We start from the raw sequence: 72,089 nt of genomic DNA, 5'->3' as shown, positions 1-72,089 counted from the left end.
TGCAAATGGGTAGTTTCGACGTCATAGTAGGTATGGACTGGCTTAGGCGAGTTCGTGCTGAAGTTGTCTGTTCTGAGAAGTTTATTCGCTTGCCTCTTCCAAATGGTGATTCTCTACACGTCTATGGTGAAAAGCCTTCTCAAGGCCTTAAGCTTATGTCATGCATCAAGGCAAACAAGTGCTTACGCAAGGGTACCTTCGCCTTTCTCGCCCACATCGTGGAAAAGAAGGATAAAGGCCCAAGCATAAGTGACGTTCCTGTTGTACGTGACTTTCCGGATGTATTTCCCGAAGACCTTCCTGGTCCTCCTCCTGCTCGTTCTGTCGATTTTCGCATCGATTTAGTGCCTGGCGCTACGCCTGTCGCTAAGTCCCCCTATCGTTTAGCACCCTCTGAGATGCAAGAGCTCTCGAGTCAACTTCAAGAGCTTTTTAACAAAGGCTTCATACGCCCTAGTACTTCTCCTTGGGGCGCTCCCGTTTTATTCGTCAAGAAGAAAGATGGGTCCTTTCGTATGTGTATTGACTATCGTGAGCTCAACAAGCTTACTATCAAGAATCGATACCCTCTTCCTCGCATTGATGACCTCTTCGATCAATTGCAAGGCGCAACCTGCTTTTCAAAGATCGATCTTCGTTCTGGGTATCATCAACTTCGAGTACTCGAAGAAGATGTGCCTAAAACCGCCTTTCGTACGCGTTATGGTCATTATGAGTTCGTGGTCATGCCCTTTGGTTTGACCAACGCACCTGCTGTCTTTATGGACTTAATGAACCGCGTGTGCAAAGCATACTTGGACCGTTTTGTGATCGTCTTCATCGACGATATCCTCATCTATTCCAAGACGCAAACAGAGCATGAGCAACACTTGCGCCTTATTCTTGAACTCCTTCGTACTGAACACCTATATGCCAAATTCTCCAAGTGTGAATTTTGGTTACAAGAAGTTCAATTCCTTGGTCACACTGTCAACAAACTTGGTATTCACGTTGATCCCGCAAAAATCGAAGCTGTGAAAAATTGGGTCGCACCTAAATCTCCGTCCGAAATCCGTTCGTTTCTTGGTCTTGCTGGTTACTACCGTCGTTTTATCTCCAACTTTTCGAAAATCGCTGTTCCTTTGACCTCCTTGACTCAAAAAGAGAGACCTTTTGTTTGGGGTCCCGAACAAGAAGAGTCTTTTCAAACGCTCAAGGACATGCTTTGCAATGCTCCTATCCTAACGCTTCCTGATGGTAACGATGATTTTGTCGTGTATTGCGACGCTTCAAACCTTGGTCTTGGTTGTGTCCTTATGCAACGTGACAAAGTTATCGCTTACGCATCGAGGCAACTCAAAATTCATGAGAAAAACTATACTACTCACGACCTTGAACTTGGTGCGGTCGTTTTTGCATTGAAGATTTGGCGACACTACCTTTATGGTACTAAATGTGTAGTCTTCACCGACCATAAGAGCCTTCAACACATCTTCAATCAAAAAGAACTAAACATGCGTCAACGTCGTTGGGTGGAATTGTTAAACGACTATGACTGCGAAATCAAATACCACCCGGGTAAGGCGAATGTAGTAGCCGACGCCCTGAGTCGTAAAACTCACGTCCAAAGTATCCGTTGTTTCCAACTCGTCCACGATCTTCAAAATCGCATACGTAACGCCCAGTATACATCCGTTAATGAGGGTAACCTCTACAACGAAATGCAATGTGGTGCTGAGAATAGTCTTGTGTCCAAACCCGATGGTATTCTATACTATCTCAATCGCATCTGGATTCCCAATCGTGACGATCTTCGCAATTTCCTGATGAAAGAAGCCCATAACACGAAATATTCTATTCACCCTGGTGCCGATAAGATGTACCATGATATGCGTACTTCCTATTGGTGGCCTGGAATGAGGAAGGATATAGCCACCTTCGTTTCTAAATGTCTTACGTGTTCCAAAGTAAAAGCCGAACATCAACGTCCCTCTGGCTTGCTCGAACAACCAATAATTCCCGTTTGGAAGTGGGAGAGCATTGCCATGGATTTCATCACTAAGCTTCCTCGCACTACAGCTGGTCATGACAGCATATGGGTCGTCGTTGACCGATTGACCAAATCAGCTCACTTCCTCCCCATTCGTGAAGACTTCAAAGTCGAGAAATTGGCTAAGGTCTACATGAAGGAAATCATCTGTCGTCATGGGACGCCCATTGATATCATTTCTGATCATGATGCTCGTTTTACGTCTCGTCTTTGGGAAACTTTTCAATCTGCTATGGGTACTAAGCTTAACCTTAGCACCGCCTTCCATCCTCAGACTGACGGTCAAACCGAGCGTACTATCCAAACCTTAGAGGATATGCTTCGTTCATGCGTAATAGATTTTGGTGGCAACTGGGATACATACTTGCCCTTGGCTGAATTCTCGTACAATAACAGCTATCACACGAGTATCCAAATGGCTCCTTTCGAAGCATTGTATGGTCGCAAGTGCCGTTCGCCTATTTCTTGGCACGAGATTGGTCAAGCCCAAATCACCGGTCCCGAGCTTATACAAGAGGCTACGGACAAGATTTTACAGGTTCGAGACAACTTATTGAAAGCCAGGAACCGACAGAAGAGTTACGCTGACAAAGGACGCAAACCTATGGAATTCGAGACAGGTGACAACGTGCTTCTCAAGGTATCCCCTTGGAAAGGCGTGGTTCGATTTGGCAAGAAAGGGAAACTCGCACCTCGCTACGTTGGTCCTTTCAAGATTCTCGAAAGGATTGGCAAGGTTGCGTATAGACTGGACCTGCCTGAAGGACTCAGCAATGTACACCATGTCTTCCATGTGTCCAACTTAAAGAAATGCCTAGCTGACGAAGGACTCCACGTTCCTCTCGAAGACTTGCAAGTCAACGAAACACTTCACTTTGTAGAAAAACCGGTCGAAATCATGGACCAAGGAACCAAGCAATTGAGGCGCAGTCGAATTCCTATTGTCAAAGTTCGATGGGAAGGAAAACGTGGCGCTGAATTTACTTGGGAGCTCGAAAGCGAAATGAAATCGAAATATCCTCATCTTTTCCATGAGTCTTCCTAAATTTCGGGACGAAATTTCCTAAAGGAGGGGAGACTGTAACGCCCTGTGTTTTGTACTTTCTATTTATAGCTTGTCTTACTCGTGTTGCTAATTTTGGAAGCTTTGTATCATTGTACTCGTTCCTTCTAGTACTCGTTGTAAACTCGAGATTTTGATCATGAATGAAAACTTGCATTTCCTTGTTACATACTATACATACACCATAATACGATTAATCATGAGATCATTTGATACTTCTTTGTGATACTTACAAACATATGTTGAACTTGTAAATATGTGACATATACTTGTTACTTACAAACATGTTACATACTTGTACATTACACTTTTTGCCTAGTTAAATCATGTTTTATTTCATATTTCACCTTGTTACAAGTTAGGGGAAACATTGTTGCATATTATTACACAACTTAACTAATAAAATTACTCATTATAATGTTTTAAAAAAATAAAAAACTAAAGAAACATGGCAGCCCAAATTCAGCAAAATTCAGCCCCATATAGTTGGGTTTTGTGGGCTAGTTTCAAGGTGTAACCCCTTCTAAACACTTCCAAAGCCCAACCCATTGAAACCCTAATCCTTCCCCCTATAAATACCACTTATAACCAGCCTCCCTACCACTTTTGCAACACTAAAAACTCTCAAAACATCCTCCAAACCGTAGCTGAAAGCAAAGGTTCGAGTAGATTGACACCCCTTCACGAAAATGAGCATAACTCACTCAATTCTTATCCGATTCACTCGATTCTTTTTCCTACTTGCTTGTATAATCATGGGGTTCGATTCCTAGACTTCTCCTTGGAGAAATCAGACCTGGAAATGCCCCGAAATAGTCCATAAACTTTCTGTTTGTTTTTATGTTCATCAAAAACTTGTTTAAATCTATGCAACTTGTGTCCAACACATCTCATACCTATGTCCTAATGCTTACAACTTATCCCATGGTTGGTTAAGCTTAAAAACAAGGTTGAGACATCTAAATCAGAGGTTAAAACCTCATAAACTTTCTGTTTTTAATTAGGGTTTTACCCACAAGTAATGTTCAAGTGTGAAACTTGTTGAATGTGTGATGGTTGGATTAGCTTGGGCTATCCTTCATAAGAATCCACTCATTACTTGATGTTTTGCTATAGATTAGTTGTTGTTAATACCTTGATACTTGTATGTTCATGACCCTCCTTGTTGTTTATAACAACAAGTGTAGTGGTGAACAATAGAGGTGCCTAAATGGAAGCTTGTTCTTCCTACCTCATGTATGTATTCTATGACACAAAGAGGTACCTAAATGGAGACATTAATCTCCTACCTCATGCTTGAATCATAAGACTTGTAAACTATATAATATCTAAGTTATTCTATATGTATACATCTAAGTAACTAAGACTTGATGATGACTTAATAGTTATTTGTTAAGTGGACGTTACATCATCTATGACCATGCCCTTGTTACGACTCTAATGGATCTTAGAATCCATGAAATCATACCAACTCTTTTGAGTTTCAATAGTGTCAAGAACAAGAGTTATGCGTACAAGATGATTATTTTCACCTATGTTACTTTCTATATATTAAAAACTCCGAATCTATAATCTTCCGTTATACGCCAAACTCACACACCTACGTTTCCTTGTGTAGAAGGACAAGGTGCTCCGAACTAATTCATCTACAAACTTGCTCTCGGAATTTCAAGTCACCACTTGTAAACCGTGAGTATACTCGTATTTCCCCCTTTTTACTTTTACCACTTTTGGGGTGTAACATGTTTACCTATTAACTTACACATGAACACTTTGTTAAACACATGAACGTTCCTATAACATGCTTGTATACGTGATGACTTGATACTTTAAACTTGGGTTATTCTTATGTGTTGAACTTATCATTAACTTCGTACGAGCCAAACCTTGACATATGTAGCGCTATAGGATTAACGACCCGCCCGTAAACTTGAGGTTATGTCTTGAGCATATTGCGTTTTCTTGGTTTGATATGTTAGACACATGCCATATTTAAGGTTTATCTTGAATCATATGCTTGCCATGAGGAATTGATCACACTTTTTAACTTATGCTATGTACGTACCAAACTTGTATACTCGCCTTTGCTTTTGCATTGAATTGTATTTTTAAACATGTTACAGGTTGATGATGATGAAATGAAAACGGATAGCAAAGATGCCTAAATACTCACTTAGACGTTTAGGTTTAAAGTGTTGTATCAATTTTGTTTATGTTATGTTGAACAATGTTGTTATTTGCTTTTCTTGTAATGTTTTGACATTTATTTTGGAAATGAAATTTGGATTATTAAATTATTGTCACAAATAGCGTTATGATGTCTCGAGCAATCTTCACACTTCGTCTCATCCCGATGTTTCCGCCATTGGTTGGGGTGTGACACCCTAATTTAGACACCCAAGTAATTCTGCATTAACCCTAAAATTTTCAGAACAATCGGAATCAGGATCAGGGCCCCTAAAACTCAAGGGGGGCAAACCCTAGATTGACGTTTATCTAAATAAAACGTTGTGTAGGTTTGATTGGCCAGATGTAGCAACTCAGCAAGGCTAGTCCCGAACCTAGGCTGCCTATATTTAGACTGCTTCCCTTACGGACCGTAAGGGAAGAGTCATACGGTCTGTAAGCCTGTCCCAAAAATTAGTATAAATAGCAGACATTGGCAGTCGGTTTATGCTGCTCAAACGACGTTCAAAGTCGAATTACACACTGAGTTATACTCTGTATACTCTTAAAACACACACGGGTCACGAAGTGCTGCCGCAATCAGGGTAATAACTCGATCGCTATTACGATTCAACGTCCGATCGATTATAACTATCCAACGACTGTCCGAGTGCTGCTCAAATTGAGCTTCTACTTTGATTATTCGTCGTGATTTCGACTTGAATATTTGAGTGATGTTCGAATTCGGACTATGCTCTGTTAATCGTTGTGAGGGTTTAATCTCGTGAATTGACGTAACTGCTGTATTAGGTTACTAACCCGTTGTGTGTGCATTATTATCAAATTAGGTTTAATCAAGGCTAATCAGTAGGCTTAAACCTTGCCCGCTAAATCTGCAATGTGAGTCATTCTCTTTTTATCAACTGTTTTACAATACCTCAAATTATTTTCAAAATGTTATAATTACAGGGATTAAGTCGTGGTTATCTTAACCGCTGGCTAGTGGGGTATTGTGCACATTACTAATTTCTCACGGGTAGGCAATAAGCCTTAACAGGGGTTAGGCTAATAAGACCTAACAGTGACAAAACGTCACTAATTGGGTGACTGGACCCAATAGTGGTATGACCATCGTCACAACGGGTGGCAAGGCCAGATATTAATTAAGATACTGCCATAATAATCGCTCTTATGCTGTAATTTATAACTATGTGTCATTTTATCAAAATGAATGATTCACTCAGTATTTCCCCGCTGACAAAACCTTTTTACAACATGTTTCAGGTGACCTACTGAATTAAGTACACGTGCTACGGAGCACTATCAAGCTTGAAGTGGTGGCTCAAATAAATAAATAAACATGTTTGTAAAATAATGAAATTATGATATTTACGGGGTTTATCCCGAAATGTAAATAAATAATACTCGGGCAATTTTCAAATTTAAAACGATCCTGATAAGACTTCCGCTGTAAAAATAAATACCACGGGATTTTTTGTCCCGCGGCTCCTGGACCGGGTCAAACCAGGTACGGGGGCCGTGACAGAAAAAGGTGGTATCAGAGCCACTGATCAAGCCACTGATTTAAGCCTATTAAGTATTTATTTAAATTTTCTAACTGTCATTCTATGAATATATGTTTTATTATCTGATTAATTGAGTATAGGATGGGCAGATCTTTATAGGCTAGCCAATGTAGCAAATAATGTAATTCCTGACCTAAGCTTTAGCACCTTTATCTTATTCAGTAAAATAAATTTATAAATAAAACCTAGGGTGTTTTAAATTTCAGTTGTTTTAATAGTTAAACAGTATGAAATGGTATTTCAAAGTTTTCTACCAAATTTGTTATAAATTCTGACTTAGTTATTGTGTGTATGTTGCTAAACAGCATGAGTGACTTGTCTGATGCCCTTCAGAACAGTAAGAATAGAAGTTTCCAGAGATTTCAATAGATATATACCAGACATAGAGGAACCTATAGAATTCAACGCTGTACCTTTCGAAAAACCCACGCCTAAGAAAATAGAAATTGGGGAAAGCTCTAGGCAAATTGAGGGGTTACCATCTCAGGAAGAGTTAGATTTTATATTGATAGATTATAATACTATCAAGTCTGATAATGAAACACAACTACCAATTAACGTAGAACCAGCTATTCCAAACCCTTCAATCCACTCGCGACCTTTCGAAATAGACGAATGGTTGACTAATGAAATACAGTTACAAAACAATCCCTATAAGCTTTTTCCTCAGTTCAATTTAGAACCTTTACCAAATCCACCAATGAGTAACGAGAATATAGCTAGACTCCGCCACTTTGACCAAGAACTAAGGAATGTTGGGAATAGGATCCAAGAGATTGGGAAACAGATCTCCTGGAAATACGATTAGAGGGAACACCGTTACTAGAATATCATCTGATAAAAGGATAGGGGATTTATGAAATTTTGGTTGTGTAATAGTAATAGTAAAATCAGTATGTGTAAAATAAATAATAAAACGGTTGTATATAGAAGCATGGTATAATAAAAATTTTAGAAATTTTGGTTTGTTTACGTAATTATGTGCAATTAAGGATAACATTGAATTACTTCCAGTATACTAATTATTTATCTATAAATTAGTTATCCGATGGAAAACGCTAATAATGAACCAGTTAACGAGATTAATCAATCTGAGCAACAATCAGGGGATCAATATATGACTAGACAGGATATAGAAAATATCGTTGCTCAAGGGATAGCCAACACTATTCCAACAATAATTGCTCAAGGGATAGCCAACGCTATTCCAGCAATCATTGCTGCTGTTAAAAATCCGGTAGAACCACAGCAAATCATTCCTAGCAAACGTATTTCTGAAGATAACTTCAGTAATAGCGTAAACGGAGGCAATGATCATGTTAATCATAATGAGGAACCACGACAAGCTCCGCTCCCTAAGAAAAGGAAAGCTGCAACGCCTGGTTGCACTTACAAGGAGTTCCTTGCCTGTAAACCTGTAGAGTTCGCAGGCAATGAAGGGGCAACCGTGGCACTGCGTTGGTTAGAGAAAACCGAGGCAGTAATCAGAATAAGTAAATGTGTTGAGGAAGATAAGGTTATGTACGCTTCGCACCTTTTCAAAGAAGAAGCGTTAGAATGGTGGAATACAGTATTACAAGCTAAAGGAAGTGACGTGGCCTATACCATGAGTTGGGAAGAATTTAAGCAATTAATAGAAAGAAAATTCTGTCCCGAATATGAGAAAGAGCAAATGGCAAATAAGTTTTTAAGTCACCGAATGGTGGATGTAGATTGTCGAGGGTATACTTCAAAATTCTTTGAGTATGCCAGAATTGTACCTACTCTGGCTTCGCTAGAACCGGTACTTATCTCTCGCTATATCTGGGGTTTGATTAGTGAGATTCGTGACATTGTCAAAGCTGCGAGACCCCGCACGATTGACGATGCGGTAGAGTTAGCCAACACTCTAACTGACGGACTGGTACGCACTCTAGAAGAAAATAGAAGGAAGGATTTAGCCCAGAAAATTTCCCAAGAATTCCATATGGGTAATAGTAGCGATTTCAGAAAAAGAGGAACCGGAAGATTTTCCACTATCCCATTTTGCAATACCTGCAAGGGAAAGCATTTTGGAAAGTGCAAAGGATGCTGCAATTACTGCAAAATTCCAGGACATCGAGAAGAGGATTGCAGGAAAAAGAAGGCAATAACCTGCTATAGTTGTGGAGAAACCGGACATTTCAGAACAAACTGTCCGAACTTAGGCAACCCAGCAAACGAAAAGACGAAACCTGCAGAAGGGACTACCAAGAAAAATGCAAGAGCTTTTCAATTAACCACTCAGGAAGCTGAACTAATTCCTGACATCATATGTCACACCCTGACCACGTAGAACATACAAAACGTGGCGGAAATGTCGGGGAGTGTTGTAACAGAATCAATTGTTTCAAATCCATGGTAAACGAAGTTTCGTTTTATTTATCAAACATGAAAGTTTACATTGTCTTAAACAAGAACCAAAGAATACATAACATAAATTAACTAGTTCTTGTCTCGTTTTAAGTCACTAAGGCACAGGTCCGCCTAAGTATGTCTTGATAAGTCCTATGCATCATCTCTTGAAAACACATGTGAAAATAGGTACGTCAGCATAAAAATGCCTATGAGATACATTGGTTTTGTGAAAACGGAATTCATGACTTATGTTTGAGAAAATGTTTAGTCATGAACCTTGTAATTTGTTTTGTCTTGTAAATCATTTGAAAAACGGTAAGATCAGATGATATGTATAAATAAGAGAACAATGCATGGTTAACTGAATAACCATGTAAAAATGAGTTTGTATAAGATATGTTGTTTGTAATTCAGTGTCTTGTGAAAAGAGTGTTATTTGGATAAAATGTTCTATCTATCAAATTGAAATGATTTAAATAACGCTACGATATGTAATACCATACAAACACTTATATATAGGAAGTACCAGCGGCGTATCCACCATGCTTGTATCATATTACACACGCCTCGTTACTTAAATCACTTACTCAAACCAAACCATCAAGATGAAATGTTTAACAACGGTAGAAATGTTTATGTATAGTCAAATGTCTATTGTCAACTGTAAGTCATGTCAACGGATACAACTGGTTTACACGGTTCAATGGTTACAAACGGTTCATATAATCGAAGGGTTAAGACGGTTCACATAGTCAAATGGTTACAACGGTTCAAAATGTAGTATAATGTGTTCATATGCTGGATGAGCATATGCAACAGAAATGCAATGTGAAACAATGTACTATGTATGCACACAATGGGCATACGTAGCATGAAATGTATTGTAGAGTACAACGGTATAATGTGTTCATATGCTGGATGAGCATATGCAACAGAAATGCAATGTGAAACAATGTACTACGTATGCACACAATGGGCGTACGTAGCATGAAATGTATTGTAAAGCAATGTACTAAGTACACACACAATGGGTATACATAGCATGAAATGTAGTGAAATCATGTACTAATATGTACTAACGAACGTAGCACGTATATGATGTGAAAACATGGAAAACATGAAAGTAACAGGTAGGCACATGTGTTTCACTCCAAAACAGTTTGGAAAACAGTAAAAGAGGGGTTCAATGTACTCACCTGAGATTGCTTTGAAACTCTTGTATAACAACCGAATAATGCTAGGGATCACGGATATCAACGACACCTAATATAGGTAACTAGGTTAATATATCGGACCAAAATCGGAAGGATCGGATAGTATGCGGGTTCGTAAACCAAACGAGTATGGAGACTCGTGTAATATGGTTTAACAAATCCTACATACTACAATGAAACCTAACCTAAGTGCTTACGGCCCATTACGACCCGTTTAGGTAGCTTATGCTACCTTAACGCGTCGTTCGCGTATAACGCGTTTGGAACGCCTAGCATCGTGACCACAAGGTATAACCTCGGAAGGTTATAGCTATGGTTACCTAATGTGTTTGGTCGGATCCTAACGATCGACCAAATGGGTCGGGTTCGAAAGTATAAGCGATGGTTTAGATCGCTTACCTTACGACCCTATATAAGCACTATACTAAAAGTGACGAGCTAAGCATGTTAGAACATGCTTAACTAAGTTTAGAAAACAGGTTTGGCATCAAAACAAACGGCTTTGATGCCCACGAGTAGTTTGGTTACAAAATACGCAAAAATACACATTTTGGCCGAAACTACGACTCGTCATTGAGCCTAGATAACGTGGTAATCAGTAGGTATAGTCACTACGGACTATAACCATCGTGATCACGCTCACGTTATGAAGTTCCAACGAACTTCGTGTTGACCATAGGCTGGTCAACGCAGAAAGTCAACAAAATGTTGACTTTCGGACTCGAAAAGTGAATAAAAGAACGAAAGAATACTTACGGAGGGTCCCCGAATGCTAATCTAGATCAAAATGGCTCAGGTATGAAACAATGGTTCCAACTTAGAGCCTTTAGATCAGATTGTGTGAGTTTTTAGCAAAATGGGGGGGGGGGGGTATTTATAGGAAAAGCAAAACCGTTAGGATCGTTTCTTGAATAACGTGCCACGATCTCGCCCGTACACTTGTCACAATGTTGTGGTACCTCTGTTCTTTCCCCTTATTGGCTGGAAGAGACAAGGGAGCTTTGATCTTTCACTACTTGAAGAGGCAACAACATTAAATGTTGAATCTGCTGTTCTGGGGAGGCCTTACGGACCGTATGGGTTTTGGCTTACGGTCCGTAAGCCCCTAGTTTGGCAGATTTACAGTTTTGGTCCCTGTTGTGCCAAAACTTGGTATTTGATGCATTTTTGACATGTTTAAGCCCCGTTAACCCCATTTCAAAGCTCTAAAATGAAGTTAAAGTATAGGGAACTTAAAATGTGCTAAAAAATATCTCAGATGTCGGTTCGTTTGGTCGTACGGTCGCGATGTTCGGTTAATTACGACGGAATGCGCATAAGCGCGAAAGACGATCCAAATTGCGCGACGAATGGATTTTTCTCATGCCATACACTAAGGCATAACATAAGGATGTTTACATAAATTTTTGGATGTCCGGATGTATTCAGAACGTAAGTTATGCGTGAAAGTGCGAACTTATGCACTTTTTGACACTTTTAGTCCCTGAATGATCCAAAAGTTTGTTTTAACACACCAAGCACCTCAAAGCCTATTTCTAAGCTATGTAAAGGATATTTATGGTATGTTTAACTTATGGAAATGTTCCGGAATGTCTGTTATAGTTCAAATTGGCATACTTTCGCAGTTTGTCAAGTTTAGTCCCTGTAAGCGAATTAACTTGTTTTTGCCATACCAAAGCCTTCAAAACTTATTTCTAAGTTATGTAAAGGTTATTTAAGGTATGTTGAGTATATGTTGATGTTCCGGAGTATTTGTCGCATTAAAATGAGTACGTTTACGCACCAGTTTGCGTATAATTCTCCAGAAAGCGATGTAAAGTTTGAAATTGAACAAGAATTGATATGTGCAAAAGATACACATATTTATACAAGATCCCAAGTATGAAATACAATATTTCATCGGCTTGGTATTTGTTTGAGGGTCGCGGTGACACAGGTGTCACAGTCTCCCCTACTTTAGGAAATTTCGTCCCGAAATTTATTCGTAGGAGTCTATTTGTGATTTTGCCAAATAACCACCAGCGATATGCAAGGCAATATCCTGTCATTTCCTTGACGGTTCATTCTTCAGAAACGAAAATGAACAGACGGAGTCATTTTCCTCATCGAGTATTCTTCAGAAATGGAAATGACGGAATAAGCAAACGGATGTTCATTTCCTCATCGGACAAATCTTCAGAAACGAAAAATGAACAGACGGAGTCATTTTCAATGGTTGCTTCATCAGAAATGGAAATGAAGGATTACACAACGGATATTGATTTCCTCAACGGATAAATCTTCAGAAACGAAAATGAACTAACGGAATCATTTTCAACGGTTGCTTCATCAGAGTTGGAAATGAAGGATTACACAACGGATATTCATTTCCCCAACGGATAAATCATCAGAAACGAAAATGAACTAACGGAGTCATTTTCAACGGTTGCTTCATCAGAGTTGGAAATGAAGGATTACATAACGGATATTCATTTCCCCAACGGATAAACCATCAGAAATGAAAATGAACTAACGGAATCATTTTCAAAGGTTGCTTCATCAGAGTTGGAAATGAAGGATTACACAACGGATATTCATTTCCCCAACGGATAAATCATCATAAACGAAAATGAACTAACGGAGTCATTTTCAACGATTGCTTCATCAGAGTTGGAAATGAAGGATTACACAACGGATATTCATTTCCCCAATGGATAAATCATCAGAAACGAAAATGAACTAACGGAATCATTTTCAACGGTTGCTTCATCAGAGTTGGAAATGAAGGATTACACAACGGATAAATCTTCAGAAACGAAAATGAACTAACAGAGTCATTTTCAACGGTTGCTTCATCAGAGTTGGAAATGAATAGGGTTAACTCTAGACACATGACAGAACTTGCTGAGATTTCTGTGCACTAAATTCCATAATTATGTATGCATCCATAATTACGTAATCCCTTGCACAGTCCGCACAGTTTGTTTTGTAATGTTTTGGGGAAGGATATCAAACTTGTGATGAGGGTGACTAGACTTCCATCGGTTCCTTTTTAATTAGATCGACAGGGGATCTTCTTAGTTAGGCCACCAAGGCGTCCTTTCAGCTATATCATCACATGATATCCCTAGCCAGATTTTTGGATCAATCTGTTTATCTAGACCACTCAAGGGGCCTAATTATGAAGTAGTACTTTATAATCCAAGGGACTTAACTATAACATAGAAGTCCATTGAGGATTTTAAGTAATACCTTTGGGTATCCTACTATGAATCTCTTGTATAAGGATATGTAAGATTCTACGAGGATTTGGATAACATAATTTGGATCACACAACAACACATAAGGGAACACATAAGCACAAAGTCACATAATTGTTTAACTTGATTATAATTTGTTATTAACTTGTTATTGATTGAATACGGATATGGAAACCAATCGACGGGTCTCAATGTTCACTGGGATCTATCTGAGAAGATAGAAAGATCTCCCAAAATTCGATTTTTGATTACAAGGAATCACCACATTCGAATTAAGGTATACAACAATTAAAGACTTACGGGGAGTCCTTAGGTACCCTATTAAGGATTTATAGTGGTACTTTGGGTATTCGTCTTGTGTTGTAACCTGCGCCTTGTACTTCGTTTCCTTAGAATAAACGGGTACTTAGGAATTTCGTGGAAGACGCAAGCGATTATAGAATGGGAGAATTTTGGGGGTAGTTTGTTCTTCAAGGAATACGGTTCCTTGATTGTCGGTATTGTAAGGGATATGTCGTTTATACATGCAACCACAGAAATACATTACAATGCAAATAAAAGATTTATTTATAAACAACGATAACAACTGTTGCTTGGATCTTGACAACAAAAGAAAATAATACATAAGACGCGATTATTTCTAAACGATGTTGTCTTCTAGTCAGTCAGGTGTTTATCCCTGTGCTGGATTTGCATTAGCAAGCCCTGGGCAATTTCTTCGGAAATGACCCATCTCGCCACAGTTGAAACATGAGCCTGGTAGAAAACGACCTTGAGTAGGATTGTTGCCAGCTTGGTTTGGCGCAACTGCGGCTGGACAGACTCTTGCTGTGTGGCCTATAAGTCCACAAGTTTGGCATTTGCGGCACTGTACATTGGCGTGATGATGGAGGCTACATTGGTTGCACAAGGGTGCAGTTCCATTGTATGGTTTTCTAGCAGGGGGTTGAGCTGGTTGGTTGGGGACGGCTTGACCATTGTGAGCGACCACGACGAAGTTCTGAGAAGCCTTTCGCTTCTTTGACTTTTTAGAGGATTCAGTCTGTTCATCCATGGTCTTTGATTCCCCGATTGGGTTCGATTCCCCGACCGGTTTCTTGTCACCTTTTCGGAAAAGTTTACCTTTCCTGATCTTTGATTCAGTCAAGGTTGCAGATAGCTCAATGGCCTGTCTAACTGTAGTAGGGTTGCTACCAGTCACAATGTCTTGTATTGAGTCAGGGAGGCCATCAATGTACTTTTCGATTGCTTTATCCAAAGGTGTAACCATATCCGGGCATAACAAACTTAACTCCTCATAACGGTCCGTGTAGGCTTGATGCTCACCGCTAAATTGCTTAAGATCGTCGAACTCCGTTTCCAAAGCCCTGATCTCGTGACGAGGACAAAATTCCTTCATCATCAGAGTTCGAAGCTCTTGCCATGTTTGAGCCAGTGCCACATCGGCACCCCTATCTCTCATCACACCATTCCACCATGTCAAAGCTCGTTTCTCAAAGACGCTAGATGCGAATTCTACCTTTCGCTCGTTTGTACATTGAACATGTCTGAAGGTGTTCTCTAAACTCTCGAACCATTGCAGAAGTGCAGTCGCTCCTTGAGACCCAGAAAACTTTGATGGCTTAGCCGAGTTGAACGTCTTGAAGTTGCAGGGGGCATTATGGTTGTTGTAGGCTTGGTTCCATTGAGCAAAGAGGTTTGGGAATTGAGCAGCCATTTGCTGCGCAATGATCTCTGCCAGTTCTGCAGTCGCTATCTGGTTTTCGCGTCGAGGAGGCATTCTAAATGAGAGACAAGAAAGAAAACAAATGAAATGGCATTGGGTAAGAATAGGATGTTACAATTACCGACCATAATCATGGTTGATGGTCATTTGTTTGAATCCACGAAGCAAACAAACAACACCAAGGCTGAGTCAAAGCAAATAGATCCTCATAGTGTATCGCAAAGACATGCTCGCCTATAAGTGGACACTCACCCCAAGAGTTCCCAGGTAAGAGTGACTGGTCCGATTATGTGTATTTGTACAAACACTCTAGCCTTAGACAGAAAACCCAGGGTACATGCATTCACTCTTCCAGTTTGCACGTGTTCACACTATTCCGGGCCCAAAACTTTGACGAGATTTTGAAAGCCCAAAGGGGTTCAAAACCTTATAACAGAGGGTTCAAAACCTAGTAATCAATCATCCTAGAACAGATGATTAGTTTTCAAAGCGGTTTTGAAGTTTATGTTCTTGTTGTGGTCGTCGCCTAAGGATAGGTGACGGTATTGTTTTATGACTAAACGCAAGTAAACTCGCGTTAGGATCCTAGGAAGGTTATAGACTAGGTCAAAGCATTACTAATAACCTAATTCCCTATAACCATTGGCTCTGATACCATCTTTTCTGTCACACCCCGACCACGTAGAACATACAAAACGTGGCGGAAATGTCGGGGAGTGTTGTAACAGAATCAATTGTTTCAAATCCATGGTAAACGAAGTTTCGTTTTATTTATCAAACATGAAAGTTTACATTGTCTTAAACAAGAACCAAAGAATACATAACATAAATTAACTAGTTCTTGTCTCGGTTTAAGTCACTAAGTCACAGGTCCGCCTAAGTATGTCTTGATAAGTCCTATGCATCATCTCCTGAAAACACATGTGAAAATAGGTACGTCAGCATAAAAATGCCTATGAGATACATTGGTTTTGTGAAAACGGAATTCATGACTTATGTTTGAGAAAATGTTTAGTCATGAACCTTGTAATTTGCTTTGTCTTGTAAATCATTTGAAAAACAGTAAGATCAGATGATATGTATAAATAAGAGAACAATGCATGGTTAACTGAATAACCATGTAAAAATGAGTTTGTATAAGATATGTTGTTTGTAATTCAGTGTCTTGTGAAAAGAGTGTTATTTGTATAAAATGTTCTATGTATCAAATTGAAATGATTTAAATAACGCTACGATATGTAATACCATACAAACACTTATATATAGGAAGTACCAGCGGCGTATCCACCATGCTTGTATCATATTACACACGCCTCGTTACTTAAATCACTTACTCAAACCAAACCATCAAGATGAAATGTTTAACAACGGTAGAAATGTTTATGTATAGTCAAATGTCTATTGTCAACTGTAAGTCATGTCAACGGATACAACTGGTTTACACAGTTCAATGGTTACAAACGGTTCATATAATCGAAGGGTTAAGACGGTTCACATAGTCAAATGGTTACAACGGTTCAAAATGTAGTATAATGTGTTCATATGCTGGATGAGCATATGCAACAGAAATGCAATGTGAAACAATGTACTACGTATGCACACAATGGGCGTACGTAGCATGAAATGTATTGTAGAGTACAACGGTATAATGTGTTCATATGCTGGATGAGCATATGCAACAGAAATGCAATGTGAAACAATGTACTACGTATGCACACAATGGGCGTACGTAGCATGAAATGTATTGTAAAGCAATGTACTAAGTACGCACACAATGGGCATACATAGCATGAAATTTAGTGAAATCATGTACTAATATGTACTAACGAACGTAGCAGGTATATGATGTGAAAACATGGAAAACATGAAAGTAACAGGTAGGCACATGTGTTTCACCCCAAAACAGTTTGGAAAATAGTAAAAGAGGGGTTCAATGTACTCACCTGAGATTGCTTTGAAACTCTTGTATAACAACCGAATAATGCTAGGGATCACGGATATCAACGACACCTAATATAGGTAACTAGGTTAATATATCGGACCAAAATCGGAAGGATCGGATAGTATGCGGGTTCGTAAACCAAACGAGTATGGAGACTCGTGTAATATGGTTTAACAAATCCTACATACTACAATGAAACCTAACCTAAGTGCTTACGGCCCATTACGACCCGTTTAGGTAGCTTATGCTACCTTAACGCGTCGTTCGCGTATAACGCGTTTGGAACGCCTAGCATCGTGACCACAAGGTATAACCTCGGAAGGTTATAGCTATGGTTACCTAATGTGTTTGGTCGGATCCTAACGATCGACCAAATGGGTCGGGTTCGAAAGTATAAGCGATGGTTTAGATCGCTTACCTTACGACCCTATATAAGCACTATACTAAAAGTGACAAGCTAAGCATGTTAGAACATGCTTAACTAAGTTTAGAAAACAGGTTCGGCATCAAAACAAACGGCTTTGATGCCCACGAGTAGTTTGGTTACAAAATACGCAAAAATGCGCATTTTGGCCGAAACTACGACTCGTCATTGAGCCTAGATAACGTGGTAATCAGTAGGTATAGTCACTACGGACTATAACCATCGTGATCACGCTCACGTTATGAGTTCCAACGAACTTCGTGTTGACCATAGGCTGGTCAACACAGAAAGTCAACAAAATGTTGACTTTCGGACTCGAAAAGCGAATAAAAGAACGAAAGAATACTTACGGAGGGTTCCCGAATGCTAATCTAGATCAAAATGGCTCAGGTATAAAACAATGGTTCCAACTTAGAGCCTTTAGATCAGAATGTGTGAGTTTTTAGCAAATTGGGGGGGGGGTATTTATAGGAAAAGCAAAACCGTTAGGATCGTTTCTTGAATAACGTGCCAAGATCTCGCCCGTACACTTGTCACAATGTTGTGGTACCTCTGTTCTTGCCCCTTATTGGCTGGAAGAGACAAGGGAGCTTTGATCTTTCACTACTTGAAGAGGCAACAACATTAAATGTTGAATCTGCTGTTCTGGGGAGGCCTTACGGACTGTATGGGTTTTGGCTTACGGTCCGTAAGCCCCTAGTTTGGCAGATTTACAGTTTTGGTCCCTGTTGTGCCAAAACTTGGTATTTGATGCATTTTTGACATGTTTAAGCCCCGTTAACCCCATTTCAAAGCTCTAAAATGAAGTTAAAGTATAGGGAACTTAAAATGTGCTAAAAAATATCTCAGATGTCGGTTCGTTTGGTCGTACGGTCGCGATGTTTGGTTAATTACGACGGAATGCGCATAAGCGCGAAAGACGATCCAAATTGCGTGACGAATGGATTTTTCTCATGCCATACACTAAGGCATAATATAAGGATGTTTACATAAATTTTTGGATGTCCGGATGTATTCAGAACGTAAGTTATGCGTGAAAGTGCGAACTTATGCACTTTTTGACACTTTTAGTCCCTGAATGATCCAAAAGTTTGTTTTAACACACCAAGCACCTCAAAGCCTATTTCTAAGCTATGTAAAGGATATTTATGGTATGTTTAACTTATGGACATGTTCCGGAATGTCTGTTATAGTTCAAATTGGTATACTTTCGCAGTTTGTCAAGTTTAGTCCCAATAAGCGAATTAACTTGTTTTTGCCATACCAAAGCCTTCAAAACTTATTTCTAAGTTATGTAAAGGTTATTTAAGGTATGTTGAGTATATGTTGATGTTCCGGAGTATTTGTCGCATTAAACTGAGTACGTTTACGCACCAGTTTGCGTATAATTCTCCAGAAAGCGATGTAAAGTTTGAAATTGAACAAGAATTGATATGTGCAAAAGATACACATATTTATACAAGATCCCAAGTATGAAATACAATATTTCATCGGCTTGGTATTTGTTTGAGGGTCGCGGTGACACAGGTGTCACATCATAGTTGGTACGTTTTAGTTCACAAACGTTTATGCAAGTATTATTTGACTCTGGTGCAAACCAAAGTTTTATAAATACTTCAGTCTGTCAAGCTCTTATATTACCCTTAACCAACCTTAGGCAGACTTTTACAGTTGAAACGGCAGATGGGAATTCCGTTAGAATAAATAAGATTTTGCAAGAAACAAAGATAGAATTAGGATATAAATTCTCTGCAAAACTTGTTACTAATAAATTTAGTCGGATTCGATGTTATATTAGGAATAGATTAGTTAATAGCCAACCATACTTGAATTCTCTATAGTAAAAGTCCATAGAAATCCATACAACTGCAAGAGAATTAGTAATAATAACCGGAGATAAACCACAAAAGTCACTGAAATTTAATTTCAGTAATGAAGTTGTCCAATTATTCAAGGAAACAAGGAATAGCATATATGGTATCGATATAAGAAAATAGAAGACATTCCGATTGTATCGGAACATCCTGATATTTTCCCCAAGACCTACCAGGATTATCACCCAATAGAGAAATAGAATTTAGAATTAATTCCAGGAACTGTACCGATAGCTAAGACACCATATCAGTTAGCACTTACTGATATGTTAGAATTAAAGAAACAATTAGATAAATTATTAAGTAAAGGATTTATATACGATCAAGTTTCTCCCCGTGGGGATCTCCAGTAATATTCGTAAAGAAGAAGGACGGATCAATAAGAATGTGTATCGATTATAAGGAATTAAACAAAGTTACAATTAGGAATCGATATCCATTACCTAGAATTGATGATCTATTTGATCAACTTCAGGAAGCTAGATATTTTTCTAAGATAGCCGTACCATTAACTAAGCTAACATATAAAACAGTTAAGCTTAAGTAGGGATCTAGACAAGAAAAAGCCTTTAGGACTTTAAAGCAGAAATTTACCAATGCTCTAATATTAGCACTTCCAGAAGGAACGAAAAATTTTGAAGTATACTGTGATGCTTCTAAGTAGGATTAGGATAAATGCTAATGCAACGCAAAAAGGTAATTGCATATGTCTTAAGGTAATTGAAAAAGCATAAGGAAAACTATACGACTCATGACTTAGAGGGCAAATGTAGTCGCGGATGCCTTAAGTCGTAAGTATCATGAACAGGAAAAACGAGTCCGTGCTCTTAGGTTAAATCTACAATTAGATTTAATGGAACAATTAAAGAATGTTCAAACAACAGCAATCAAGGATGATGCTGAAAAAGGACAAACAAAGGAATTGGAACAAGGAAGTGATGGAATTTGGAAATTCCACAAGAAAATAAGTTGGGTACCAGGAATAAGATTTTAAAAGGAAACCCATAAATCCAGGTATACCATGCACCCTAAAAAAAACAATAAGATATACCAAGATTTAAGAAACAATTCCTGATGGATAGGAATGAAAAAGGATGTAGTTGAATACATATCTAAGTGTTTCACCTGTTCACAATTTAAAGCCAAACACCAGAAACCTGTAGGATTACTACAAAAATTAAAAGATCCCTGTATAGAAATGGGGACGCATAACAATGGATTTTGTTACCAAGTTACCCAAAACCAGAAAAGCTAGGCAGACAATCTCCGCAAGCCATTAGAATTCCAAGTCGGAGATAAAGTACTTTCTGAAAGTTTCTCCTTGGAAAGGAGTAGTACGATTCGGTAAGGAAGGAAAATTGAGTCCAAGGTACGTTGGGCCATTCCGATAATTCAACGTATAGGACCAGTAGCCTATCGTCTACAACTACCAGAAGAGCTAGCTGGAATACATGATGTATTTCATGTATCTAAACTCAAGAAATGTTTATCTAACGAATCCCTGGTAGTACCTCTTCAAGATATAGAGGTAAACAAAAAGCTTAAATTCGTAGAGAAACCGCTACAGATTGAAGATAGAAAAGTTAAGTTTCTCAAACACAAGCGACTAGTACTGATCAAAGTCAAAAGGAATTCGAAGAGAGGACCAGAATATATCCAAGAACTGGAATCAGAAATGAAGCGAAAATATCCTCATTTATTCCAGTAAATCTCGAGGACGAGATTTTTCTTAAGGTGGGGAGGATGTAACAACTGTCACTAAAATCAATAATTAGGACGATAATTAGTCAATAAGAAAACCCTAATTTAGACACCCAAGTAATTCTACATTAACCCTAAAATTTTCAGAACAATGGGAATCAGGATCAGGGCCCCTAAAACTCAAGGGGGGCAAACCCTAGATTGACGTTTATCTAAATAAAACGTTGTGTAGGTTTGATTGGCCAGATGTAGCAACTCAGCAAGGCTAGTCCCGAACCTAGGCTGCCTATATTTAGACTGCTTCCTTTACGGACCGTAAGGGAAGAGTGATACAGTCCGTAAGCCTGTCCCAAAAATTAGTATAAATAGCAGACATTGGCAGTCGGTTTATGCTGCTCAAACGACGTTCAAAGTCGAATTACACACTGAGTTATACTCTGTATACTCTTAAAACACACACGGGTCACGAAGTGCTGCCGCAATCAGGGTAATAACTCGATCGCTATTACGATTCAACGTCCGATCGATTATAACTATCCAACGACTGTCCGAGTGCTGCTCAAATTGAGCTTCTACTTTGATTATTCGTCGTGATTTCGACTTGAATATTTGAGTGCTGTTCGAATTCGGACTATGCTCTGTTATTCGTTGTGAATCCGATTGAATTGTTAAGTATTGCACTTGTTAATCGTTGTGAGGGTTTAATCTCGTGAATTGACGTAACTGCTGTATTAAGTTACTAACCCGTTGTGTGTGCATTATTATCAAATTAGGTTTAATCAAGGCTAATCAGTAGGCTTAAACCTTGCCCGCTAAATCTGCAATGTGAGTCATTCTCTTTTTATCAACTGTTTTACAATACCTCAAATTATTTTCAAAATGTTATAATTACAGGGATTAAGTCGTGGTTATCTTAACCGCTGGCTAGTGGGGTATTGTGCACATTACTAATTTCTCACGGGTAGGCAATAAGCCCTAACAGGGGTTAGGCTAATAAGACCTAACAGTGACAAAACGTCACTAATTGGGTGACTGGACCCAATAGTGGTATGACCATCGTCACACGGGTGGCAAGGCCAGATATTAATTAAGATACTGCCATAGTAATCGCTCTTATGCTGTAATTTATAACTATGTGTCATTTTATCAAAATGAATGATTCACTCAGTATTTCCCCGCTGACAAAACCTTTTTACAACATGTTTCAGGTGACCTACTGAATTAAGTACACGTGCTACGGAGCACTATCAAGCTTGAAGTGGTGGCTCAAATAAATAAATAAACATGTTTGTAAAATAATGAAATTATGATATTTACGGGGTTTATCCCGAAATGTAAATAAATAATACTCGGGCAATTTTCAAATTTAAAACGATCCTGATAAGACTTCCGCTGTAAAAATAAATACCACGGGATTTTTTGTCCCGCGGCTCCTGGACCGGGTCAAACCAGGTACGGGGGCCATGACTGCCTACCTTTAAATACCCACAGATAAAACATATAGCAAAGCCAAAGGTACAAATACATCATGCATAAGAAAACAATAAAGCTTGAGATATGAGGCAACATAGCCTAGCTATGTTTCAAATTGATAATTTATAGATTAATATAGAAACATCAAACAAATTCCAAAATCAAAATTGTTCAAAATCGAGGTAGTTACCAAACATGCAACAATTTAAGACAAGGCATTTCTAAGAAGTCAAAATGTATATATGAGCTTGCATGCACAAACAACAATAACCCATCAACAAAACATTGAAAGATTGGAGCTCAGATGTGTAGGATAGCGGCAACATATAATATCAAGCCAAATCCTAAGCACCATCACAACTATGGCTCTCATAGGACACCGATAAACATAACTTATTTGCATTATCTTGAATCCACTTCAACCCGAGTTAGGATTAACCCCATCATTGGAATCTTCTCAATACGAAGTGAGAATAAGTTGCGTAAACTCTTAAGGTATGAGGAAATTTGATAATTCAAATAGATATTTTCTATTGCGTAAACTCATAAGCTATGAGGAAATTTGATAATTTAAATAGATATTTTCTACACAAGTAATTATAAAGCTTGATGTTTTTTTTTTTCTTTTTCTACATAAGTAGTTATAAATCTTGATGTTTTTTTATAATTTATATTTAAATTATAAATGTGACTTATTATAAAAATATTTCTACACACTTGAATAAGATAAAAAGAAAATATTCATATTCATGCGATTCTTTAAATAGCGTTGTTTAAGATCAGATTATTCAGTTTTTGGATATCTGGTTTTTAGATATACAAAAATTTCAGAAAGTGAATTTTAATACTCAAAATTTCAGTTATCTGAAATTCTGGATACGGTTTCGGATATTTAAACAAATATCTAAATTAATAATCAAAAATCAAAAAATTGTTTGGTGCATAGATTAAAACTAAACCTATATTCGATTTTTCAAATTTTGTATATTGAAAACAAAAAATCATTCATAAATTCACACCCGAATATGATAAAAATACTTTTTTTTTCTATTATTTACTATATTTTAAACTAAATATACAATGCTCATGTAATATAAATTTACTATTTTTTTTAGTTTTCGGATATCGGTAATCCGATTATCCCAAATTTTTAGAAATTAATATCCGAATTTGAAAATTTAGGTTATCCGATCATCGGATATCCGAAATTTCGGATATGGATTTCAGATACGGATTTTTTAACACCCCTACCTATAACCATCATAATCTATTGCTTTTAGTTTTTACTTTAAATTGAAAATGGTATTGAAGAATGTACGAACGTACAATAGCTAAGGTAGAAGAGAGAGTTGGTAACGTGAAGGACAGGGGCGGACCTATAGCTTATTAAGGGGTGGCGTCCGCCACCCCTTGGTCGGAAAAAATTTGGAAAAATTGATGTAAATTTTGGAAAAAATTGACGTTTTTTCGATTTCGTTACGGCTTATTTATAAAACGTTACCCATTGGTCGGAATCCTAGATCCGTCACTGGTGAAGGAGAGAGGAGATGGTTTTTCAAGGTCGAGGTGAACCATCCATGTAGGATGATGTGAAGTTCTGTGAGAGGGGGTCAGTAGTCGGGTCGGTCCGTTAGGGCTTTACCTTCGTTTTTTTTACGGAAAATTTTGACGTGAAGATGGTTGACCTTAAAGCAAATTGGAAGATGTTCTAAGTGGGTGTGGCCTGTAGCCTGTCCACAACAACTGTTACTACGCATATGTCATTCACCACGAATTTAACCGACGTTTATTTATTTATTAATAATAAAACCAAACAAGGGACAACATTGTGACGAATGAACAAGTCAGAAATAAGAATATTATTTTCATCCGTATGCCTAACAAAACATAATAAACGGGCCCACTTTGAAACTTATAATAGTAGATATTTAGTAGATAATGAATTTTACAGTATTTAATTATGACATAAAACCTTGAATTATACTTGTGACTAGAGGTCAATATTATATTAATTTAGTAGTTACATTTTTTTGTTTTGTTATATACCTGGTGTTTGTATCCATTATATGAATTTCGTTTGATTCACTAGCTCTACATGTAGTATTATTTATGTCTAAGGACTGTAGTAACATGATTATGACAAAGAAAAACAATTATTAATGGGTCGGCATAGATCGCATATTATATTAATTTAGTATTATTTAGTTTTTATTTTTCAGTAGTTTGCTCTAGTATTATTTAGTTTTTATTTTTTCAATCAATAGTTGTTTTCACTATCTTGCTAAAAATGTGTAGAGACCAAAATGTATAAACTATTCTCTAAAATTGTTAGAAATCACAAACTATCTTTTAATACTACACTTGACATAGATCACCGGTTTTTTCTCTTACTAAGGTAGAAATCACATTTACAATATGTCTTTAGTTTTAGTGCGGATCACAATTCGTATATACAAAATTAGTGTTTGATAGGATGGTATAACTTGTTTCACTGTATGCTCTTTATAAATCACACAAATACAAATGTATGCCATATATCCAAAACAAGAACTCTTTCACCAATTGATCATTTCTAAGTAGGGTGTAAACGAGTTAAGGTGTCTGTAATCTACTTGAAATCACTTGGTAAAATTTTAAATAGAGCTGAGCTAGGGCCGAGAAACATCTATAGAACTCAAGTAGGCTCAGGAGCCTAAACAAGTCTTTATTTATATGACTTTTTATATTTTAAATATATATATTTAAATGATATTTACTAATTTATATAAACTATGATAAATAGCTGAAGTTTTTTTTTATGTATATGTTATAATAAAACATATATTATAAATATATAAGAATAATCTCACATGTAGATATCACATATATGTATGTATGTATAGATATCAGTAAATTACCTAATAAAAATAAGGGCTTTTTACATATTTCCCCTTCCTAAGCTGCTTTATTACATATCTACCCAAACCATAAAATCAATTACATATTTCCCCTCCCTAACTGATATATATTACATATTTCCCCTTTTCATTAAAATGACTCTTATTTATGACTATTTTACCCTTAGTGAACTAGTAAATGAATATTTACATATTTCCTCACCATTAACAGTGAACTATCACATTAATACCTAGTTAAACAGTCGAGTATCACATTCACATTGAATTTCACAAAATAATTAAGAAACAGTAATTCGTTGTACTATTTTCCTTTCATTTAATCATCCATATTTTTTTACATATCTGCAATCACAATTCTGAATTTACATTAAAAAATTTCTTACAGCAGTCTGGTATCAAGAAACCATATGGTTGAAAAGTCAAATCTCGACGGAAAACGTTTTCTCAGTGCTTTTGGAGAACCATCAAAAATCAGAGCCCATATAATATCTACTTCTAATGTGCAAAAAGATTGCACTTTGCGTGATGGATCTATTTCCGTAGGTAAAATTGGAGAAACAATAAAACCAAATTCAAAAAAGTGGAATTTAACACTTTCCAATGGAAAGATGTTCCTAACTGTTGAAACACTGGTTAACACAAGGACAATCAGTGGGGTTGTTTCGTCTAATGGGTTCAACCTCTTCTTCTACTCGTATTGATGGCTCGAAATCTGCAAAACAGTAAACACCGTTAGTTTCGTTAAGAGGGGGGAAGGGGGTTTTCCCTCTTAACCAGGCTCCGGCGTGAGAATAAGTACTGTTCTGAGAGGAAATAAACAGTGTGTGTATAGAGTGAGTAAGGAGAGTAAAGATCCTGAACCTGAATGATGAAGGGTCCTATTTATAGCCGGAGGGTGAAGAAGGAAGGAGCAGCCATGCCAGCTGTGAGCGCGTGCCAACTGTCCGACCAAGGGGAATATCCTCTTGGTCTGCTCTGTCATGGCAGGTGTAGTGGTACACGTGGCGTTCTTGCATTCGCCTGCGCTGGGTACCTCGTACCAGTATTGTCAGTGCTGCTCCCTGGATTGTCGCAAGCCTATGTGGCATTCTGCTAGTGGTGACACGTGTTGTCCTTTATGTCGGATAGAGCATCTTTGATGCCAACTGTGAATCATCTAGAAGTTTCTAGAAGCTTCTGGAGTGTTTTGTCGACGTGGATGCCTTGTGTGTACAAAAGTGGTGTGGTCCCTGCCATGTAGGCAGGGAATTGGGACCATACCTCTTCAAGTCCCCCCAGTCCAGTGTGCCTTCTAGTTGAGTTGATCGTCTAGGAGGGATTCTGGACTTATGAGAGTTGTGGTTTCTGTGCATCGCGTAGAGTTTGGTATATGTAAAATGAACCAAAATGGGCGCGTTGCGTGTGGAAGTCGTCTTTTTGAAAAAGTGAGCCAAATGGACGCATCGCGCATGGGTTTTGGCCCTTTGAAAAAAGTGAGCCAAATGGACGCATGGCGCATGGGTTTTGGCCCTTTGAAAAAAGTGAGCCAAATGGACGCATCGCGCATGGGTTTTGGCCCTTTGAAAAAAGTGAGCCAAATGGACGCATGGCGCATGGGTTTTGGCCCTTTGAAAAAAGTAAGCCAAATGGACGCATCGCGCATGGGTTTTGGCCCTTTGGAAAAAGTGAGCCAAATGGACGCATGGCGCATGGGTTTTGGCCTTTTGAAAAAAGTGAGCCAAATGGACGCATGGCGCATGGGTTTTGGCCCTTTGAAAAAAGTGAGCCAAATGGGCGCATGGCACATGGGTTTTGGCCCTTGATGTTTCCTTCTGGTGGAAGTTTGGTGGTTATGGGGAAGTGTTTGGTGTGACCCTCTGACATCCCTGTCTTATCGGAGGTGAACAGTTGCTTTTGAAGTGACTTTCTGTCACGTCAGCCGATCTTGTCGCCCATGCTTCCCGAAAAAAGAGACGACGTCTTCTCTCTCTTCTGACGTGGCAGTCATCTATTGGGTGCTCTTTCTGTGCCCTGCCGTTCCACTACCCATCGCATTAAATGCGATGGGTATAAATAGGAGGCGGTTACCCTTTCTCCTTTACATTTTCAAATCTCAAGTGTGATTTCCTTTCTATCTCCTCCCCTTGTTCTCCGTTTCTCTATATTTTCCTGAGTTTAGATCTTTTTACTTCTTTGTACTAACCATGTCTGAGAAGAATCCTACCCAGAGGAAGAGAAAACATAGAGGTAAAGCCCCTCCTGGTCCGGATCAGGCTGTTATTAGCTGGAAAGAGGAGGAGTTTCAGAACTTGGTGAGGGGGATGAACTTCCGTCCTGAGTGGGGGGCTCAGTACCCTCCTCCCGGATCTACTGCGTTGGATGCTCCTCTGGGTTATATTACCTTGTATGTGGCGTTTTTCCGGGAGGGTAGTTTCCGGTTACCGATAACGAAGTTTACTGCTGCTGTGTTAAGGGGATATGGACTTCATATTTCTCAGATAAATGCGATTGGGCTTCCGCGCATTACCCATTTTGAATATGTTTGTAGGGCTTATCGTATTGAGCCTACTTTCGACATGTTTAACGTTTTTTACAGCGTTACATACACCAGCGGTTTTTATTCTTTTCAAGCGAGAACAGGTGTTGCTCCGGTGTGCTCTGTGCCGTTAAAGAGCCTTCATGACTGGAAACAGAAGTTCTTTTACATCCGTCGTGGTGTAATTCCAATAGAGATGCCGTATAGGCATGTGAATCAAGGGATTCCGAAGGTGGATGTTATGCAAGACTATGCTGCTCAGGACAGGTATAAAAGGATAACTTCTAAGGCGACTGCCATTTCTCAGCTGGATGAGATGGCTTTAGTTGGGGCCGGGATGAGTTTGTTGTGGGTGCCCAAACATCCACTGGGTCAACCTGTGTACAGCCATCAGGGTAAATGTATGTTTCTTCCTTGAGTTTATTTTTGATTTATTTTCCTTTAGGTTTAGTATATTTTGATGTTTTCCCTCATCTTGTTGCTCCTTTGCAGTTGGTTACAGCTTGATAAACGTCTTGGATCCGAAGACAGCGGGTACCATGGTTGAGGCTATTCAAGCGGATGGGAACCCGACGTGGTTAGACCAGATCCGGGGTCGTTTTTTGCATCCATCAGATGAGAGCTTGAATAGATATGTCGCCGAAGTTCTAGGTGAAGATGTTTTGGATGACCCTGTCGATACGGGTCGTGAAGAAGTCATTGTTCTTTCAAGTGAAAGTTCTGATCCAAACTTTGAAGATCTAACCTCTCATTGCGCGCGTGCAGGTACCGCGCAGGGTGATGCTGTTGAACCCGTGCACGAGGTTGTTGGTGACGACGATGATGTAGAGGTGCCCGTTGATCCTTCTACTCAGTTGGAGTCGAGGAAAAAAGCGAGAACTGATAGGTCTGGAAGGAGAGAGGGAAAGCCTGAGGGTAAGGCTGCTGGTTCTTCTCGTAAGCGACCCTCTACTCATCCTTATCTAGGTTATGTGGTAGTTTCTGATACGTTGTCTGGCTTAGGGGTTGGTGAAAAGAGTCAACAGTCGGATCCTGATGACAGTGCTACCTTATCTGAGCACATGAAGAAAAAAGCTCTTGATGATCACAAACGTCGACTTGATGAGCAAGCTGCTGCTGTTTTTGCTGCCAAAAAGGCGAAGCTTCAAAAGGAGGCCCCCCCAGCACCCTCGGAGTCTGAGATTGATTTGGGCGTGTTTAGTGGGGGTCGTGGGAACATTTTGGAGGAGATATTTGTTGCATCTGCTCCTCCTGGTAATTTACATTTTTTTCTTGTTGTTTCCTCGGAGTTGTTCTTGATTCATGTTTCATGATAGCAGTCAAGATTGGTAAGAAGCCTCGGGTGGTGGATATTTCTCAAATCACTCCACCTACTTCTCCTCCATCGCGGACAGTTGGTTTGACTCCTCCCCGTGATGATGATGATGTTGGCGCGAGGGGTGGTGAAGGGTTTACTGAAGGTGTTGCTGAAGGAGGTGATGGTGGAGGAGGTGATGCTGATAGGGGCAAAGGTATTGAAGTGGAGATGGAGTCTAGTGAGACCACTCCGCAACAGACCATCTACACTAAGCGTCCCTCTGCTGGAGGTGGGGCTACTTCCGGCGTCGTGCGCAGCCCGCACTTTGAGCGTAAATCTGCTGATTCCTGGGGTAACCCAGCTTGTGACGACCTGCCTCACGCCCCGCGCTGGAGACTTACTCAGGGTTCGAGGATGAGTGATGCTGACAATTGCCATGAGTTCTTTGCTCTGTCTCTTCCTCCTGCCGAGAGGATGTTTCAGAAGAACCGCAACCGTTTTGACCTTTTGGACGATCATGTTCGTGCTGGGGTTAATTTCTTTGCTACTTCTCAAGAAATTCTTCGGGAATGGCGGTCGATGGGGGAAGAGACCCTTGAGTTTGAGCAGTCAAAGAAGTCGTTTGTTGAGGAGAGGGAAAAATTCAATGCGGAGAAGAAGGGGTTGCAGTGGAGGGTGTCGGATGCTGAGCAAAAGCTTGAAGAGCAGAAACAGTTGAATGCTCAGAAGCAGAAAGATTGGGAAGCTGCATGTGAGCGTACAAATGTTGAGCTGCAGTCTCAGCGAGATGCGATTGTTCGCTTGTCGGGTGAAAAGACCAATCTTGCTGAAGAGGCGAATCAGGCGCGCCTTGCTGCTGAGAAAAAAGAAAAAGAATATGTTGCTCGGATTGACAAGCTGGAGGTTCTTGCTCAGGAGAAAGCTGCTGAGTGTGAGACTGCTCAGCGTCTGCTTGCTGAGAAGACGGCTGAGTGCCAAGCTTCTGAGCTTCTTGCTGAGGAGGCCTCAGCTGACAGCAGGTGGTTGCTTTCTCGTGGTGTGCCTTTGGTAATGTTCTTTGTTTGCCTTATTTTGTCTTTTCTTTTTGCTTTTGCCTTTTTATATTTGTTTCCTCTATTCATATTCGAGCTTCCGTTTTATGCAGCTTGCCGATCGCATCCTGCATTCTCCTGAGCTTGCCACTTATATGTTTGAGTTGGGTAGGGCAGCTTACAATAGTGGCCGAAAGTTTGGTTATGCTGAAGGTAAAACAGCGGTCATAAACAAAGAAAAGGATTATCATTTTGAGCTGTACAAGGAAGATTGTGAAGGTGCTTTTACTGCCAAACTTGGAGAATTTTCCACGCTTGAGTTTGCTGTTGTTCGAGCTGCTGAGAAGTTGGCTCGTAAAGTGGATGGAGTAGCATTGTTGAAGAAAGCGTTAGGAGAGGATGGAGATGCATCAGGAGGTGCTGGACCTAGTCAGACTTGACTGACGGATTCCGGCCTGTGCGCCGTGTATAGCCGTGAATAGGCTTGTAATGATGGTTGTTTTAAGACAATTTAAATTTTGCTTACCTGTGGGCGTATGTACCTGGGATTCCTGTGAATATTTTATCGCTTTTCTCTATGGTTATGCGAATTTTGTTATCGTCATAATATGTGCATGTTTAATTACTTTGATCAGGTGTCACGAATGAATGATGGCGCTGACAGGTGATGTTGTGTTTACTACAACGTTTTTATTCTGTCGTTTAAGTATGTGCGCTTGTATGTGACATACGAAGTGATCGAGTTACAGGTTATTGTGTGAGCTAAGCTGTAATCAGCCTTGGGAGCATTACAATGTTTAGTTACCTTGCTATCGATATTTTCGTGTTTATGTGGGCACGAAGTTATGTTTTGGCGTTTTGTAGGCTTTGGTTGTGTTTCTGACCCGGCTGTTCACTTGGTGGTGACGAGCCTTGGAGGTCTACAACGTTTCCTATGGTCGAGCCATTGATGTTTTCGTGTACACCCAAAGTAATAAATGCAGTTGTGACAAGAAATTTGCATGAAATAAAAGTAGCCAAACACTTCTTGTATTAGAGTAAATGTGTTGGCTGTACGCCCTTTACGATTACATGGTTGTGTTACATGTAGCACTTTCGGAGTTGCTGGGCATTCCAGGTTCGTGGAACCTCTTTGTCGTTGATGGTGCGTCGTTTGTAGGCTCCTTTGCCGAGTACTGCATCGACTATGTATGGGCCTTCCCATTTGGGAGCCAGTTTTCCGGGCTTTTCTGCGTTGGACGCTTCGTTGTCTCTAAGGACATAATCTCCCGGGTTGAAGGTGCAGATTCGGACTCTGGAGTTGTGATACTTTTCCAGCTTTGACTTGTATTTGGCTTCGTTGATTGCTGCCATCTCCCTCCATTCTTCTAGAAGGTCCAGGTCGATCCTCTTTTCTTCGTCGTTGTTGATTAAGTTCATGGAGAGCATTCTCGGAGATGGTAGCCCGATTTCTGCTGGGATCACTGCTTCAGACCCATAGACCAAGCTGAAAGGCGTTTCACCATTGCTTGTTTTTGGCATTGTTCTATGGGCCCATAATATGCTGGGTAGTTCGTCGACCCATCCTCGTCGTTTTTCACCGAGCCTTGCCTTTATGCCATCGACAAAGCTTTTGTTGACTGCCTCGACTTGACCATTCCCTTGCGGATGCGCAACCGAAGAGAAGGTGTGTTCGATGTTCAATTCTTTGAACCATCGTTCGAGATCATCTGCTGCAAAGTTTGTTCCTTTGTCGGTGATGATCCTGAGGGGTAAGCCGAACCGGCATATGATTTGTTCCCATATGAATCGTTTGTCGACTGCCGATGTGGTTGATGCGAGCGCCTTTGCTTCTACCCACTTGGTGAAGTAATCAACCGCGACTATTATAAACTTGACTGCCCCTGGAGCTTCTGGGAAAGGGCCTACCATGTCTATGCCCCATTGTTGAAAAGGCCATGCGGTTGTTACGGGCACTAGTTCATTCTTAGGGCGCATGGTTTTTGGCGCGTGCCTCTGACAGCCACTGCACTTTCTTAATTCTTTCACAGCATCGAGGTGCATCCCGGGCCAATAGTATCCGGCATTCATCACTTTTTCCACTACCATTCGAGGCCCGACATGGATACCACAGATTCCTTCATGCACTTCCCGGATCAGATAGTTCGCGTCGTCGGCGTCAACACATCGTAGCAGTGGGCCAAGATATGATTTTTGGTACAGTATCCCATCTGCCATTTGATAGTGTTCTGATTTGTATTGGATCTTTCGCGCCTCGGCCTTGTTTTCTGGGAGTATCCCTGACTGCAAGTACATGATTATCGGCGTCATCCAGGACGTTGTTCCCGTCTGGATGACGCTTACTTCTCTTAGTGGAACGGATGGATTGCTCAAGACCTCTATGCGCACATCTTTTGCTAGGTGCTGGAAACTTGTTGATGCCAGTTTGCTTAAAGCATCGGCCGGCTTGTTCTCGCTTCGATTTATGTGATGCACCTTGTAAGAATAGAAGGTTTGTAGCAATGTTTTCGCTTGGTTGAGATAGAGTGCTGATGCGTGTGTAGTGTAATATTATTTTGATGAGTATTTAAGCCCCTTTTTACACTTTTAGCCAAGTTTTAAATTTATAAAACACGATATTTACTAACACTAAACACACATATGGGCAAGTGCACCCATCGTGGACGTAGTATAGTGTTGGTAAGATACCGAGGTCGTCCAAGGACACAAGAGCTTTTAGTACCGGTTTATCCTCAACGTCTAACCAAATCAAAAAGTTAGAAAAATGTTTTAAACTAAGAAAAATAAAAACTAACTAAATGCTGAAAAATAAAATAAAATAAAAACAGATAGACAAGATGAATCACTTGGATCCGACACGTGTACTAGTATAACCTTTGATTATTTTTGCACTTTTGCACTTGTTTAAGAGATTATCTTAGTTATTGTAGTAGGCCCCTCTTTTGAAGGCGACGTTACCCTCAACCCAGTAGTTTGAGTCAGCAAGGATACAATCCTAAAGGGTCGGATTATTGAAAGATAATGAATTAAGTTATTAATGCAAATTGTGGTAGGCCCCGCTTTCGGCGGTGACGTTACCCTCGGCTAAGTAGTCTGAGTCAGCAGGGATACACTCCTAAATAGCCGGGTTATAGTATTAATAGTAGTTAACTTATGAGGGGGTCAAAGAGTTTGGATCCCCGCCATCCAATACCTATGGGCATTGAAGGAGATCCTACTAAATTTGACCCAGGTCCCAAGCAGGACCTCTAAACGCTGAACAAGGGCAAGACCCTTACCAAACCGTTCCCTTAACCCCTGACCAGGTAGCCAACATATCTCCATATAGACCGTGGAGATATGAATGGTGAAAATCTTTTATTTTATATAGACAGTAAAATAATGCCAAGACACCACGGGCAAACGATAAGGAAAGATCACCTTCAACATAAGTAACTAGTTATTAAAGTCATTAATACAAAACCAAATAAAAAGTGCAAAAGATTAAAAATAAAAAGTATTATACTAAACACTTGTCTTCACCAAGTGATGTAAGAGACTTAGGCAAACATGGCCTTGATTGTCAAGAACTCTTACTATCAATCTTGGATCCCGAGACGACTCACACACTCTATGATGGACAATGGATGATGGTGGTGGATGATGGTGTTATGGTGGTGGTGGGTGGTGGATGAAGTGTGAGAGAGGTGGTGTGCCAAGGGATGAGGAAGAATGAAACCAAGCTCCTCTATTTATAGGCTGAACAGAAGGCTGGACACGGCCCCGTGTCCGCTGGACACGGCCCCGTGCCCGTCTGACATTCTCTCTCTTCATTAATTGTAATTCGCAATTACAATTAATGCGCCTGCTGTACTTTCACCACACCCCCGTGCCCGCTGGACACGGCCCCGTGGTGGGCAATGGAAGCTTCTACTGGTTTGTCTTTTCTGCTGCTTCCTGGGCACGCCCTCGTGTTCGCTGGACACGGGGCGTGTTCAGACTCTGTTTTCTCTTCTTTGCCTTGGGAGGTGCCGTTGAGGGTCCGGGCAGTCTACTTTTGTTCCTTTTCTTGTATTTATGCTAGAATTAGTTGTCTTTTTGCTTCTTTTGTGATTTTGAGCTCATTTCATCCTGAAAATACAAAAGGAAGACAAAAACACTCTTTTTCCAACATTAGTACTTAAAAAGGGTTAGTTTTATGCCTTAATTGATGTGATTTATATGTTGCATTTTACACACATCAAATACCCCCACACTTGAACTTTTGCTTGTCCTCAAGCAAAACTCTTTAAATGTGGCTTACACTCCCAAATGGAATAGGTAGAAGAGAAGTTTTTTAGCTTGTCCTAGAGTGTCGGGAATCCAAGTCTTAGTAAGTTTTATTTTTATTTATTTACAATCCTATTCGTTATGATTTATTTTGAACGTTTCATAAGATAAATTACTTATTTGGGCAGAGCATGCCTTATTAAAATTCCATTTATATACAAGTTCACATACCTCACGGGGGATCACTCAACACTCGGCCGAAGGTGTATATTTTAGTGAATCACTCGAGAGCGGCATGAAACTTACGCCTTCCATAGGCTTGCCAAGCAATCAATCCTCCTCCTTTTTAACTTTTTACCTTTGTAAATATCAAGAGGACTTTTGGGGTGAAGGGTTAGGCTTGGGTTAAAGGTGGGTGGTTGGGTTAGTGGTTAGTAAAAGGGCGAAAATCGTAAAAAGCGTCGGTTTTCGTAAAATACTTTTTTTTTGGCGATTTTTTTATTTCTGAAGTATTTCTCCAAACAAGATTTTATATAGCTTTTGTTTGTTTTTTTAATTCATTCATATATTTTTTTTTTCACATAAAAAAAAGCGAGTTTACGAAAAACCGAGCTTGTTACTAAAATAAAGGGTGAAAAATAAAAAAGTTTTTTGGTGGGTAAAAAGGGTTTTTGGGGTAATGAAATGAAAGGTTTAGGCTCAAAGGGGCTATCTAGGGGGATTTTGGGTAGGTGATAAAAAAAAATGAAAAATAATGGTTTTGAAAGAAAAATGGTTAGTCCTAATGCCTCCATCATTTACTTACTTGGGTTTAAGTTGGTAAGGACCGGGAATGTATCGTCGTGGCAAGTTCTAGATTTGTAAGAACCAAGCGGCTATTCACACAAGAAACGAAAAATGAGCATTTAGTCTAAATATGTATATTTTTATGCTCAATAAAGGCTCAAAACTCACTTTTGTGGGAATGGGTTTTTAATGTGATCAAGTATATATAATCGAATTTTTAACTAGACTTGTTATGCCGTTTCAAAATTTTCTTATGTTGGTTCTTTGTTATCACGACGCTATCGGTTGTAAACTTGTAAAAATATAACCTTTTTAGAACTTGTTATTCCCAACTTAAACTAAGACAAGTAAATAAATAAAAAAAATGAAAAGTTTTTGAAAAAAAATTGGGGTGTTTAGCGGTTCCAATAGAGTTTTGTGTAAGACTTGTGTTTAGGATTTTGCAAAATTTCAAGGTTTTAGCATCCCCCCCACACTTAAATTACACATTGTCCTCAATGTGTCCAAAAATAATGTTTTTGGTTGATTAGAATGTGTAAAAGCATGTTAAAAAGCAAAGATTTTTGTTACTGGCGGTCTGGGCACGGCCCCGTGTCCGTTGGACACGGCCCCGTGGTGAACTGCCAGTACTGAAAACTTACAGAAGGTGAACACGGGGCGTGTTGGCTGGACACGGCCTCGTGTCTGGCAAAAATTTGCAGGTCAGTACCCAAACAGTAGGTCTGGGAGATGAACACGGGGGCGTGTCGGCTGGACACGTCCCCGTGTGGACAGTCTGTGAGCCTGAAAAATAGGTTTTTTTCTCCCGGTTTCTCCATTCTGGGCCTGCAAGTGCTAATGTTTAGCACTCTAACCCTTGCATTACACCTGTTTAATCACTCAATACCAAACCAAACAAGCACAAACCATCCTAAATTACCATCGTCAAGTATCATCCAAGCATAAAGTAAAACAAAGATAAAAAAAATAGTTAGGGAAAGTAAATTGTTCGACAAATGGCACGCAGGCCATGAATTGTTTGATAGATAGAAGGGCACTTAAACCTGTGGGCTCATCACCAACCAGCCCCTTGTTCCTTCAAGCCTCCTACTCCATGTCTTCATCACTACCATCACCTCCGCCCCCATGCCTCGCCATGTACTCCCGGATGCTACCGATATCATCTTGTATATCGTTAACGTTGCGCTCGATAGCTCCAACCCGGTGGTATGTGTTGTTGGCGAGATTGTAGGTGTTCCTGGTGCACATAATGTTTTCCTGCAAAAGATCATGTAAACTTTGAAAGTTAGGAAAACCGCCTCCTTGAGAGGAGGATTGACCCGGATCGCATTGGGGTGGGTACTGAAAATGGGGAGGTGGTGCATGAAGAACTAGAGCCTCCTACGGGTTCCATGCATAGCCTTGCGTCCTTTGAAAGCTCACCGTCCCGTCCTCTGCTTCATAAAGCAAGTTCATGGCTCGGCAAATGTGGTAATCGACCCGTCCCGACCATGGACTCCTTTCAAAGGACCTTGGGATATTCGTGAAATGCTTGAAAAGACGGTACACCCATCCCCCGAAGAAGATTGGTGTAGGAGCATGAGCAAGGCGATTTAGGTGCATGTTTCGCAGTAGGAGGTACGGAACATCGAGAGGCTTCTGGTTGTGGATGCAGTGAAGGACGACCAAATCTTTTAACCCAACAACGCCACTATTGTCGTGGCGTTAGTTCAGCGAGTACGTGAGGAGCCTGTGGATGTAGCGGTATAGCGGGTCCCTCAGTTTGGTGCTTTTGGTGCTGCTTGGGTTGTAGATTCCTTCACCTATTTGAGCCCATGCGGCTTGTCGTTCAGTTGCATCCAAGTCTCGTAATCCCCCAGTATTCTCTTCATTCCCCGCTTCCTCTTCATTGTATAGCCCTATGATAGATCCAAATTGTGCCATGGAGGTTGTGAACGTGGTCCCTCCACATCGGAATGTGACTGCGTCATGGTCAAACGGGTCACATCTCGAGTTGAAAATGAAGGTGCTGTAGAACTCCATCGTGCATTGATGCACCTACCGTAGTCGGGTGGTCAATGCGACATGTAGTGGACCCCTCACAATGTTATTGAAGTGGTCAAGTTGATTCACCATGGTTAGCAAGTCGGTACACGCCCGCCTTGGGTACTCTTCCGGTCTTGTTTGTAGAACCTCGTATCGTGCCCTAGCGTCCAGTTCACTTGCGTTAAACCTCATGAATTTCGACATCTGAAAAGAATACATAAAAAGTTAGTATGAAACAAGGATAATCAGAGTGAAACTGCAAACAGTGGGCTGGACACGGCCCCGTGTTCAGCGGACACGCCCCCGTGTCCAGGCGTCTGTAACCTAAAAATTCCATTTTTCGTCCCGGTTTCGAAAACCTGAAAATTTTTAGCCCAATAGTAGCGGTTTCCCCCGAAAATGAAACCCTAAGTGTCGTTTTTCACAAAACAAACCGTTTACCCTTTCGATTTCGTGTTTTTCGGTCCAAGAACAAGGGTTTGGGGTTTTAGTTGGAAATCGGACAAATCTATCAACAATACATGCTTATTTACTTTCTACTACTCTAATCTAAACTACTACTAACAAATTTCATCAAAAATTTTGAGTTCGATCCTGATGAACATGAAGAACCCTAGATTTTTCCCCAATTTTTGATGTTTTAACTACATGCAAGTAACTAATCTAACTACTAAAGAGGATAGAATCATACCTTGACGTTGTTAGATTCGGTGGTGACGTTGAAAAACTGCAGAAAATCGCTTCAAACCAGAGCGTTTTCGGCTATACGGGGCGTGTGGAATGGTGTAACTGATAGGAAAAGAGGGTTTTATCCCGACAGTTGCCTCGACACGGCCCCGTGTCCAGCGGACACGGCCCCGTGTCCAGCGGACACGGCCCCGTGTCCAGCGGACACGGCCCCGTGTCCAGCGGACACGGCCCCGTGCCGAGCAAAGTTTTTTTAAAATTTTTTTTTCTATGTGCTCGTGTGCATGCCCCTTATTTCCGAAAAATGGTTAGAAGATTTACCGGTTTTTAAACGTACACTCACCTGTAACATGTCTGGTATGAGTTTATTCGTTAACCGTTTGAAGTGAGATCTCCTCTTCCTCATCCTCAATGGATCCTCGGTAGAGTTTCAGCCGTTGGCCATTGACTTTAAATGGTGTCCCATTTCGAGTTTTAATTTCTACTGCACCGTGTGGAAAAACATGGGTGACAGAAAAAGGTCCTGACCACCTAGATTTTAGCTTACCAGGAAATAATCGAAGTCGTGAATTAAACAATAGAACTTGATCTCCTACCCGAAATTCATTAGATTTAATATATTTATCATGCAAATTTTTCATTCTTTCCTTATAAATTTCGGAGTTAGAATATGCATAATTCCTTAGCTCGTCTAATTCATTTATTTGACAAAATCGATTTTTACCGACATTTTCTAAATCTAAGTTTTTTTATTGCCCAGTAGGCTTTGTGAGCTATTTCTACTGGCAAGTGACAACTTTTTCCATAGACGAGTTTATATGGGGTTGTGCCTATAGTGGTTTTATAAGCAGTTCGAAAAGCCCATAAAGCGTCGTCTATTTTGTCGGCCCATTCTTTTTTATTTATTCCTACAGTTTTTTCAAGTATTCGTTTTAAACCTCGATTAGTCACTTCGGCTTGCCCATTTGTTTGAGGGTGATATGCTGTTGAGACCCGGTGATAGACCCCATACCTTGTTAATATTTTTTCGAGTTGATGATTGCAAAAATGGGTACCTCTATCACTTATTAAAGCCTTTGGTGTCCCGAAGCGAGAAAATAGTTTTTTCAAAAATTTTACCACTACTCTTCCATCATTTGTTGGAAGAGCCTCGGCCTCCGCCCATTTAGACAAGTAATCGACCGCTACAAGTATATATTTGTTTCCCTTTGAAGGTGGAAAAGGCCCCATGAAATCGAGTCCCCACACATTAAAGATTTCACAGACGAGAATGCCATTTTGAGGCATTTCGTTTTTGGAAGAAATATTACCTGATCTCTGGCAGGCATCACATGTCTTTACAAGGTTTTGTACATCCTTGTAAATGGTTGGCCAGTAAAATCCTGAATCAAATACCTTTCGTGCGGTACTTGCGGCACCATGATGTCCTCCGTATGGACCTTCATGACAATGACGGAGAATTCTTCATGCTTCATTACCATGGACACACCTTCGGATGAGCTGGTCGGCACACATTTTGAAAAGATAGGGATCTTCCCAAAAGTAATGCTTTACATCAGCAAAGAATTTCTTTCTTTGATGATGTGGCCATCCTTTGGTGACTATACCGCTAGCTAGGAAATTAGCGTAGTCGGCATACCATGGCTCTTGTCTACTTTCCATCATTTCCAAGGACTCCGTGGGAAATTTCTCGTTGATTTGCTCGTCTCTGGTTGTCTCCAAAGCTGGGTCTTCTAAGCGCGAGAGATGATCTGCAGCAGTGTTTTCTGCTCCTCTTTTGTCCTTGATTTCGATGTCGAATTCTTGGAGGAGTAGAATCCATCTGATCAAACGGGGTTTTGCGTCTTGCTTCTTGAAGAGGTACCTGATGGCTGCATGGTCTATATAGACTACTGTTTTAGAAAGAACAAGATAAGAACGAAATTTATCAAAAGCAAATACCACCGCTAGTAATTCTTTTTCTGTAGTTGTGTAATTTTCTTGCGCATCATTAAGAGTTTTACTAGCATAATAAATTGGGTGGAAATGCTTTTCTTTTCTTTGTCCCAAGACTGCTCCAACAGCAAAGTCACTTGCATCACACATGATTTCGAAAGGAAATTTCCAATCTGGCGCTATCATGATAGGTGCATTGACTAGCATTTCCTTGAGGGTTAGAAATGCTTGATTGCATTCCTTGTCAAAGATGAAGGGTGCATCTTTTTCAAGTAACTTTGTTAGAGGCCTTGAAATTTTTGAAAAGTCTTTGATAAATCTTCTATAAAATCCGGCATGTCCTAGGAAACTTCTGATTGCTCGTACGGAGGATGGAGGAGGTAATCGAGAAATAGTTTCTATTTTTGCTCGATCAACTTCCATTCCTTCGCTTGAGATTTTGTGACCGAGTACTATTCCCTCTGTTACCATGAAATGGCATTTTTCCCAGTTAAGGGCGAGGTTAGTTTCCTCACATCGGGATAGCATTCGTTCAAGATTATCGAGGCATTGGTCATATGAGTCTCCAAAGATGGAAAAGTCATCCATGAAGACTTCCATTGTCTTTTCGAACATATCATGGAAAATGGCGACCATGCAACGTTGGAATGTTGCAGGTGCATTACATAGACCGAATGGCATGCGTCGATATGCGAAAGTTCCATAGGGACATGTGAAAGTTGTTTTCTCTTGGTCTTCTGGTGCTATCGGTATTTGAAAGTAACCTGAAAAACCATCTAAGAAACAACAAAATTTATGACCGGATAATCTTTCTAACATTTGATCAATGAAGGGCAAAGGAAAGTGGTCTTTCCTTGTCGCTTCATTTAATCGCCTATAATCTATACAAACTCTCCATCCTGTGACGGTTCTTGTTGGTATTAATTCATTTTTCTCGTTAGTTATTACCGTTATACCTCCTTTCTTTGGGACTACTTGAACGGGACTTACCCACGGGCTATCGGAGATAGGGTAGATTAGTCCGGCGTCGAGTAGTTTGATGACTTCATTCTTAACCACTTCTTGAACATTGGGGTTCACTCTTCGTTGTGGTTGAATTACCGTTTTGTAGTCATCGTTCATTAAAATTTTGTGCGTGCACATGGAAGGGCTTATTCCTTTAATATCTACAAGCTTCCAAGCGATCGCGTTTTTGTGTTTTATAAGTATGTTAACTAATTTTTCTTTTTCTATGCTACTTAATTTAGATGAAATAATTACAGGTAAACTACCATCTTTGCCTAGAAAAGCATATTCCAAACCTTTAGGAAGTTCTTTGAGCTCAATGGGTGGGTCTTTAGAAGACACCTTATTTTGTGGCTCATCTAGATTAAGAATCTTAAAGGTTTGTTCTATGGCTATCTCTTCTTCGACAAAGTGGTTTTCTTCGTTGGTCGTATCGGGTGGTTCAGCTTCATCTTCAATTAGGGGGTCATTGTTGCCAAAAGGATATTTCATTGAACGCTCAAGATCTATGCTCCTTTTGAATGCCCCTAGTTGAAGAGGTAGATTATTGAATTTCCGGTTTTTCAAAGCTTTATGAGTTTGTACAAAAGGTTTTCCCAAGACTAATGGTGCGTCATCAAGGATGACGAAGTCGGTTGGGATCACCATTTGATTTGTTTGAACCAAAACATCTTCAACTACACCGATTGATTTTATCACTTTCCGATCGGATAGAAAAATGGGTATTTGAAGTGGAGTAAAATCACGAACACTTAATTTTTCAAAAATGTAGTTAGGCATTATGTTAACACAAAGATCTTTATCGATGGTGATATTACTAATAAATGAATTTTGAAAGAAACATGGAACCGGTGTAATGTTAATTTCAAAAGGATCTTCTTTTATTAGCGAGGTTTGATCATTAGTTAACTTAACACTTACTAAGTCTTTGATTTTAGCACTAGTGTTTAACTCTTTTAAAAACTTAGCATGAGGGGTTATTAAACAATGATTTTCGAAAGTAGGTGACAAGAGAATAATTTCCTCAAAACTAGACTCTTCTTGAATTTTAACATTATCGGACTCACCTTTTTCGTTGTTTAACTCATGTGTCGGTTGTTCACTTTCTTGTTCTTCCATTTTTATACTTTCAACTACCTCTACGTTATTATCCTTTTTTAACTCTTCTCTTGCGCGGGATTCCTCTTCCCTTGCGCGAGATTCTTTTATATAACGTTCGATAGTTTTAAGTTGTTCCAATATCCTATTAGTTACTTCGGTGAGAGAAAAAGAATTTGGATCCTCAAAGCTTGAATCCGGTTGTTCGATCCTTGGTTCCTCATAATTCTCATATGAAGTAGATGGTTCACACCATTGTTCTTCATTGTAAGTATATGATGGATAAGGGTCGAAACTTTGTTCTTCATAGTGCCCATATGAGGTGGGTTGTTCACGCCATGGTTCCTCATAATAGGAATATGAAGGTGGTGGCTCATATCTTGAGTCTTCAAAGTATGAGTATGAAGGCTCATACCTTGGTTCATCAAAATATGAGTATGAGGGAGGAGGTTCTTACCTTTGGTCTTCATAGGATGTGTATGAAGTTGATGGCTCGTACCTGGGTTCCTCATAGTAGTTGTATGAATTGGATGGTTGATATGAAGTATTATATTGAACCGAGCGTGCGTTACGACAATTAGTGCAATAATTACCCCTATAATCATCCTCATCATAGGTGTAGTTGTAACCTCTTGAGTATTGATCCATAAGAATCACTCAACAGACCACAACTGAGTCTCGGGGCCAGAAAACAAAAATAAGACGGAAACAGAAGCTGGACACGGCCCCGTGTTGGGTGAACACGGCCCCGTGTTCAGGGTCTGTATCTGGGCGTTTTAATTAAAGTTACTGGTCACGTTGAGCACGGGGGCGTGTTCAGTGAGCACGGCCCCGTGTTCAGACTCTGTATCTGGGTATCTAACTAAAAATATGCAGCACGGGGGCGTGTTCAGCGAGCACGGCCCCGTGTTCAGGCTACTGTAAATGCAAACTAAACTAAAATGCAGAAAAATGTGCGCGCGTTTTGAAAAGGTTTTGAAAAACTGAATAGGCCGTCGATTTTAAGCTTTCTTAAAATCCTTGTGTCCCCGGCAACGGCGCCAAAAACTTGAGGCGTGTGTAGTGTAATATTATTTTGATGAGTATTTAAGCCCCTTTTTACACTTTTAGCCAAGTTTTAAATTTATAAAACACGATATTTACTAACACTAAACACACATATGGGCAAGTGCACCCATCGTGGACGTAGTATAGTGTTGGTAAGATACCGAGGTCGTCCAAGCACACAAGAGCTTTTAGTACCGGTTTATCCTCAACGTCTAACCAAATCAAAAGGTTAGAAAAATGTTTTAAACTAAGAAAAATAAAAACTAACTAAATGCTGAAAAATAAAATAAAATAAAAACAGATAGACAAGATGAATCACTTGGATCCGATACGTGTACTAGTATAACCTTTGATTATTTTTGCACTTTTGCACTTGTTTAAGAGATTATCTTAGTTATTGTAGTAGGCCCCTCTTTTGAAGGCGACGTTACCCTCAACCCAGTAGTTTGAGTCAGCAAGGATACAATCCTAAAGGGTCGGATTATTGAAAGATAATGAATTAAGTTATTAATGCAAATTATGGTAGGCCCCGCTTTCGGCGGTGACGTTACCCTCGGCTAAGTAGTCTGAGTCAGCAGGGATACAGTCCTAAATAGCCGGGTTATAGTATTAATAGTAGTTAACTTATGAGGGGGTCAAAGAGTTTGGATCCCCGCCATCCAATACCTATGGGCATTGAAGGAGATCCTAGTAAATTTGACCCAGGTCCCAAGCAGGACCTCTAAACGCTGAACAAGGGCAAGACCCTTACCAAACCGTTCCCTTAACCCCTGACCAGGTAGCCAACATATCTCCATATAGACCGTGGAGATATGAATGGTGAAAATCTTTTATTTTATATAGACAGTAAAATAATGCCAAGACACCACGGGCAAACGATAAGGAAAGATCACCTTCAACATAAGTAACTAGTTATTAAAGTCATTAATACAAAACCAAATAAAAAGTGCAAAAGATTAAAAATAAAAAGTATTATACTAAACACTTGTCTTCACCAAGTGATGTAAGAGACTTAGGCAAACATGGCCTTGATTGTCAAGAACTCTTACTATCAATCTTGGATCCCGAGACGACTCACACACTCTATGATGGACAATGGATGATGGTGGTGGATGATGGTGTTATGGTGGTGGTGGGTGGTGGATGAAGTGTGAGAGAGGTGGTGTGCCAAGGGATGAGGAAGAATGAAACCAAGCTCCTCTATTTATAGGCTGAACAGAAGGCTGGACACGGCCCCGTGTCCGCTGGACACGGCCCCGTGCCCGTCTGACATTCTCTCTCTTCATTAATTGTAATTCGCAATTACAATTAATGTGCCTGCTGTACTTTCACCACGCCCCCGTGCCCGCTGGACACGGCCCCGTGGTGGGCAATGGAAGCTTCTACTGGTTTGTCTTTTCTGCTGCTTCCTGGGCACGCCCCCGTGTTCGCTGGACACGGGGCGTGTTCAGACTCTGTTTTCTCTTCTTTGCCTTGGGAGGTGCCGTTGAGGGTCCGGGCAGTCTACTTTTGTTCCTTTTCTTGTATTTATGCTAGAATTAGTTGTCTTTTTGCTTCTTTTGTGATTTTGAGCTCATTTCATCCTGAAAATACAAAAGGAAGACAAAAACACTCTTTTTCCAACATTAGTACTTAAAAGGGGTTAGTTTTATGCCTTAATTGATGTGATTTATATGTTGCATTTTACACACATCAAGTGCCATTATATCGCCCTTGGCTTCATATTGGCCGTTGATTTGGCCTGCTACTAACATGGAGTCCACATGCGCTTCGATGTGTCGGACCCCCATTTTGATTGCCAATCGCAGGCCAGCCAGGAAAGCTTCATACTCGGCTTCGTTGTTTGTGCTCTTGAAGTCCAAGCGTATGGCGTATGTGAACTCGTGTTTGTCCGGGCTCACTAGCCTTAGCCCTGCGCCTGCTCCATCTTCGTTAGATGCACCATCTGTGTACAACAGCCATGGCTCTTCTGTTTGCCTTTTCTCGGCTTTCTCCATCGCCTTACATTCTCTGTCTTTGTCATCTGGGACTTCCGTCATAAAATCTGCCAAGACTTGGCCTTTGATTGATGGTCTTGGTCTGAAAACCACGTTATGACCTCCCAGTTCTATTGCCCATTTGGCTAACCTTCCTGATACTTCTGGCCTTGCAAGGATATTTCCAATGTTGTAGTTTGTTAGCACGTGGATGACGTGGTTGGCAAAATACCTGCGCAGCCGTCTTGAAGCGTGAATCAGTGCAAGGACTAGCTTCTCCATGATTGCATACCGAGTCTCTGGATCGGTCAAGGTTCGCGACACATAGTAAACTGGTGTCTGGACACCTTGACGATCGACGAGTAGTACGGCTCCGACTGCCCTGTCAGAAGCTGATAGGTAGAGTACCAGAGGCTCTCCTTTGTTTGGTGCGGTTAGTGTCGGTAGTTTTATGAGGCAATCTTTCATCTCGCGGAACGCACTTTCTGCTTCCGGAGTCCATTGGAATTGACTTTTCTTCATGCAGTTGCGCAAAGTTTTGATGAATGGGAAGGATTTTGCAGCCTGGTTGGCTAGAAAACGATTGAGTGCTGCTAATCGTCCTGCTAGTTTCTGCATGTCCTTGATGTTTGCTGGTGAAGGCATCCTTTCTATGGCTTGGACCTTTTCTGGATTTACCTTGAAACCATCGTTTGTGACTATGAAGCCCAAGAACTTCCCTTCTTCCATTCCAAATGAGCACTTTGCTGGGTTCAGCTTGATACTTACGCTGCGTAGCGTGTTGAATGTCTTCTGGATATTTGCCAGCATCGCGCTCTCCTCTTTGCTCATGATTACCAGATCATCCATGTAAACCTCTATGTACTTACCGATGGCGTCACTGAATGTTTCGTTCATCAGCCTTTGGTATGTTGCGCCTGCATTTTTTATGCCGAACGGCATCTTGGTGTAGCAATACAACCCTGTTGGTGTACGAAATGCGGTTTTATCTTCGTCTTGGATGGCCATTTGAACTTGATGGTACCCCTTGTAGCAATCCAGAAAACATTTCCACCGGAATGTTGCCAAAGAATCGATTTTCTCGTCTATGTCTGGTAAAGCGTAGCAGTCGCGGGGACATGCTTTGTTCAGATCCTTATAGTCGACACACATTCTCCAGCTGCCATTTGGTTTCTTTACCATTACTGGGCTTGCTACCCATGTTTGGTACCTGACTTCTCTGATGATTCCTGCGTTTAACAACTCTAGCACTTGTTCTTTCATGGCATCGTGTTTGATGTCGCCTAGGTGGCGTTTGGCGTGCACTACTGGCTTTGCGTCTTCTGAGACATTTAGACGGTGTTCTGCTATGTGCCGTGGAACACCAACCATATCAGCCGGTGTCCAGGCGAACACGTCCATGTTTTCGTGCAGTAATTTCTTGAGCGCCGCGCGTATCAGGCCGGACATGGCGGGCCCCAGAGTGACCGTTTGTTCTGGGTATGCGTTGTTCAATACCCATTTTTCTGCCTCTATGCGCGGTGCTGGCTTGCTTGATTTGGCTGGTCTGATTTCGTCTTTTGTTAAAACTTCCTTACTGGCATATATCAGCGCAATGCCTGTTTCGGTGGGGAATCCGATAGCGGAATGTGGTGCAGAGCAGATCATACTGAAATCTCCTTAGGATTCTCTTCCCAGGAGGATGTCATGTCTCGAGTGCGCCGGCAATACCATGAATGTAACTTCTTCAGTTCTTGAATTTCTTCCGTCTGAAAGCAAAACCGGGAATGATATTTGTCCAAGGGGAAAGACGGCTTCATTGCAAAAACCAGTTAGTGGATAATCGACTGGCTCTAGGCGCGCTTTGTCCTCTTGATCAAATTGATTGAAGCATTGTTCATATATGATATCAGCGGTGCTCCCAGGATCAATGAAGATGTAATCTGTCTGTTAGTGGCCAATCACCCCTGGGATGACAATTGATCGCTTTTCTCTTGGACCCCCTCTAACAACTGGGAAGATGACTTGTTTCTCGCGCCATGAATCATCCTGCGCGCGCTTGTTGTAGTTTTTTCTCGGTCTTCGTGGACCTCCTTGTATCATGTGGGTTTCTAGCTTTCTGAGCTTCTTATTGTCTGGCCCTTCATCTCTTCTTTGTATTTGACGGTAATCGCGCTTTCCGCCCTTGACTAAGTGAGTGAGCTTTCCGTCTCTTAGGGCTCTTTCAATTTCCTGCTTTAGGCTAAAGCAATCGTCGGTTAAGTGGCCCGTATCTTTGTGGAATTCACAGAAGAGATTTGGGTCCTGACCCCTCTTGTTGCGCATCTGTAGGGGTGGTTTGAACTGATGATTTTCTGTAGCTAGGACTTCAGAAGGTGTTTTGGTCAGTGGAGTCCACTGCTTTTCTCTGTTTTCTCGCTTCACTTCCTTTCGATGGGCTATCTGGTTGATCGTATGGCGTGCATCGTCCCGTGGGGGGCTTCTTTCTCTGTGCCCAGAAGCCTTCCAGGGTTGATTTCTGCCCCTTCTGTTGTGTCGATCGTTATGGTTGTGCGCGCGCTGTCGGTGATCGTCACCGCTCAACTGCCTGTCTGTCTGCGCAATTGTTTTGGCTGCTTCTACGAAGGTTTCCCAGTCTTTGGGTCCTCCGTCTCGCCCTTTGATTCTTTTAACCAAGTCATCGCACTTGACCGCTCTCATGAAGTGTGCGCGCATCATCTTTTCTGGTATGTCACCGATCTCTAAGCATTCTTTGTTGTATCTTGTGATGAAATCCTCTACGCTCTCGTAGTCTCTTCTCCATATGTTTAAACAGTCACCAGGGTCTCTGGCTTGTCTTCTCTGCTGAGAGAAGTGTGCTAGGAACTTCTCTCTGAAATCGACCCATGATTTGATTTTGCCTGCCGGTAAGTTGTCGAACCAAATGCGCGCCGCGCCGACGAATGTCTGAGCAAACAGATGGCACAATGTTGGTAAGTTCCATCCGCCTGTTGCCCCTGCGCCATTAAACACCTGGAGGTGATCATCTGGGTCCGTCAACCCGTTGTATTTACCCACGTTGTGTGGTAATTTTGTTTTGTCGATGGCCGCGCATGCGATTTCTCGGATGAATTTTGAATTCTATGCCATGTCCTCAGGACGATAGCTCAAGGTGTAATCATGCTCTGCTTTGGGGTTATACCCCGCGCGCTTGGTTGGTTTGTATGCTTCGTGCTCCGGAGGAAGTCTGCTAAACACTGTGGATTCCTCCTTGTAAGTTGGGTCGTCTTCCTCCTCTTCCCATTCCGTATTCATGTTGCGCGCGCCCAAACGGGTTTGGATCGGCCTTCGTTGTAGATTGGAGTTTTGCACGAAGTTGCTCTCTATTTCAGCATAAGTATCACGCATGTCGTGTACGCTAGGTCTTCTTACATTTTGCACTGGTCCTCTTTCTGGATGTAAGTTCCACGCATTTGTCTGCTGAGCCGTGTGTGTACTCAGAGACCTTGGTTGTGGAGTTACGAATGCTGATTGGTTAGCCTGTGCTTGGAGCAAGGCTTGTTGTGGAGTTATGTTTCTGATATGTTCAGTATTTGATTCTGTTATGCATTAGTTATATGTGTTTTGACTTAGTATCTGTATCGGTTTGTGTCACTTCCGTCTTAGTATCAGTTCGATTTGGATTCAGATTTCGTGTTATACGTTTAGTTTGTATCCGCCAGGATCTTTGTTTAGGATTTGATCCAAGGTCTGTTCTATATTTGTCATCGAATCATGTCTTTGTTTCATGTCGATTGTCCAGATCATTTCAAGAAACTTTATGAGGATTAAATTTTTACACTTTTAAACTTAGGTTCTCTAATTTATTTTGTTTATTAAACATAATCTCCAAAGCTATGAAAACAAGTATCTTGATAAAATAGTAACTTTTGAAATATGACAAATTACTAATAGATAGTAATTTTAATCCAAACATTTATTTAAAAATAATATTTTTGAATGTTCATTTCTTTTAAACGTTATAGCATTTTTAAACCGTATTTAAAATGTTTCGGTCAATGTATTTGTTTTTGTTTCTGTATAAGGTTTTCAAAGTTAGAAAATTTGTTAATTTTGTGTAATAACGATTTGCTATTAAATATGATAGATTATTATATCTTGATAAAATTCAAATGTTCAAATAAGAAAATAGTTTTGCCATGTACCGCACATTTAAAATAATAGCATTATTAAATGATTAAATGAATACGTTTATACAAGAAAAATGGTTTTAGTCATCATGGTCAACAATGTATAAGTCTCTACATCGGTTTTGTGTTGGGTTCGAAATCGATTATGTATATGACCGATTTCTGTTTCTGTATCAGTGTCCGTTACAGTTTCAGATCAGTTCGTGTATCGGTTTTCGTATCAGTCTTATGTCTGCATTTGTTTTCAGTACCCGTGTCAGTAATCGTTTCAGTTCAGTCTCAGTTATGTTCTGTTGTGTTTTGCTTCCGCTGATATTACTTTACTTGTACTGTTGATTTCTCCGTTTCTGAGCAATTTTTGGCTCAGCCGTATTTTTCTTTTTGTGTTTTTCCTATTTGTTTTACAGGTAATAAGGGATGATTTGGGATTTCAGTGAAGAGCGTTAGGAAGTTGCTGGCCAAGATTCTTTATTTCAGTAATGTAATAAATGTAATTAGGATCTTTCATTTAATGTTATGGATTGGTTTTAGTTCTGATATTTGTAAGAGTGACACGTCAGCCCTAGTGGGGTCGGGGTGTTACACGATCGACTTAGGGTAAAGGCATGAAACATTGAGGCAATAAGCATACTGCCGTTTATCGGTTTAGGGTTTAACTTTTAGATTTGATATTAATTTTTTATTGGCTTGATTAGGCAAGTATGTATAGATATAGTTGTAAATTTGTATATAGTTGACCAAAATCTAATAAAGTGGTATATATAAAACTATAAATTTAATTTATATTTAAGTATATATGTATGTGTGTATATATATATAGGTGTGTGAGTGTATATATATGTATAATTTATATTTGTGTATATATATGTGTATATACATGTTTATATATATATATGTGTGTGTGTGTGTATGTATATATATACTAATGAATAATAATAATTCGAACCGAGCCGAGCCGAACGGACGTTTGCTCATGCTTGGCTCGTTTACAAACCGAACGGATCAGAGATGCTCGTTTACAACCGAGCGTCAAATCGAACGAGCATTTTTCGAGTAATTTCCGAACGAGCGTCGAGCGGTTTGAACGGCACTAACAATAATAGATCATATACGCCTTAACGGACCATATTGGGCCTTAATGGATCACAGTGGACAATAATATATCATGTATGTCTTAACAGATCATATTAGGCCTTACATGATCACAGTGAACGATAATAGATCATATGTGTCCTAACGGATCATAGTGGGCCTTAATGGATCACAAAAGATAATAATAAATTGTGTACGTCTTAATGGACCATATTGGGCCTTAATGGATCAAAGTGGACAATAATATATGTCTTAACAGAGCATATTAGGCCTAGGGGTGCAAACGAGCCGAGCCGAGCCCGAGCTCGACCGGCTCGAGCTCAAGCTCGAGCTCGGCTCGATTCGAGCTTTATTTCTAAAGCTCGAGCTTGGCTCGAAGGTAATTATTCAAGCTCGAGCTCGGCTCGGGCTTGACTCGTTTAGTATATTTATTAAGTAATTTATATTAATTATAATTATTATTATACATATAATTTAGTTATTTTTTATATTTATAAAAGGTAATTATTATTATATAAATTTATGTTTAATATATTAATAAAAAAATATAAACAGAAAGCTCGTTTAGGCTCACGAGTCGGCTCAAGCTCGATAAGCGAAGCTCGGGCTCGGGCTCGTTTACTAAATGAGCTTGTTTTTAGGCTCGGGCTCAAGCTCGAGCTCGTTTAAGCTCGGCTCGTTCGAGCTTTTTTTCGAGCCGAGCTCGAGTAGCTCGCGAGTAGCTCGGCTCGTTTGCAGCCCTAATTAGGCCTTAGAAGATCACAATGGACAATAGTAGATCATATGTGTCCTAACGGATCATATTGGACCTTAATAGATCACAAAAGAATTAGCAAATCGTGTACGTCTTAACGAACCATATTTGCCTTAATGGTTTACAGTGTACAATAGTAGATCATATATATCTTAACAGACCACATTAGGCCTTGATGGATCACACTGGTCAATAGTATCGTATATGTATCGTATATTATAGTATCATATCGTATAGTCTCATATGGTTAATCTTTTTAGAATTTTTTAAAAACTTTCTAAAACAATAAATATCGTACAAGGATAGTAGTTCTACACATAAAATTCTATACAACGCGTATATCACTATATGCGTTGTATTGTAGCATTATTCTATGTAAGTAAAAAACCATATACGACACATATAATGTTATACACGTTTTATAAAGATGCCAAACAATTTTTGGGGGTGTATAATTATCATCGCACATTGCGAATATAAAAAAGACATGAATAATAAATATGTAACATGCCCATGGCTTTATAGTCTAGTGGCATCTTGGTAATGGGATAAAGTTTTGGGACCAATAGGTGCTGAGTTTGATTCCTACAAGAGAGGTTTTCCCATATTTATTAGGTTTCCTACTGAATTTGTGTATAGGCATTATGCCTCATGAAGATGGATATGGTCGGGTGATTATGCTGGTGACACAATGATACTCCAGTGGTATGTCAATGATCCAACTTTGCCGTTAAAAAAAATCTAATATACCTTGGTATCAAATGATGAGTGAATTCAGTGATAAAAATAAATTATAATCTAGTGTGAAATATAATTTTTTTAATCTATGTTTTTTAGGCGTTTATAATTTAATCGGCCAAACAAAATAATGAGAAAATAGAAAAAGGGATTATGGGCGTTTGGATATGTTTTTAAGCTAGTATTTAATTTGAAAAGTTAAAAAGCAAAAATCATAAAAAAATCGATTTTCAGTGGTTTTGTGAGTGAACCGCCGAAAACCTATATTCCCAGCCGCCGAAAATCATTTTTCTAGTAGTGGATGATGAAAATTATGAAATCGAAGAAGATGATGAAATTTTGAGATCTATTATTTCAGATATTACTAAAGGAAGAAGATAATAATCAAAATTTTTGAAATTAATATCAAGAGAGGCTTTTGTTGATTTTTCATACATGCAAAAGATGCGGTTACACTAAAAGATGCGGTTATACTAGAACCGCATTTTTTGGGCGGTGCTTTTTTAAAACTGAATCAAAAGATGCAAAAGATGCGGTTTCATTAAACCCGCATCTTTTGGGCGATGCTTTTTTCAAAATGAACACATGACTTTATCATATGAATCAAAAGATGCGGTTGCAACCTACCAACCACATTTTTGAAAATCCTATGGCATCTTTTGCCTATTTATGTACTAGTGATATAGAAAAAAAAACATATAAAACTAATAAATTCTATAGTACCTTAATTGGTTAGGAAATTTACCATTAGACATGTAATCAAGGGATCGATCCCTAGCATTTTTAATGGTTTTTCATTAGCCCCTTTTATTTTTTTAATTATTATTTTATTATAGTATTAAACTTATGATAATTGTCTATTTACCACTAAAATTTAGTAAAGTTTATATTTATTTATATTTTAACAATTATTACTACTAACTTTTTAATTTTCTCTTCAATTTTCAAACCCCTTATTCTACAAATTATATACGTCTTTAATCTATTTAGTTTGATTTTCTTTACAAACTTGCGTTCGTTGATTTTTTTAAAATATTTGGTTGTGTTTAGTTTGGTATAAATTTTGTTAACAATTGGTTTTTTAAATATTTGGTTGTGTTTAGTTTGGTATAAATTTTGTTAACAATTGGTTTAAATTTTGTTAACAATGGACTTGTATTAAAAAAAATATTTGTTTTCCTCGTGTCAGTATTGTGTCGATACTCTGCCGCATCGATTCCAACTGAACATCTGTACGAATTTTGGTATTATCGAAACCAATGTGTCGATATTCTTATATGCATATTACGACTTTTTGTTTTTGGGTTTCCTCTTTAGATTGTTATAGCGAGTGCCGCTCCCGTAATCAACTGAAATGATACCGACCAAATTCCGACCAACCCGCTGTGGAGCACGGTTATTCCCACTAGTTGTAATATATAAATAAACATAATGACAAAAAAATCTACTTTGCGTAAATAGGATGTGCTAATAATAATAATACTACATGAAAAAGGTATGTTAATTTATGATAGATTTTTTACTTAGTAGCTAAAGGAGGATGAGTTAAAAAGGTATAAAAAATTATAAATCAATTACCAACAGCACTTATAAATTAATTTTAAAGTATTGTCCAATTAGAACGATATATCTAAAAGACAAACGATCAAATATAAAACGGGAATTGTCCAATTAGAAATATATAATGATATATCTAAAAAGATCTAAAAGACTAAAACGATTAAATATAAAACGGGAAGCAAAAGTTTTAAAGACGTATTCGCAACAATGCACGCGTCAATCAGCTAAACTTAAAATGGGATTGTCACCAATCGCCGTCAATGTCGTCACCACCTTTTTTCTTCGGTCTCAATCCATATTGGGTATTTTTGTCTTTCTACACTATTAAATTTTACATTTTATTTACAATCATAGCTAGAATTTTGACCCATGCCCCGCGTTGCAACGGCAACATCGTGTTTGTCATCTCATTACACGCGTAACGATGATGACATTAACGTGTGGTGCACGTACCTGACGTTACACGTTTTTGACTTTGTTACACACTTTACGTTTGTGTCATTAATATCTTTATACATAGATAATAAAAAGAGTATAACGTCTTGGATGTTGCAGCTTAAAATTGTAAAAATAACTTAGACAGCGGTGTAAAGTCGTAAAAGTAATTTAGCTATTAACGTTGTTAGACCTAGATAAAAAAATATAATATTATGTCACACGTTACAGTGTATAGCCTTAAAAGTAATTTGGATAAAATGAGATATCAAGTTATGAAGTAGAAAAGGTTGCCGGTCAATTTGTTCATAACAAAAAGTTACAAGTGAATGTGTAACTTACTTAAAGATGATGATTAATAGTTTTTATGTCGAAAGTTTGAGGGTGGGACTCGCGCGTTATTGCGCGTGTGAACTCAATCGTTTTCAGTGTGCATGTATAGTAAAAGAAATAGAAAACTAAAAAACGATAAACGTTTTAAAATTTATTAGAAAATGTTTAGCTGAATAGAATTAAAGTTAAATAAACCATGTACATCAACCAAAACCTCATGTACAAAATCCTTTAAACAATGAAAATTAATAGTTATATAATATAATAATAATAATAATAATAATAATAAAGTAAGGAAAAAAAACAAAAGAAAAGGTGCGAATATAAATGCAGTGGAAGGGTAGGGAAAAAAATTGCATAAGAAAAATCGAACCTGGGATGGAGTTGGGAAGATAATTTGCGTCAGCCACCTGATCCATCATTTTCATTGTTTATAACTTTGCTTTCTGTAACTAATATAAATAAACAAATGTCGGTGTGTAACACCCCAAAATTCGAATTATTAAATTCGTTAGCATGTTGCCATGTTTAATAAAATGAGATACAATAACTAAGTTAATAAACCTAGTTAAATGCCTATTAGATAAGCTAAATGATGAAACTTGTGGCATTTATGATAGTAAGTTAAACTTGAGGGACTTAGAGTGCCAAACTTGGAAGTTTAATTTATTAAAACAAAAATCACACACACACCCACACAAGGTGTGCGTGTGATCGAGCAGGAGAAAAGGGGAAGGGGTGTAAACCCTAACCCACATGAAATCATCAAATTGGAAAAGGATTTGAGGGTTAATTGGATGCATGAACCAAGATTTATGATCACTCAAGCGTTCTTGACACCAAGTAAGTCGAATTTTGCATATTGGTGATGTTTGATTTAGTGGGTTTAGTGTAATTCGTGAATGTAATGCTAAATCTAGTATGAATGATGGTTGCTATGGCTGTGTAGACATCAAGATATGTTAAATTTTGAATATGAACATGGATTAGGCAAAACCCACTTGCATGTCAAGGAATGGCTAGAAATTTTGAGGTTTCTACATGTTAATTTGGTTGTTGTTGTTGATGATCTTGTTATGAATAATTGATGTCACAACCATATGTTCATAGTTAGGATGAAATATTGTTTTGAACTTGATTGATTGTTAATAAGCCATGTGAAGAATTAGTAGGAATCACGCTTTAAAAGCTTGTACATAATGTGTTACAAATGCGAAACCCGCCAAGTGTTCGATGAAATGCCTAAGAGAACAAATTGTGAAATTATATGAAAGTTGTGGGTAAGTATGTATAGAAAGTGTTTGTAGTCGTTAGCAAAATAATATGTTAAGTGTGCTTACGATGGAGTCCATATGAGAATTCGGATTGAATGTATGGTTTGGTAAAATTATGCATTAGGAACTTGTACCTTATGCTTCAGTGGTGTGATGCTCGCCATGTATTTGATGCGCTAGATTTATGGTAATTAAAAGTGAATGCGTATGAGTGTGAAATGAATAGCTTATTGGTAAACGATAATGTTGGAGTTATGTCGTGAACGTATGTAAGATAATAACTTTGATTAAGTGAATGTTGAACAATGTGGTTGTTAGTTCATGTTTATCTATGATAAAGTTCGACTATTAAGAGTCTATGTAGTTAAAAGTTGGAAATGGATGTGATATGAATGAACATGCGGACTAACTATGATATGGGCATAATGACTTGAAAGGATAGGAATCCCAAATTGACATGGACTCAAGTATGGAAAGCTAACGGGTCAAGCGGAGGTGAGGAAGCAAGCATGAACACTAACGCTTGAGGTAAGTGATTCCGTAATCACTTCTTAGTTGTTTATGTAATGTTATATGCAATTTAATTATATGTGATAATTGAGGTCGAATAGGAATGAATTGTATGATGTCAATGAAGTATTAAACGGATTTTAGTTTTGATCCGAGCAAGGTAGGTGTGATTAAGAAATTGTAGCTAAGTAGTGGAATTGGTTACTTACGTAAGGAATTCCTTTGTTATTAAGGATAGAGCATAGTTGACTAAAATGCCCTTGATAGGTATATCGGGCAAACGAAAGTCGTTTGGAAACGAGCTATTCGATTAGAGTAATGTCTTGGACAAGTATGAAAGCGAAGTATAGGGTTTGGTATGTCATAGTCCACTTAATGCGCAAATACCCATAACGGGTCAAATATAAGCCTTTGAGCGAAAATGGGTTAAGAGGATGCAAGACGTCCGAGAATTTAATCTTTTATGATAGGTGCCAATGAAATTATTAAAGTTCATATGAGATTGAGGTCAAATAAACAGATTATGTTGATAAATGCACGAACGGGTCAAATAGTTAGAAAATGATAATATGTCGAATGCACGTAAGTTAAGAATTTCCTTAATCCGGAGGTAGGATTTTAAGTTAATATGATAGAATGTGAATTTACAAGCATGTAGGAAGAAACGGGAGGTTAAACGGGTAAACGGTTCAAAAGTTATGCGAGTTTTAGTGCGTTCGAACGACGAAAACAACACAGCAGGAAAACTGATTTTCGAGAGGTCGTAGCCTACGCCCAAGTAGGCCGTCGCCTACGACCCCTGGAAAGTCAGTTTTTGCTGACGGGTTATTTTGCTGCCTACGGAGGTTTTTGGCTACGTGTAAATGCAAGGGCCGTCGCCGACGCCCTCCCCATGTCCAAAAAGCTGAAATTTAGTTATTTATGTTAATTATGCATCGTAGGCTTCGGTATATTACCCGTGGTCTATGGCGAGCCTTCCAATCATGATTTCGAGTGTTCCCTTGACGCTTATGAGTTGTAAACCTAAGTCTAAGACCCATGTAAATATTGTATGATTATGTAAAGATGTAGGAAAGGTATGTACGTATGTAGTTATGTATGTATGTATGTGTAAAGACATGTAAGAGTGTATGCACGTAAGTAAGGTTGTAGGAAAGGTATGTATGTATGCAGATGTGTATGTATGTTTGTATGTAAGTACGTATGTATGCATGAATTGATATGTTAGAATTTTAACGTTACTAATTATGCGTTTGAGGTCGGTATGTAATGCAGGAATGAGTACATCGGATTCTTATGAAATTTAAGCCGAATCCGGAACAAGAGAGGGAGAAGGGTTATTCGAATGGATCAAGTTACATTATCGAACGTTATTCAATCTTTAATTATTTGAGATTAATGTTATATGATGTTGTCATCGACTAATGGCTAAGTTGTATGTGATGCCCACAGGTACTACACGGACTTCTTCTGCTGCTAAGGAAGTGAAGCGGACGTAGATCGAGTCAAGAGCAAGGATTGTACGGATAGATCGGTCACATAGTTGAAGTATATAATGTCTAGAAATCTAAATTTTAGTATGAATGTTGTGAATTCTTTTATAGAACGTTTAATATTTTTAGAATTTGGAACCTTCGTGAAAGTAATGTCGTTAATAAGGAAAGAAATTTTAAAGCTCTTTTTCCGCTGCGTCATTTTTAAGGTTTAACGTGTTAGGGTGTAACAAGTTGGTATCAGAGCCCTGGTTTGAGAGAATCAAGTAACAGGAGGTAAATACTTGAACTCAAACCGGTGTGCTCTCGTGACCAAGAACCCGTGCAATCCAAGACTCGATCGAGGCCTAAAGGCAAAAGCGAATGTAAGTATGTATTAGATTATGTATTTGAAGGAAACTAATAGTATGTTTTGTGAAGGGTAAGCGCAATTGTTGGAAGATGTTAGTGTATTATCTGTCTATCGCCTCTGTCAATCTAGTCCGTAGCAGAAACCGAGGAAAACGAGAGTTACATTGTTATATTTTAGGTTTAGTTAGTAAAAAGGCAAGGTGGCATAACTGTAATTAATGGGAAACCTCATTAAATGCCTTGGCCTATAAATAGAACTCTAGGGCTTCTAGTTTAGGACTTTGGAGCTTTTGTCATTTTCACAACTTGGAGGTTTCTAGAGCTAGAGAGAGAAAGCTAGAGAGAGAAAGTTCATTGTACGTGATTCAGGTGCTGTACACTTTCAGATTCGTTAATAGAATCACGTTTATATTACGTTTCGTGTGTTAGCTCGCGTTCGTGTACGGATTCCGCACGTCACACGTTCGATTACGCAATCGTTTCGGAGTCAAACCGGTCCTAACAAGTGGTATCAGAGCAGGAGCTCGATTGCACTGATCTTTCACACGTTTTCACACAGGATTTCATCAGAATCAGATCCGATTTCATCTTCGTCTTCATCTTTTTCATATTTCTTGCGGTTTTAACTGTTTTTCGTCGAATCGAACAGGTTTTCATGGTCCGTTTCAGCTGATTTTTGGATATGTTGTGCGCCTATACCCGATCTACAACCCTACCAAGTTTCAGATCGAAACTCCAAACCGTTTAAGAGAAATCGAGATTTTTTCGTTCGAATTCGCGTCAAAGTTGCAGGTCTGGACCGCTTATTTGAACAGATGTGAACCGCTTTTTGGTCAAAGGTTCAGGATCGCTCATAAAATCAATTATGGTCCGCTCATTGTGTAACATGTTGGATCGCTCATAGGATAAAGTCTGGTCCGCTCATAATACTTTTCTGAACCGCTCCATATTAGTTGAGGCCCGCTTATTGAACAACTGTTGTGGTTCGCTCATAGGTAGTTTTGGGGACCGCTCATAATACCTTTCTGGTCCGCTTATAAAGTACCACAGAGGATCGCTTTTGCGTCATCTTCCTTATTCAGTCTGTTTTTGCAACAGTTGTCGTCCACCTTCAAAATATCGGCCCAATCAGAGATAGTTATGACTTGAGCTTGTAGGCTGGTTCCTTGTTTAACACAAAGTGCATGTGACCGCCCCATTACATCACCGACCCATTATTATATAATCTGTGATCACCGCCCCACTAAGCCTGAAGGTTCAATCACGTTCATGTGATTTTGATACAAATTGCCGCCCACTTGCATGTAAACAAAGGCCCATTCACGAGCTGTAACACCCCAAAAATATGAATTTATATATACATATATTAAAATGCTGGTAATAGTCAGGATAAAACAACTAGGAAGAAGTAACCTAGTTAGTTAAAAGTCTTGACATAATAGGAAAAACATGGTTAAACACCCTTTATAGAAACTTGATTATGTAGAGGGACCAAAGTTGACAAAAAAATTAAAGTGTTTTAATTAAATAAAAACTTAACACCAAAACACACACATAAAGTGTGTGTTCTGGTCGAGCTTTTCACAGGAGAACAAGGGGTTCTCCTACTTGAACCCTAATCTTGCAAAATCAATCAAATTGAAAGGGAAAATCAAGCCCAAATCGAAATCCAAGCACAAATTAGTGATCACCTCAGTAAAGGGATCGCAAGGTATGTAAAATTTTACTATTTGGTTCCATCTTAAATTCTGGATGAACACATAAGATTCGAAATTTGTGCTTGCATGATTGTTGTTTGGATGAAATTGGAATGAAATCATGTCTAGGAGTTAACCCTAGTGATGTGTGTAAAATGCAACATATAAAACACATCAATTAAGGCATAAAACTAACCCTTTTTAAGTACTAATGTTGGAAAAAGAGTGTTTTTGTCTTCCTTTTGTATTTTCAGGATGAAATGAGCTCAAAATCACAAAAGAAGCAAAAAGACTACTAAATCTACCATAAATACAAGAAAAGGGACAAAAGTGAACTGCCCGGACCCTCAACGGCACCTCCCAAGACAAAGAGAAGAGAAACAGAGCCTGAACACGCCCCGTGTCCAGTGAACACGGGGGCGTGCCCAGGAAGCAGCAGAAAAGACAAACCAGTAGAAGCTTCCATTGCTCACCACGGGGCCGTGCCCAGTGAACACGGGGGCGTGTTGAAAGTACAGCAGGCGCATTAATTGTAATTCGCAATTACAATTAATGAAGAGAGAGAATGTCAGACGGGCACGGGGCCGTGTTCAGCGAACACGGGGCCGTGTCCAGCGTTCTGTTCAGCCTATAAATAGAGGAGCTTGGTTTCATTCTCTCTCATCCCTTGGCACACCACCTCTCTCACACTTCATCCACCACCCACCACCACCATAACACCATCATCCACCACCATCATCCATTGTCCATCATAGAGTGTGTGAGTCGTCTCGGGATCCAAGATTGATCGTAAGAGTTCTTGACAATCAAGGCCATGTTTGCCTAAGTCTCTTACATCACTTGGTGAAGACAAGTGTTTAGTATAATACTTTTTATTTTTAATCTTTTGCACTTTTTATTTGGTTTTGTATTAATGACTTTAATAACTAGTTACTTATGTTGAAGGTGATCTTTCCTTATCGTTTGTCCGTGGTGTCTTGGCATTATTTTACTGTCTATATAAAATAAAAGATTTTCACCATTCATATCTCCACGGTCTATATGGAGGTATGTTGGCTACCTGGTCGGGGGTTAAGGGAACGGTTTGGTAAAGGTCTTGCCCTTGTTCAGCGTTTAGAGGTCCTGCTTGGGACCTGGGTCAAATTTAGTAGGATCTCCTTCAATGCCCATAGGTATTGGATGGCGGGGATCCAAACTCTTTGACCCCCTCATAAGCTAACTACTATTAATACTATAACCCGGCTATTTAGGACTGTATCCCTGCTGACTCAGACTACTTAGCCGAGGGTAACGTCACCGCCAAAAGCGGGGCCTACCATAATTTGCATTAATAACTTAATTCATTATCTTTCAATAATCCAACCCTTTAGGATTGTATCCTTGCTGACTCAAACTACTGGGTTGAGGGTAACGTCACCTCCGAAAAAGGGGCCTACTACAATAACTAAGATAATCTCTTAAACAAGTGCAAAAGTGCGAAAATAATCAAAGGTTATACTAATACACTTGTCGGATCCAAGTGATTCATCTTGTCTATCTGTTTTTTTTATTTTATTTTATTTTTCAGCATTTAGTTAGTTTTTATTTTTCTTAGTTTAAAACATTTTTCTAACTTTTTGATTTGATTAGACGTTGAGGATAAATCGGTATTAAAAGCTCTTGTGTCCTTGGACGACCTCGGTATCTTACCAACACTATACTACGTCCACGATGGGTGCACTTGCCCATATGTGTGTTTAGTGTTAGTAAATATCGTGTTTTATAAATTTAAAACTTGGCTAAAAGTGTAAAAAGGGCTTAAAAATACATCAAAAATATATACACACTAACACGCATCAAGTTTTTGGCGCCGCTGCCGGGGACACAAGGATTTTAAGAAAGTTAGGAATCAACGGCCTAATCATCTTTTTATTTTTCTTTAATTTTTAGGATTTTTTTTTAGATTTTTCAGCTTCTGCAGAGCTCAGCACGGGGCCGTGCCCGCTGAACACGCCCCCGTGCCCAATCATTGGAACTGGCAATCCTGTTTTATATCAGACAGTAGGCTGAACACGGCGCCGTGTCCACTCAACACGCCCCCGTGCCCAAGATTCAGTTGCTGAAAACAGAACCGTTTGATCCCGGCGGTTGGTAACTTCTGATACAAACATGAGTAATAGTGATTCTTTTTACTTTCGGCACTCTTATGGTTTGTGGTGTCAAATATGTGGAGGCGAACACGAGGAATTAAAATGTTTCTTCCTCACTTATAGGCCACACTATATAGACCCACCAATTCCTTGTAGCCTTAAGAGGGGCGAAAGTAAAAATAAACACTATTTCTCCCTCGAATGCGCCCAACCGGATATTCTAGGAGATATGCTCCTTGACGAGCTATTTCAACTAGAAGAGCTACTTCTAAATTGGTCAAAAGAACTTAGGAAGGATTTCTTAGATCCATCCCTAGACGATGACCATGAGGAAATGTTGGAACCGCATTCTGACAACCTCGTTGCTCCCGAAAATACCTTTCTTCCTAGACAAGACATGGACGATAGTCGTCCCTGTGCCGATTGTGCCGTGAAGGACTCCCCATCGACCTCGTTCGGTGCATACATAGACCTGAGCGATTCGGCATACACCTTCTTTAACAAGAGCCCGGAAAAGGGTTGGACTTGTCCACCTAGAATGAAAATAGGAATTACCCTCACCGACAACCTCTTGCGTTCTCGCCTTAGTATAGGACAATTAAGGTATCTTAGGCACTTTGGGGTTGTTCCAACAAGTCAGGAGCCACCCGATATAAGTAAGCGCCTTAGAAAAGACAAAACTCCACGAGACAGCCCTCCGACACGGGGCCGTGTCCGGTCACCACGACCCCGTGTTCGCTCAGAAGATTTTCTGCTGATTCTGTCAGAATACGGACAAAATGTGTCAGGATTTTCTCTGCACACGGGGCCGTGTCCGGCGGACACGGGGCCGTGTTCAGTGTGCTGTCGTTTTCTTTAAATGCAGCCTGAATCCTGCTCATTTTTGACCACTCCACCAAGCAGAGATCCCTGGAATCTTCACATATACCATCCTAGAAAATGGCCAGCCGGAACAGCGGAGCATCTTCAAGGAATAACCGAAATGGAAGGAGATCATCCACCGCAGAGGATTCCCTAGTAAACTACGTTTACGCTTTAAGGGAAGCCGTGGACGAATTGACAAGTGTAGAAGAAGCTTTGGTGGATCGCGTTAATCATCTGACGATAAGTTTGGAGGGCTGCCTGCAAGAAGTAAACCTTCTGCACCAAAGGATAAACCTTCTTGCTTCCCCGCCTTTGGTTCCGGTGATTACACACAGGGCGTGGAATGTGGTACCCGAGGTTATCATTCCAGCAGAATGGCACGCCTTGCACCAAGTATCGCAACCAAGGGTAGTGCAAGGAGTCCCGGTAAGCGCTCCTCCTCAAGATACCGACGAGAATGAAGCTACCTTCTACCTCCCAAGGGAGATAGAAGAATGGCTTTGAGTGAGAACCTAGGAGCCATGGGCTGAAGAATGTTTCTACATCGGGAAGCTATTTCCGAAATTTTCCTAAATAAGTAGAACCTTTATGATAACCTTATGAACCCCTTAGTTAATTAACTATATTATGTAATCTCTCTATTAGCAATGTTATGATGGTTTTTATGATTTATGGACTCATGGTGGTAATGGATGAAAAAGGGAACGAGAAAAAAATGGAACCATGCAGAAGAACAGAACAAACCGACAAAAATCTCCATAACAGAAGGCTCCACACGGGCCGTGCCCAACCAACACGGCCCCGTGCTGAGCCCCCTGCAGGAAATGACCCAGTTCAGGTAACTGGACACGGGCCGTGTTCAGCGAACACGCCCCCGTGTCCAGGCTTCTGTTTCAATTCTATAATTTTTGTTACTGGCACTTGACCACGGGGCCGTGCCCGGTCAACACGGGGCCGTGTCCAGAGCGCCAGTAACACAAATCTTTGTTTTTAAACACACTTTTACATATTCTAATCAACCAAAAACTCTATTTTTGGACACATTGAGGACAATGTGTAATTTAAGTGTGGGGGGGATGCTAAAACCTTGGAATTTTGCAAAATCCTAAAACAAGCCTTACACAAAACTCTATTGGAACCGCTAAACACCCCAAATTTTTTTCAAAAACTTTTTCATTTTTTTTATTTACTTGTCTTAGTTTAAGTTGGGAATAACAAGTTATAAAAGGGTTATATTTTTACAAACTTACAACCGATAGCGTCGTGATAAAAAGAACTAACATAAGAAAATTATGAAACGGTATAACAAGTCTAGCTAAAATTCGATTATATATGCTTGGTCACATTAAAAACCCATTCCCACAAAAAGTGAGTTTTGAGCCTTTATTGAGCATAAAAATACACATATTTAGATTAAATGCTCATTTTTCGTTTCTTGTGTGAATAGCCGCTCGGTCTTTACAAATCTAGAACTTGCCACGACGATACATTCCCGGTCCTTACCAACTTAAACCCAAGTAAGTAAATGACGGAGGCATTAGGACTAACTATTTTTTCTTTCAAAACCATTATTTCTCATTTTTTTTTACCTACCCAAAATCCCCCTAGAAAACCCCTTTGAGCCTAAACCTTTCATTTCATTACCCCCAAAACAATTTTCTACCCACCAAAAACCTTTTTCATCTTTTCACCTTTATTTTAGTGACAAACTCGGTTTTTCATAAACATACCTTTACGTGATCAAAAAAAAAAAAAAAAAAAAAAAATGTTGAAGTCAAAAACAAACATAAGCTACAAAAAGCTTGTTTGGAGAAATACTTCAAAAATAAATATCACCAAAAATAAGGTATTTTACGAAAACCGACACTTGTTACGATTTTTCGCCCTTTTTACTAACCACTAACCAACCACCCACCTTTAAACCCAAGCCTTCACCCCAAAAAGACCTCTTGATATTTACAAAGGTAAAAGTTAAAAAGGAGGAGGATTGATCGCTTGGCAAGCATATGGAAAATGTAAATCCGTGCCGCTCTCGAGCGATTCACTTAAATATACACCTTCGGCCGAGTGATTGAGTGATCTCCCGTGAGGTATGTGAACTTGTATATAAATGGAATTTTAATAAGGCATGCTATGCCAAATTAAGTAGTTTATCTTATGAAAAGTTCAAAATAAACCATGACGAATCAGATTGTAAATAAAATAAAAATAGAACCCATACAAACCTTGGATTCCCGACACTCTAGGACAAGTTAAAAAACTTCTCTTCTACCTATTCCATTTGGGAGTGTAAGCCACATTAAAAGAGTTTTGCTTGAGGACAAGCAAAAGTTCAAGTGTGGGGGTATTTGATGTGTGTAAAATGCAACATATAAAACACATCAATTAAGGCATAAAACTAACCCTTTTTAAGTACTAATGTTGGAAAAAGAGTGTTTTTGTCTTCCTTTTGTATTTTCAGGATGAAATGAGCTCAAAATCACAAAAGAAGCAAAAAGACTACTAAATCTACCATAAATACAAGAAAAGGGACAAAAGTGAACTGCCCGGACCCTCAACGGCACCTCCCAAGACAAAGAGAAGAGAAACAGAGCCTGAACACGCCCCGTGTCCAGTGAACACGGGGGCGTGCCCAGGAAGCAGCAGAAAAGACAAACCAGTAGAAGCTTCCATTGCTCACCACGGGGCCGTGCCCAGTGAACACGGGGGCGTGTTGAAAGTACAGCAGGCGCATTAATTGTAATTCGCAATTACAATTAATGAAGAGAGAGAATGTCAGACGGGCACGGGGCCGTGTTCAGCGAACACGGGGCCGTGTCCAGCGTTCTGTTCAGCCTATAAATAGAGGAGCTTGGTTTCATTCTCTCTCATCCCTTGGCACACCACCTCTCTCACACTTCATCCACCACCCACCACCACCATAACACCATCATCCACCACCATCATCCATTGTCCATCATAGAGTGTGTGAGTCGTCTCGGGATCCAAGATTGATCGTAAGAGTTCTTGACAATCAAGGCCATGTTTGCCTAAGTCTCTTACATCACTTGGTGAAGACAAGTGTTTAGTATAATACTTTTTATTTTTAATCTTTTGCACTTTTTATTTGGTTTTGTATTAATGACTTTAATAACTAGTTACTTATGTTGAAGGTGATCTTTCCTTATCGTTTGTCCGTGGTGTCTTGGCATTATTTTACTGTCTATATAAAATAAAAGATTTTCACCATTCATATCTCCACGGTCTATATGGAGGTATGTTGGCTACCTGGTCGGGGGTTAAGGGAACGGTTTGGTAAAGGTCTTGCCCTTGTTCAGCGTTTAGAGGTCCTGCTTGGGACCTGGGTCAAATTTAGTAGGATCTCCTTCAATGCCCATAGGTATTGGATGGCGGGGATCCAAACTCTTTGACCCCCTCATAAGCTAACTACTATTAATACTATAACCCGGCTATTTAGGACTGTATCCCTGCTGACTCAGACTACTTAGCCGAGGGTAACGTCACCGCCAAAAGCGGGGCCTACCATAATTTGCATTAATAACTTAATTCATTATCTTTCAATAATCCAACCCTTTAGGATTGTATCCTTGCTGACTCAAACTACTGGGTTGAGGGTAACGTCACCTCCGAAAAAGGGGCCTACTACAATAACTAAGATAATCTCTTAAACAAGTGCAAAAGTGCGAAAATAATCAAAGGTTATACTAATACACTTGTCGGATCCAAGTGATTCATCTTGTCTATCTGTTTTTTTTATTTTATTTTATTTTTCAGCATTTAGTTAGTTTTTATTTTTCTTAGTTTAAAACATTTTTCTAACTTTTTGATTTGATTAGACGTTGAGGATAAATCGGTATTAAAAGCTCTTGTGTCCTTGGACGACCTCGGTATCTTACCAACACTATACTACGTCCACGATGGGTGCACTTGCCCATATGTGTGTTTAGTGTTAGTAAATATCGTGTTTTATAAATTTAAAACTTGGCTAAAAGTGTAAAAAGGGCTTAAAAATACATCAAAAATATATACACACTAACACGCATCACCTAGCCGTTAGCTTGTTGAATTTTTGCTCATCATGATGAAATTCATAATCACCAATATAGGTGTTTAGTGGGTTATGTAGAAATATGTTAAACACTAGGATTATGATTATCACTCTAGTGTATTTTGATCTCTATGGGTAAATCCAGAATATTGATGTGAAAATTAGGCATGAATTTGTCTACTTGATGTTTAATCTTGGCTAAATAGTTAGTCATGAACTCGATTTTTAATTGTATGAAATCATGCCCACAAGGTGTTTGATTAAATGCCTAAACGAATGCTAATGTATTGAAAATTTCGAAAGAAACGCGTAATTGAATAATATGGTGAATTACGTGTAAAATGAAGTGATATGAGTTCTAAACACGGTGTTGGTTGAACTCTATAGGCTCGGTGGTTGAATCTTCAAGCGATCAAGTCGGAGTGGACGCGCGCTTGAAGGATATGCTTTAAAAGGTACGCGACTTGTCACCTCGTTACAATTATGTAGATAAGCCTAGTCGTAAATATGTCTAATGTTGTTATAGCGAAAATAGATGCGTTTGGTGAGTCTAAGAAGTGATGTAATTCACTCGACAAACCAAACGGGTCAAAAGGATTAGTTGAAATAGGTATGATGTCGAAATAGTGAAATTGAAACCCTTTGGTAAGTCTAAGAAGTGATGGAATTCACTCGACAAACCAAGCGGGTCAAAACTAAATAGTTGGTTAGATATGTTTATTAATAATATCGCTTAATTAGTCATAATGGGATGTAAGTAAAGTGATGTAATTCACTAGATGAAGAATGTTTTAAAATAATGGTCGAAACGGTAGTGTTTGGAGTTACTCAAACGTCACTCGTTAAATTGGGTTATAAAAACAGAAATCGTGGATTAGAAGGCAATGTCGACGAATTATGAAGGTATGTAACTTGACCCGTTACATTAAACAAATTGTTGTTAAATCATGCGTAGTCACGTTTTAGAATAGGAATTTTGTTGATCGTAGTGATCACAATTGTTACTTGAATTAATAGAGTCAAATTGGTAAGGAACCGATTGGTAGTCATCACATTGGAAGAATTTCCACAAGATGAGCCAACGGGTCGAATATGGTATAAATTCTAGTATTGGTGTCTAATTAGTTAGTAAAGGCGATATCGATCACAAGAGCATTAAACCATGGAATTGGTAAGGAAATGCGAGTGATGCTAAGCCTCGGATGTTGGGTGAAAACGCCTTAAGGTTGCTATTGCATAGTAGTAAAGTTGTGTAAATATAGTGGGTCAAATATCTAAATAGAAATTTTAGTGATTAAGTCCGTAAACCATATTTTCGGGATAATAATTATGGTAGACACATTGGTAATTTAATTACGGTCGTGTAGGAAAAAGAATCACCAAAAACGGACCTACGGATCATAAGTTATGGCGATTTTAAGTTGGGATGTGAATAAACTTGGAGCTGGGAATCTGCAGCATCAGCAAAGCAAACAATCTGCCAAAAAGGGGGCTAGGTGGGGCGTCTAGCCCCTAGGCGTCACGCGACGCCCCCCCTGAATCCCAAAAATGTTTAATTTTGATTGTTTGACCCTTAGAACTTGTTTATACCCATTTTAGCTTCATCAAAACTAACAATTGTTGTGGTTTTGATCTTAGGTGATGTTGGAAACCAACCGGAAGATGATCGAGCTGGCTTTTGAAGAACCGAACACTATTTACAAGCTTCCGCAATGTCCTAAACTTTAAAGGATTATGATTTTGAATTGTAAACAAATTGTTAAATAACTTTAGGGATGTTTTAACTTAGTCGTTAGTCGATTAAGGTTTTTGTTACTAATGAATTATATTTATGAAAATCTGTGCTACCTAGGTATCCTTTATTTTAAAATGGTATGATTTATTATTAAATTCAAGTAAATTAAACGGGTGTTACAAGTTGGTAATCAGAGCTCAAGGTTGTCAACAAAGTGTTCGGTTCAAGCTTGATCGATCGTCCGGTAAGGATTAATTATTTATTTCAATAGATGTTATCCTATGTAAGTAAAAGAGATGGAAATTAATGTGGATGGGAAGAGTGCGTTAATACACTCAAACCCGGAAGGTGCACTAAATGAGAACGGTTAAAGCAAGTTACGAACTTGGCCAAACCAAAGCAAACAAAGTTATGTTATAAATGAGATGTTTAATAATTGATGTACACGATATGAAATATGCGAAAAGTGTATGGGAGGAGTGTATAAATACGCTCGAACCTGGGAAATACACTAAGTAAGAAAGGTAAGGCAAGATATGTACTTGACCAAACCGAAGGAAAATAACACATTACTTATGATTAAGTGAGTGTGATATAAATTTCCGTATAATAAGACGGAAATGAATTAAATAAGTATTGATTAACCATTACGGATGTTTCAGTTAAAGAAATGTCTGCAGTAACCGGAGATAATTCAACATCTCAATTGACTGAACAAATGAAAGCTAAGATTTCCGAGGCAGTCGGAAAAGCTCTAGAAAATAGTCTATCACATTATATTGATAGATTACAAACCACAATCGTGCCGGTGGTGGACAATATGATGACTGAATTGAAAGACAACATATTACAAGAAATAGAAGAAAGGAGGGTGTTGGATATGAATCCAAGTTCCGTAAAGAAATCCAAGTCTAATAAAGCTCCCAAGAAAGGAGTTACAAAAAGTGTGTTACATCAGTGCAAATTTTGTGGAAAATTTCACAAGGGCACATGTGGTAAGCCAAGACATAAGAAGTCTAAATGTCCAGAAAGGCTTGGAACCAAAGACGCAACCGACACAATGGCTGATGCCCAGAAGTCAAGGACAAGGTCGTTTTATATAACAGCCACAGAGGCTAAAGCTGAACCTGATGTTATTCCAGGTACGTTTCTTGTAAATTTAATTTAACGCAAATTTTATCCGATGCGAGTGCGAATGATAGTTGCATAAGAGCATATATGAGTAATGAATTGGGAAAATTATGTAAAAGAAAATACCTATATAAATGTATATATATATATAGATAAGAAAATAAATAATGGCGAGTATGTGAAACCGAGGTGAAAGTAATCTCGGTAAATATTTCAACGGGAAGGAGTGCATGTACACTCGAACCCGGGAATGCAATGAAAGACAAGTGTCATAACGGGAAGGAGTGTGCGTACATTCGAACCCAGGAACTTAACGAAGTGAATAAATGTTGTGTTGGGAAGGAGTGTAGTTACACCCAAACCCGGAAATTGTAATAGTAGTGAATGGCAAGGACAAGGTTATAGACTTGACTAAACCAAATAAAACATTTAGGAACATCGTTATATTGATAAACGATGTGAGAAAATTCCATACAATGACATGGAATATTAAAATGAAATGAATAGATTTCCGTTATTGTTATAATGGATTGATGTCAACCATAGTTGGCGACAATACGGTATCCCTCATGATTGAGGAGATGCACGAAAGGACCTTTGGGAAAGTCGGAAAGGCTACTGAAGCCGTTTAACCTGGAATCCTAAAAAGACTACAAGTCACCATGATGACGGCAAAGAAAGAAAAGATGAACGAGTTTAGAGAAAGCCCGTTGGGGTGAGTACCGCAGGTACACGTTTTAGAATGTCATTAAGATAACGTTAGACGACAATTAGAAAATGAATTAAGGCTAAGAATGGGAAATGAAGACTTGGGCGGAAAATAACCCTCCAGGGAAACTAAATGGATGATGCGTATTATTCGCTACTATGAATAATAAAGTATCAATAAATGCGGATTTAGAAACTTGGGTATGGATAACCACCCAAGTAAGATATTATTAATCAAATCCTTACGAGGAAGAATGATAATCACATTGATAAGTGTAGTTGAATAAAAAAATAGTAAAATAAACATATTAGAAGTGTTAGAACGAAAACGGGTAAACCCCAAGAGCCAGATAACGATAGCAATGGTTTTACCAAACAAGGCCTAAAAATGAACCTTCGGGACATTGATAAAAGAGACGGTGATGCAGATTGAAAGTTAAAAGACTCAGATTAAGAGTTATGACTAAAAGACGATGAAACTATGCAAAACAGAAATTTCGATAGTTATGTTCAACTATTACAATGTTGGACGGGCTGAAATAAAGTATAGTACTTGATATTTCAAGTGAGCGCAAACTGAATAGTGAAAGTGCGAGATATTAGTGGATCCATGTGATAGATCGTAAAAAGATTATGGAAAGGAAAACATAAACCAGTGAAACTGGAGAGTTAAAAATATTAAGATAAAGAATTCGGGTAACGGGCTGTAAAGAACAATAAGCATGAACCAGATAACGATTAGCGAGGAACAAATCACCGTGTAAATGACGGGAGAAGTCATAGAGTCGAAAGAATAGTTAAAAAGGAAACAGGTGTAGCCTTAGACTACGGTCAAAACGATAAATTCGAAAATGAAAATGAATAAGTTTTAGTCTTGAAAGGGGTGCCCTGACACCAGAGGTGTAATCCTAAGAATACGAAATGACACAAGCAAAAGATGATCTACGGGATCATCGTAACCTTTTGAGATTATAAACAAGGAAAGGGTTTAAAGGGCTAAGCGAACCACGCATCACCAAAAAGAAGGAAATAAACCAAAAAGGGGTGAAAGCCTAACAGAATAACCTACGAGGGTAAGTAAAAGAACATACGAGTCACTTGGGATTAAGCATGGGTACTGGTTACGAATCCCTGCATAATATAATAGTGGAAAAGAATAAGTTCTTGTCGTCAATTCCTGGATGTGAGTAATTGACATAAGTTAAAGAGATAAACGCTAAACTAAAAATCAGTTTTAGTAAGAAACAACGTTTAGCAAATATGAATATTATGAGATAAATTAGGAAATAGTTAATAATAAAGATATAGGTCTTAACACCGATAGGTGTAAGACGATACGTTAGAAAGAAGATTTTGATAATGAGAAGTTTATGAAAACTTAAACACGATGTGATGCGATGTGATCATGGTCACAAAATGATATAGAATATAATCATGTTGTAGTACGAGTTACGGGATAAGAGATCATAAACTCACGCAAGTCCGAATATAGCAAAGGGTAGACCCAAATTAACGGGGCATGAGGTGACGGTGACTGATCAGTCTAGCCGATAAGATCATCCAAAGTTAAAATAGTGTTGTGATTTATATAAAACACTTGTCAATATTGGGTAGTATGGAATAAACATATTGACGAACTCATACTAATGAGTGGTCAAGTAGCAATTAGGACAATTAGGCGGCAAGAAAAGAAATACAAGACACAAGTTACAGTCCCTGAGGACTTACA

The sequence above is a fragment of the Helianthus annuus genome, chromosome 1 (genome assembly GCF_002127325.2).
Source record: "Helianthus annuus cultivar XRQ/B chromosome 1, HanXRQr2.0-SUNRISE, whole genome shotgun sequence".
Lineage (NCBI taxonomy): Eukaryota > Viridiplantae > Streptophyta > Magnoliopsida > Asterales > Asteraceae > Helianthus > Helianthus annuus.
Note: the sequence above shows the minus strand (reverse complement) of the source record.